Source organism: Dermacentor silvarum, chromosome 4 (assembly GCF_013339745.2).
Source record: "Dermacentor silvarum isolate Dsil-2018 chromosome 4, BIME_Dsil_1.4, whole genome shotgun sequence".
Classification (NCBI taxonomy): Eukaryota; Metazoa; Arthropoda; class Arachnida; order Ixodida; family Ixodidae; genus Dermacentor; species Dermacentor silvarum.
Genome location: NC_051157.2, coordinates 169747330 through 169810385, shown reverse-complemented (window position 1 = coordinate 169810385; position 63056 = coordinate 169747330). Strand labels below are relative to the sequence as shown.

Genomic DNA, 63056 nt, shown 5'->3' with positions numbered 1-63056 from the left:
GGAAGAAAACTAGAAGCAAGGAAACTGTCATCTGGTGATCGTCTTGTTGAAGTGTCACAGAAAGATAATTCTGACATCCTGCTCAAGCAAAAGCAATTCGCTTACTTGCTGGTGTCCATTACCCCCCACCAAAGTCTGAACATAGTTCAACGCGTCATATCAGAACGTGATCTGATCCGCGAAACAGACTCAGACCTCCTCGATGACATCAGAGATCAAGGTGTCATTGCCCTACGCCACATCACCATAAGGCGAAACGGTGAGGATGTAGTGACACCTCATATCGTCTTGACCTTTAATCGTTCTTGTCTACCAGATGCTGTGAAAGCAGAGTTCATTCACTGCAAAGTCCGCCCCTATGTCCCAAACCCGAGAAGATGCTTTAAGTGCCAAAAGTACGGACACGGATCCAACACATATCGCGGAAAACTCACCTGTGCGAAGTGTGGTGCTCACGAGCACCCAACCGAAAGCTGCAGTGCCACTCAAACATAATGTCCCAACTGTCACGGGCCGCACGCTGCGTACTCGAGAACTTGTGAAATGTTCCAGAATGAGAAAAAGATCATTCAAATCAAAGTAACGGAAAACATCACATTCCCTGAAGCCCGGAATAAGCTCTTGCTTCTGTCCGCAAGATCCCACGTTGACGCCCACCGTCTGCGTGCCCACCGTCTAGTTACGGTTGGCACGCAGTACAGCTTTGCTGATGCGCGCCTTTCTCGGCCCCCCAGCAAGCAGCCATCGGCTGCACCAACTTTTCAAGTCCCAGAGGTCAACTTCGCACACACCTCTAGAACAGTACAGACAACTGAGAGGGAGTCTACCCCTCTTGACAAACCCTCATCCGCTTCCGAGTCTCCGCCGGAAGCAATGTAAGTGACCCCGGGATCCTCAGTGTCTCAGACGCTGAGAGAATCCGCCAAAGAGAGGCGGAGTTTTCTAGACCGCCTCACACAGAAAAAACATCTGCCAGTCAAGCCGCCTAATCAAGGCGTTGACATTTGAATAACCCGTCCGCTTCTCATTTACAAAAATGGCTGTTGAGAGAATTATACACTGGAACTGCCGAGGGCTACTTAAGAACCTGGATGAGATATATGAAATACTTGCACAATATCAACCAAACATACTTTGCCTACAGGAAACACCATTAAACCTAACACGCACAAACTTTCTAAAAGAATATGCAACATACCGGAAAGACAGGCAAGGCAGTGCCCACTCATCGGGTGGCGTCGCTATTGTTGTGCAGAAAACAATTCCCTGTCAGAGTATCACACTGGTTACCGATCTAGAGGCAGCGGCCATACGAGCCCTAACTTTCGGGAGAATAGTAACTGTATGTTCCCTATATATTCCTCCGGACCATCACCTCTCTGTCGAAGAATTTGAAAAACTTCTTGACCAGCTCCCGGATCCATTCATGTTGGTTGGAGATTTCAATGCACACCACCCACAATGGGGAAGTTCAAAAGTTGATTCCCGAGGTGCGCTAATCGAAAAATTTCTATTGTCCTCCGGTTCCTGTGTATTTAATAAAAAAGAGCCAACGTACTTTAATATAGCACACAACTCATACACACCAATAGACCTTGCTATTGGCTCACCGGTGCTCTTGGTAACCACTGAGTGGGCTGTTATCGATAATTTGTATGAATTCGACCACTTTCCTGTTTGCTTGAAAGACAAAGGAAACGTAAATGTGGGTGTAAATAATCACAGGAAATTTAAAGAAAAGGCTGCTGATTGGAAGAAGTTCCGAGAACTCTCAAAACTGCCCAGTTCTCCAATCGTAGACCTAGGTATAGACGAATTACAATCTATGATCACTCTGCATATTATAGAAGCCGCACAGAAATCAATCCCACAGACATGAAATAAGACACAAAACAAACGTAGGCCATGATGGAATGCGGAGTGCAAGAATGCCCGTGAGAACCAAAAGAAGCATGGTAAAAATTCCGCAGGTATCTTACAGTTAACAATTAATTAGAGTTCAAGCGAGCTAAAGCAAATGGCAGGCGTATCCGACGTGCATCCAAACGGGAAAGCTGGCAGTCATTCCTCTCATCCGTAAACTCCTACACAGATACACATAAAGTGTACAACACACTTAGAGCACTTCAAGGGTGCAGTGCCTCTGGTCAGCACTGCTGGTGACACACTGGAACACCAAGCAGATGCAATAGGTAAACATTTTGAATATATTTTCAGGTCAGCACATTATACAGACTCCTTCATGCGACACAAGCTAGCGGATGAGCGGAAACCTATTCGTGATAAAAGGCCATCCACAGGAGGGTACAATAGCCCTTTCACCATGGAGGAACTGAAGGCGGCTCTGGGAACATGCGGCAACTCAGCAGCAGGCCCAGACAGGATTACATATGGCATGCTCAAGCACTTAAATGAACACACCCTTTTAACCATCCTCTTTCTGTTTAACAATATATGGTCCTTTGGGCGCTTGCCCAAAGCCTGGAAAGAGGCTGTTATCATACCCATTCTTAAACAAGGAAAGGAAGCCACACTTGCAGCTAGCTACAGGCCCATTGCATTGACTAGTTGTTCGGGCAAGGTTTTTGAAAAAAGTGATAAATCGCCACCTCGTGTATTTCCTTGAATATAACGGCCTCCTTGACCAACGTCAAGCTGGATTCAGTGGTCGGTCGACAACTGACCAACTTGTAGCAATTGAGGGATGCCTTTATCCACAAACAACACTGTCTTTTTGTATTCTTTGACCCGGAAAACGCTTATGACACGACCTGGCGTTATGGCATTCTCTGTGATCTGCATTCTCTTGGAGTCTCGGGAAACATGCTCAATACTATAGAAAGCTACCTCTCCGAACGCACCTTCGTGGGTAATCTTGGAAATGCTCTTTCGAAGCGATTCATACAGGAGAATGGCGTTCCCCAAGGTGGCGTTTTCAGTTGCACGCCTTTCATAGTTAAAATGAACTCCCTAAGCAGTGTTGCCCAAAACGATCCCTTACTCTGTTTACGTAGACGATGTCCAGATCAGTTTCAAATCCTGCAACTTGGCCATCTGTGAACGGCAAATTCAGTTGGGGGTAAATAAACTCATAAGTTCGGCAGATGAAAATCGGTTTAAATGCAAAAAAGGTAAACTGCCTGTTTACCTTTTTCTCAACAGCGTGGCATTAGGCCCGACCACAAGATCACACTGAACGGGCAGACTATTGCCATTAAACAAGATCACAAGTTCCTAGGTGCTGTGGTCGACAAAAAGCTCACCTTTGTTGCACATATCAAGCAGTTGGAATTGAAATGCTTGAAAGCATTGAACTTACTAAAGATCCTTTCCCATGAGTCATGGGGTACAGACCGTGACTGTCTACTGAACCTTCTGAATAGCGTTGTGCTGTCACCTGTTGACTATGGCTCGGTAGTGTATGAATCAGCGTCAAAGTCTGCGCTAAAGATGCTTGACCCCGTGTACCACCTTGGGCTCCGTATGGCCACTGGTGCTTTCAGAACTAGCCCAATAACCAGCCTTTATGTTGAGGTGAACAGATGGTCACTGGAACGACGAAGGTAGTGCACAAGCATATTGTATGCCACTAAGGTGCTCTGTCATGCAGAGCATCCATCTGGTGAACTCTTGCGTGACACAACCAACACCCAGTTATTCTTGAGGCGACCATCAGCAACGCCACCATATCCCATTAGAGTCGCGTCACACATTGAAAGTCTGCACATACCGGTCTCCAACCTCCAGGTGGTGTCCCATAAAGACGCCATTGCGCCGTGGGAAATAAATGTTGTTAACTGTGACATGTCATTTCCTGAGGTGGGCAAACATGGTCATCCGCTCGCAATAAATCAACACTTTATGTACTTGCAGGCAGAATACAGGTGTGCCGAGTATTACATTGACGCCTCTAAGTCCTCAGCTGTCGCATGTGCCGCACATGGCCCTCAATTTTCCGAATCGAAAACAAGGAACGAACTTACAAGCATATTTACTGCATAATGCTGTGGCATCCTCGTGGCCGTAAAGCACATCCTACAGAAGAAACAACCAGCCTCCATCATATATACAGACTCCCTCAGTGCGGTGACTGCGTTGTCATCCGGTAAAAACCATAAAACTTCAGTAACTAATTTCCTTCTAAAATGTATCATGTCGGCTCCCAAATCCAAACTTAAAATCACACTGTGCTGGGTACCAGGGCACTGCAACATAGCTGGCAATGAGGTAGCTGACAGACTTGCGCAGTCAGCTGCTCTCCGTAATTCTATTGACATAGATAATGTACCCTACGAGGACCTCAGGCCACGCATTAGAAACAAAATTGGTAGGCAATGGCAAGAAGAATGGGATGCAGCAATTGAAAACAAACTGCACGCAATAAAGCCCATAACAGGAAGATATGCTACCAAGAAACGCGACAGATATAAAGAGGTTGCACTATGCAGGATTAGAATAGGACACACACATGCAACATATTCACATCTGTTAAACAGTTCTCCAGCACCGCACTGTCCAAAATGTGGTGATCGACTGTCCGTCAGTCATATTCTAATCATTTGCAAGGGGCTAGAACCAGACAGGAGACGTCACTTCCCAGACCTGTTCAGAAACCAAATACCTTCGCACCCGTCCTTCTTTCTCGGCGACTACCAAATGTTTTCACTAAAAAGAGTTCTTAAGTTTTTAGCGAGTTTAGGCTTTCTACAAGCAATCTCACATTACCATTGAACTCAGCCTTGTCTCATTCCCGAGGGAATGGCTGAGATTTTTTATCTCACATGTGCGGCGATCTGCACTCCTTGCCCTGACAAGGACTGTTGCTGAGGCTGCGTGACCTTGTAAATGTCATACGCTTTGCCCATAATAATTAAATGTAATCATTACTGAATTATTTTAGGGCCTCAACACCACTGTTTCTTCTCCTTCTCTTTTACTGCTCACTAACCTGAGTCGACCATCAATCTTGTGTTTGGCGCTCTTTGGCCGCAGTTGCCCTTGCGCCATAAAAACCTACGACTAACTAGTCCAGGTTCACAAACAACACTACAAGAACAGGATGACATACACGGTGAACACTTCTATAATGTCTCCAGCTCGGGTAATTATTCAAAGGACTTCTTAAAGTACAAAGAGTCTATTGACAAAAAGAAGCGGCCCACCACTGGCGCGACAAATGAAGTCTACAATGCCCCCATTACACAGCAAGGATTAAACATAGTCCTTTCAGCAGGCAAAAAAAGAGCGGTAGGTCACGACCGTATTCACTACGCTATGCTGGCACATCTATCTCAAACATCTGTAGAGGCTCTAATACTGCGAGGCTTATGATATTCATCAAGAGTTAGTGCAAACAGCTGAAAGGCCACAAAGATTGCCTCCGTGGTGCGATTTTACACAGTTATGTGATTGGACACTAACACATCTAAAGAAAAAAGACACCCCACAAGAACACATAATACAAGAGTTCCCAACTATTTAAGAAAAATACAAAAATTACACGGAATTTTAGAGTGATGGTTCTAAAAACACGAATACATGTGGTGTGGGAGTCGACACGAAACATTCGGAATCTAATATTCGGATGCACTATTTTGCGTCAATCTGTACCGTCGAAGTTTATGCAATATGGATGGCAGTAAAGAAAATCATCAGCGAGAAGCTGAAAAATGCTACAATTTATACCGATTCGTTAAGTGCACTGAGAGCTTTAAACTTAAACTCCGCCTGCGAACGTCTACTTGGTGACATCTTAAACATGGTCTTTAATAACAAATACGGAAGAACCATACGATTCTGCTGGATCCCAAGCCATGTTGGGATACCAGGGAATGAAGCAGCAGATAGATGTGCGTCCATGGCAACACAAAAAAAACATAACTCACACAACACTTCCATACAAAGTATCCAATCCAGTATCCAATCGATTCGTAAGGCCCTTGCATCAAAATGGCAACAGGAATGAAACTCGCGCGTAAATAACAAGTTACATGTGACTAAATCGCTACTTGGCGAGTGAAAATCATGCAGTAACCAAGAGCGGTTCTATGAGGTAATCTTATGTCGACTTCGGATTGCGCACACACATCTAACACACAATTTTCTACTTCGAAAAGAAAACCCACCAACTTGCCAAAAATGCCATGAACCACTTACAGTAATGCACATTATTATGGCATGTCCACATACTGAAACACAGACGAAAGCTCTTACACAAACTAGATAACTTGCATATACCTTTGCACCCAGCCTTAATATTGGGAGACGACCCGCTAGTACCATTCACCGAGTTGTTCAACTTTTCAGATGGAACCGGTTATTTACATCAAGTATAACATAACACAGCTTTCACTGCCCTAACATTCGTTTTTGTATTGTCCTGTGACTGGCGCAGCATGGCCTTAGTCGTTTTTGCGCCATTAAACCTTAATTAACTATCATTAAATAATGTGAATTTCGGCTGTCCCAATAGATGCAGTTTGCAGAATTATGATATCCTCATTTATTGCTGAGCTATACGTACAGCTGACAACTTGGTACTTTTTTTCAGTTTTCAGAACTTTTTGTAAAAATAACGAACTGCTCAAATAAAACAAAATATTATTACCGTCTCAACATCTTATATTTCTTTAGATGCAACGAACCTAACAAAATTTGGTGGAGTCGATGCGGAACAAAATTATTCACCTGTTCCCGTGTATTTACATTGCAGCTCTCCCTCGGTAAAGCTTTCTTCTTCCTTCTATATCTTTCTTAAAGAAAGATAGAACGCCGACCAAAGTGGAGTCGTAAATCAGCTTGGAAGACGTTTGGCTCTTCACTTGGAATTACTCAGCTAAAAAGCGCCTATGTTAAAAGAATATAACGCACTGGAGCGTATATGTCGTTTACCGTAGTGAACTAGCCAAAACGTCTTATAGCTACTTTGACGACACCATTTTGTCAGTGTGCTATCTTTTTTTGTCTACTTACTCTACTTACAAATTTGGCTTGTTCTAATATAAGAAGCACGTTCTGCGTTGATATATGTCAAGAAATTTACAGTGACGCAATCGATATGTTTAAAACTGTGTGCGACAACGGCCATAATTACAGGAAAATTTTGGAATTTGAGACCAGAACTTAAAATAAGGGATGCTGCCAGCTGGGTGTACGAATGAGCGCGAAGTACGAAAAAGTCGGAGTGGAGCCGCTGTTCTGCGCTTGTGCAGTGCTGCTGACGGTATCTTTAGGTGCGCTAAGCTGCTTCGGAGTGCAATTCAATGTCCCTTTTAATTCCTTTGGTGAACTGCAAATTAACGATTGACGTAGCGTGGTAATTATAACGAATTAGTACAATAGGTTATTTGGGCTAAGTCATGGAATGGCGCTAACATCAATAACATTTATTACAGAGTGTCGGGAAGCAACTTAAAATACGCAATGATCTGGTAGCACCGGCCGCGTCCGATACCTTCCCTGAGTCTTTGTTGCGAAGCGCACAGGCAACGTCAGGGACTAATGAGAGACGACACCGCGGCACTGATCCTAGTCCCTTTCGTTGCTTGTGTGCTGTTTATTTTCGTGATGTTGCACCAACAAGCCCAGGGGCGGTATTCTCTAAGAGTCTACCTAGTGGACTGTACATTTAGGCTGTCGCTGATTGGCTGCTGCTTCAGGTGCAGGAAGGTGACTGGCTGGCACCTTCCTGCACATCAAGCAGCAGCAGCCAATCAGCGACAGCCGAAATGGACAGTCCACTAGGTCGACTCTTACAGAACACTGCCCCAGGTCTCCAGCATTGCGAAGTGCTTGTATACTGTGCGGCATAGTGCGTCTCGGCGAACGCCACCATGCTGCCATTGAGGGCTCTAAAATGCAACAGTCAAGCAATTCTTTCAGAGCCCAAAAATATCCATCATAAGCGTCCATCGGCCTTCAACAGAAACCTAAACAAAAAGTCTATGCTGCTGACAGACATCGCTGTCTGCCAATTTTCTTCACGCTAATTACAATCCGCAGATGTATCTTGACGGTGAGTTACTTATTCCTGCGCGCAGCATCCTGACCGACTCTGATACCGACGCTCATGTGGTGCTGGGCAGCGACCGAAACCTAATGTTAGCCCCATTCGTATTCTATGAGTCGCACTACACTGTGGATAATGTGGCATCGGCGATGAAGGTAAGCTCTTGCTTTGTGCTTTGTTTACATCTTGTGTTCCACAGGGCTTACTGAGCACTTGAGCAGCAGGAACTATACATGACACAGAGCCTTTAGCGCTCTGAGCCATGATGCCTTGTAGTCGACCGGCACAGAATAACGAGGAAGGTGACTAGAAAAGATGTCGCAGCCTGCACTGCGCACAGCACTTGTGCACTCTAAGTACAAGCGGCTAACTCGAGGGTCACGGTGACGTGAGAATGCTTGCCCTCGAGCAGAGTCAACTTCGGGTTCTAATGACTCTTCGAGTCTACTAACTTAATCACAACCGACAGTAACTTGAGCCTCTAACGTTTAGATACCTCACACAATTATGCCTTAAGAGCAAGTCTGTATCGTAAAAACAAAAATGTACCTCACACGTGATCAAAAGAACATCCCCTCCCCGTCCCTTCAGTCGTCACCAAGCCCTGGTATACTTAATAAAAATGTCAAATAAAGAACACCTCTGCAAAAATCACTGCGTCGCTCGTGCTTTATTTGTGGTGAATTCCAGGGCCAGATTTCCGGCTTCTGTTTCGAGCAAGCGTTGCGCCGGTCTTCAGGTTCTTCTCCTCAGTGATTTTGCTGCGCCTGGGTCAGTGACAAAGCGACCAAAATGAAACTAATTCTCACATTCATGTACCTGCACCACAACATGTGGGCTACATACACGCATCGCTGCGTTCGTAAAAGCAGACACCTTTAATGCGCGTTTCTAAAGTAAGGGTACACTGCGGATTCAACTTCCGTTTTCGCTTACTTGAAGCTTGCAGTGGCAGAATACGCATACTGTCTGTAACACGATGATTTGGCAAGCGCGAGGATGCAAAACGTCGTACGCGTGATTAGCAAGCTCTGCAAAAGGTGCATGACGCGTATGCATTGTCCACGTGCTTTTCATTTCACGCTATTATTTTTGCTCGTCGTGTTTAAAGCAATCGCTCAGTTTATATACTAGAAGCAGTCAAACAGAACATCGATTAAAGAGGTGTTGTAAAAAAATACTTTTCGTCTTCCAGACGAAAAGCCTCATTCAGGCTGATTCAAGGTTTCCCTTTGTAGAGATGAATTCCTATACGGCTAAAGGGCGGCGTAGGGCCGGGAAGCAGGTTGAAAGCAAAAGCTGAAAGACAAAACGCATATTTCCGACGCTGGCACTCCGCACACGATCGAGCAAATTTACGAACGTACGCGAACATTCCTAACCAGTACCATCGTTGTCAAAGATGTTCATATGTTTTGATGGTTCCGGCGGGGGCGAACTACAGGTCGACGTGAAAATTTCTGAGTCAACAATTTTTAAAGAAGTTGTTACTTTAATCTGGGGAACACGTCAGAAACATCAAGATTATTTCAACGATTTCAGCGCCTTAGTTTACGAACGCGCCGGGATAAGTACAAGGAATTCCTACATCCTATAAATCTTAAAATATTTATTTTATGTTGAGTATCCTGTAACATGTCTGGCTAAGTCCTTTCTATGGCGCAGACACCCTTGCAGACAAAGTCACGGCAGGTGGAAAAGGTAAAATGCATCTTTGATACCGGAAATATGTATTTGTGGTCTAAAATTCCTTCCTTTAGTTCAATGCGGAATCCAAGAACAGGTAGAATTGACTTATGAATACGAGGTCTAGCACAGAGTTTGACCAAATTGTATAAGGGATAGCTTGAGTTACGCCATGAGAAAGACGAAAATTATTCAATTACTTGTGAGTTACACCATGATGATTAATAGAGGATAATGAAGGTCGCTGTAAAGAACGAAGTGACTGCGCGTCCGTACGATATCGCTCGGTGCTACTTTCTCTTCGGTCCTCGACACGTTGCCGGCCGCAAGCAACGGACGAGATGGAGTTGCTGTAACATAGTTATTAGCGTGAACAAGACTAACGAAGTGACCGAGAAGCCCAAGATGACAGCGGCGCCACGTGGTCTTAACTTTGCTCCTTGTGTAAATATTCTGCAGCGTCGGAGCTCCTCAAACCGGCTTCCAACAAGCGAAGTCGCTAAATCGGGAGCTTGATCTTGCGCTCTGTCGCGTTTCTTCTCTCCGTAGAATCTTGGTTCTAGACGAACTTGCTTAACATTTTCTTCCTTGCGACATTCTCCAGCTGGTGGCGGTTGAATCGGGGCCAACGCTTACGTGCTCTTGTCGTCGTCTTACCAGTCTGAAACAACTTGACGACCTGGCTGCTGCGGCGGTGGCGGCAGTTGCGGCCGCAGTTACGTCGGTTGTGGTTGCTGCTGGCGTCCCGCCAGGCTGAAACGGAAGCCTTTAAATCTCCCAACGGCGCCCGAGTGACTGGAGGAGCTGCCGGAGGGGACTCCTTCCTTCTCTTCTTGGACCTGTGGATGTCGTCCACCTTGTTCTAGTTCGAGAAGTAGGCACCCCGAAGGCGTCGGGTGGTACACCGGTGCGGCGGTCCGCGGTATAGGTCATAACCGTGCCGGGAAAGTTGCGCACTTTCGCTCAACCTTGGCTGAACTCGTAGAACTTAGATTCGTTGAGTTTCTTAAGCGGCGGTGGACTTACCGGTGTTGTCGGCGGGACGTAGCTCTGCTAGTCGATGAAAGTAAGCATGGCTGCAGATGTCCGTGCAGGCGCATATGACCAGGTCGGGGTGGTGACGTCCTCGATGCAATAGCGCTCGCGCTGTAATGGCCTGAACCAAGGTGGCTGTACGTAGCGGTATTTCTCATTGCCAAAGCGGTCATTCGTCTTGCGGTTGTTGTGGGATATTGCCTCCTCTTTATTGTTGAAGAAGGTCCAAGAAGGCATTGACGCTGTTAAATATGCTGGTCTCGGGGCTGCGGTTCCTAACACTGCTTCGCCGGTGGTGTTCGTTCTCCTCGCAGTGGCGGTGCTAGTGGGAGGAGCAAAGGTGGTACCGATTTCATCTGTTGTATTTGCAATGTTCACGGGATAGGCATCGTGTCTCCCGCACCGCGCGCACAATGTCGCGCGAGTTGGGAGGTGCGTACAGATCGTCGTTGAAGTCGGTTCGCAATGTGCCGCTGTTCGTTGACGTCTGCTCCACGCACGCTGCAGGATCACTAGTTGGGCCTCGTGGATTATTGTTAATGCACGTGGGTGGTTCAGCAACTGGCAGCTCGAACTCCTTCACGACTTTCTAGACGTGATCTGGGGGTTTTAGTCAAAATATTGGTGTTCATTTCAGCAAGACAACGATCTTTGTCATCGACGTCGGTTCATAGGACTTGCAAGTAGGTAGACGGCGGTTTGGTTTATTGCAAGGCTTAGGTGGCGGTGGTGACGACGCGCTCACGGCGTAGTCGGTCCGTGATCGGTTGTGCGGACGGCATGCCTCCTTTCCGGGATTCACGGCACTCTTATGTAAAGAACGAAGTGACTGCGCGTCCATCGGTTACGTTTTGTCGGTGCTACTTTCTCTTCTACAGCCAACGAATACCCGGGCAATTAAAAGCACCCATAAGGACAAATATAAAATTACGACGCTGTCATCTAGCACAATGTCTCAAAATAATGTAAGCTACTCGGTAAAACTGTTGGGGAGACGACAGAAAATGAAAATAGTGAAATGCCGTTTATGTAAATACAAGCTTGCAACATACCCATTAGGCCTGGGTAGGGGGTAACAGAGCTTTAGTAGAGATTAGTAGCAGTAGTAGTTGCAGTAGAGTTTAGTAATACAGAGCTTGTGGGTACACAGTCAAGGCAAGCCAATATAAACGTGCTGGCCGGATCCATAGCCGGATTACGGCACAGCAGCCGCCATTTCGCGAAAACGCGAAAAGAGATTCTCGCTGTCCCGAACATACTAGAACTGCGAGAACAGCATGCGAGGTCCTCCACGTATGCGCGCAAGAATGGGATGCAGGTGCACGGAGCGGCCACGTACGCATCACGTACCGCTCGTGTTGCGTTCTGCACATGCGCACTATTCAGAACGTAGCTCTCTTGCGTACGCAACGTGAGCCGTACTAAAGCTGTATAATAGTACGAAGAACTTAGCCAGAGTGGAATGAAAGGGCCGCACGTCCACCTTTACTGTTAGTATGATGCTTCGGAATGAAAACGTAACGGCGTGAGGGGCATCCGAAGCAACCACGTTTCCGTAATTCCGATAATGTGAGGCTAGTGAGAAGATGGAAGTTATAAAACCTGTGCAGATTTGTTGGTTACGCTGCACGAATTAGTGTTTAAAGTAACAAGGTCAGACAGCGACAGAGAATATTATGAAGGCAGGGGTGCAGTATGCGAGAGAGAGATAGAGAAAATATTCTTTATACAGAACAGCACGCGAGCGAAGCGATGATTGTCGCTGTTGTTCATCGAACATGTGCTTTCTACCCAAAATTGGGAATTGGTCATGATGTAGCAGGTTTCCGGCAGCTTTTACGAAAGAACGTACCCATTCATAGTAGTTGCAGGCAACATTGTCGGTGAAAATGTGATCATATCTGAACTTCATAGGGTAGCCCTTGTTTAGTAATAAGGAAGCATCCCACGACATCTGCCGAATAGCGCGCACTCTATATGAGAAGCCATGAGTCAAGTTATAACCATACTTAGAAGGCTAAATTGTAACTAAAGACTAATCAATCTTAGATGACAGGAAAGAGGACGGCCACTCCGAATTTTACCGAGTTGGTGGTAGCCCTCCATGCGTGGGCGTTCTGAGTTCCTTTTCTGTAAATATTGAGCTTCGCTAGTTCTGAAATTACTTATGCTTTTGTGCTCTGCTACAAAGTGTCAGAATAAGTTTAGCGTTGTGTAATTGGAACTCACTGATTTTTATAGGTTCCGGCATTCTACAACCCCAACAAAAACATCTTTTTTCCTCATTTGAACGTTGAGGTCAGCGTGGGAGGCTACGTACTTTGGTATGGAGCGTGGCTTCCGGGGATAGAGTGAGTAGTCATTGTCAATGATGGAATAGCAGGCCCAGTGTGATCGAACGCGGTGTGTGTGTGTGTGTGTGTGTGTGTGTGTGTGTGTGTGTGTGTGTGTGTGTGTGTGTGTGTGTGTGTGTGTGTGTGTGTGTGTGTGTGTGTGTGTGTGTGTGAAAACTTTTTATTTACAGAAGTCCTGAGGCTCGACTCTTTCAAGCCGAGGCGGGCCGCACCCACGCGGTGCCAAACGCGGACGATCGAACGCGGTGCCACCCAAAATAAGAAAAATGCTTCGCTGTGGTCACCGAGCAAACACAGATATAGGTTGCCGTCAAGAGAGTATACAGATAAAAATTATCTTTCGTTTCTTTCAAAACTCAGTATGGTGCAAAAGTCATAGCTAATTGCTCATTGGAGCTTAAAATTCTCGAACATGGCGATACCTTCATTATGAATTGTATCCGGAATCCTCACCGTCATCAGCAGCATTTGCATGAGATGCCGATAAAAAAAAACACGGAAGAAAAACACCAATATCCTGCAGTATGAAGATGATAGCCTCGGAATACCCGCAGGGGCGTCTGCGTAAGCAGGCGTTTGGTGTGTTGCGACACCACGAACCCGAGCATATGAGGGTTGGACACTCCCGCGTCTTACCGTGCGCGGCTTAGCCGTGCCCGGGGAAAGGGGGATCCTGTAGGTTGAGCCGATGCCGGGTGTTTGGACCTTTATGGCCCCTCGGCGGAGGCAACACATCTATTTGGCCTCTGCTTCACGTAGACGGTACCCCCGGACTGACCCACCCGGGGGAAATCGGTGGTCGCCATTTCCTGTCCCTCTCCTAAATCTTTTGCTTTCATATCAACTTACCTTTCTGTCCTGTCATCTCCTTTCTTCCCAATTTTTTTCTTTTTCTCCCCAGCGGTTTGGGTTAACCTGGCGCCCTATATCCAACCTTGCGTATATGGCGCATTGGGTTGTAGCAGCGATGCACGGCTAGCGTGTGCAAGTCAATGCTCTGTCAAACTTATAGCGTCCCCTTGTTGGGCTCCATGGTGGGTGGCTGCTATTGCTGCCGAAACAAATACAACCAGCATGCATAGAGCATCATTTCCTCTACTATCCGATCGTACCGCTGCAAAGCGCGTACGCACCGAAGCCTCCCTCAACTTTTTCGCCCCACGCAAAGAATCCTTCCCACGCTACCACGTAATCCACAGCGATAAACCTGAAAAACCAGTAAGGGTTATTTCACCTTTCCTTGTCTCGAAATCTCTAACTGACACCATTGGAGCAGGCTATAAAGCTAGCAAGATGGCAAGCGGCGACCTCCTCCTTGAGGTTCGTGACAAGCTGCAGCATGAAAAACTCGCAAATCTCACAACCTTCGCAGACATCCCAATAACAGTGACCCCACATCGTTCCCTCAACACAGACCGAGGCGTGATCTCAGATTCCGACCTGTTAGAACTTACTGAAGCAGAACTATTAGAAAGCTGGCAAGACCAAAATGTCATTCACGTAAAGAGGAGAAAAATCAGGCGAGACAATAACGAAATTCCCACAAATATCTGATCATTACAGTTGGCTCTTGTGTGCTGCCAGAAACCCTCGAGACAGGCTATACCAAAATCCGTGTAAGACCTTATGTTCCTAACCCTCGTCGATGTTTAAATGTCAGAAGTACGGGCCACGGCTCGCAAAGCTGCCGAGGTCAACTCACCTGTGCAACATGTGGTGACAAAGACCACACTTCCGAAAACTGTTCAGGAACACCCCACTGTGTGAACTGTGAAGGTGACCACCCCGCATATTCTCGATCCTGTGAAACAGTGGCGCACCGACGGGGGGGGGGGGAGGGGGGGGGAGGTGGTTGTAACCTCCCCCCCCCCCCCTGAGGCCGACTTAACCCCCCCTTTTGTTTAACACCTTGTCTTTCCTTGCGCATTTGAGTACTACAACTAAGATGTAAGATGCGAAATCGTCTGCACACTCGCAAAAAGCGCATTTTTGACAATTTCCCGTGCAGAAATTGAAATTAGTGTCTGTTTAGATGGTATTGGCAAACTGTCGAGCCCCCCCCCCCCCCCCCCCCCCTGGAAGAGATCCTCGGTGCGCTACTGCTGTGAAACCTGGAAAAAAGAAAAAGAAGTGATCACACTGAAAATCAAAGAACACGTATCGTTCCAAGAAGCACGAAAACGTGTTTCTGTTTTTCATACCGCAAGGTATGCTGGTGCGGTGCGCAAGGGGGCAGCGTCGCAGCAGACTCCGGCATCGGCCCGCTCCACAAACAGTGTGGCTGCGGCTGTGCCACCAGGCCTCTTGGCGAAAGCAGCTGACGTCGCTTCGCCGTCCGCGAAAGGGGGCCCGTCAACCTCCGGGTTGCTGGCCCCAAAGGTCTCGTCCGACGTATGGAGGCCTACACGTCCAACACTGCGCTTTCAAGGGCGCGTGTCCAGCGCCTCACAAGAGGCGATGGACATAACACCTATTCAGACGGCGCAGCCAGCGCCTAAGGAGCGGCGGGATGCTCTCGACCGCTCCACAAAAGACAAAGCTCGCGTCACGGCGCCTGGAAAGGGCCCCGTGAGCTAATATTAGTCTCTTAAACACACAGCACAATCACTTTCTTCATTATGGAGACACAAATACTACAATGGAATGTTAGAGGACTTATTCACAACCTCGACGATATAAGAGAACGCCTACACAAACATAACCCAAAGTTGCTGTGTGTTCAAGAGACACATCTGAAACCTACAAACACAAACTTCCTTCGTCAATACACCATCTTTCGAAAAGACCGCGATGAGGCTAACGTCTCGTCCGGTGGTGTAGCAATAGTTGCCGAGAAGTCGGTGGCTTGTCGACATGTGACCATTCAGACGGCCCTTGAGGCGGTGTCAGTTCGGGCCATTCTATTTAACAGACTAGTAACTGTCTGTTCCATTTATATACCCCCCAATCATCACCTTGAAAAAAAAAACACTTTTATAAACTCATTGACCAGCTTCCCGAACCTTACATTCTCGTGGGAGATTTTAACACTCAACACATTATGGGGAGACTCGCGATGCGACGCGAGAGGTCGACTCATTGAAAATTTTCTTCTGACCTCTGGTGCCTGCCTTTTTAATAAGAAAGAGCCGACCTACTTAATGCCCACCACGATTCGTACTCATCGATAGATCTAGCAATTGGATCAGCTTCTCTCCTGCCTGACCTCGAATGGAGTGTCATTAACAATCCTTTTGGAAGTGACCACTTCCCCGTAACTTTAAACTTAATAACGCAGCATGATAACCCTCCCAATATTCCTCGATGGAAATTAGCATCGGCTCACTGGGAGCATTTTAAAGAATCAACCTATTTACCACGAGATTTTATAAACAATTGTAGTATCGACGATGCTGTTGCATATTCTCCTGCTTTTATTATTGATGCTGCTGAAAAGTGTATCCCACAAACGAATGGTGGTTCACTTAAAAGACGTGTTCCCTGGTGGAACGAAAACTGCAGAGAGGCGCGAAAGAAACAAAACAAAGCATGGGGCATATTGCGCCGATTTCCGACTGCTGAAAATCTCGTTGAGTTCAAGCACGTCAAGTCACAGGGAAGGCGGACGCACACACAGGCAAAGAGGGCAAGCTGGGAGAGGTTTCTCTCAAGCATAAACTCTTACACGCAGGAAGCGAAAGTCTGGAATGGCTTGAAAAGACTTAATGGCCAGCAAACCCAGCCATTACCCCTGGTCGATGACCAAGGGAATACATTGAAACACCAAGCTGACGCTCTTGGCGAGCACTTCGAGTGCGTATCCAGTTCAATTCACTATTCCGAGGCATTCTTAAAACACAAATATATAGCAGAACTCAACGTAATAAACCGCAGATGTAGACATAACAAACCTTACAACCTCCCCTTCTGTATCGCCGAGCTGAAAGCTTCCCTGACTGCTTGCCTTAGCTCTGCACCCGGACCTGACAAAATCATGTACGACAGGATTAAGCACTTTCACGAAGACACTCAAATGACACTGCGTGCACTGTACAATGTTATATGGGCTGCAGGACACCTCCCATCTACATGGAAAGAAGCCATTGTAATCCCTGTCTTAAAACAGGGCAAGGACCCATCCTCTGTGACAAGTTATCGCCCAGTTGCGCTAACTAGTTATCTATGTGGGCTATTCGAAAAAATGATTAATCGGTGTCTTCTACATTTCCTGGAATCTAACAGACTACTTGAACCTTACCAATGCGGTTTCAGAGAGGGCCGGTATACAACCGACCATCTCGTGCGCATCGAAACAAACATTCGGGATGCTTTCATACATAAACAGTTCATATCTGTATTTCTAGATATGGAGAAGGCATATGACACAACGTGGCGTTACGGAATCCTGCGCGACCTGTCGGCAATGGGCATCCGCGGGAACATGCTAAACGTTATAGGTAGCTACTTGCAGAATTGTACTTTCCGGGTCAAAATAGGTAATGCGCTGTCCCGCTCATTCATACAGGAAACTGGGGTACCTCAGGGAGGCGTGCTCAGCTGTACGCTCTTTAGAGTCAAGATGAACTCACTCCGAACATCATTGCCTTCAGCCATTTCCTATTCCGTGTACGTCGACGACGTACAGATAGGTTATAAATCTTGTAACCTTACACTGTGCCAACGACAGGTTCAAGTTGCCCTGAACAAAGTCTCTAAATGGGCCACAGAAAATGGCTTTAAAGTAAACCCAAATAAAAGCTCATGTGTTCTATTCACATGAAAGAGAAGGCTCTTAGCAGACCCTGAAGTGGAACTACACGGTCACCTCATACCAGTAAATACAGAATATAAATTTTTAGGCACAATTCTAGACTCTAAACTGACTTTCATTCCCCACATAAAGTACCTTAAAGTCAAATGCTTAAAAGCAATAAACATTCTTAAAATATTGTCGCACACCACATGGGGCAGTGACAGAAAGTGTTTGTTAAACTTATACAAAAGCCTGATTCGCTCACGCATAGACTACGGTGCGATAGTCTATCAGTCCGCCGCCCCCAGTGCTTTAAAGATGATCGATCCTGTTCATCACTTAGGCATCCACCTAGCAACCGGAGCCTTCAGAACAAGCGCTGTGCAAAGTCTTTATGTGGAGTCGAATAAGTGGCCCCTAAATCTTCAAAGGTCCTACTCTAGCTTTATGTATTTTCTGAAAGTAAACTCAGACTGTCGACATCCTTGTTACTCCATCATAAATGACACTACGTGTGCCACACTTTTCCATAACCGACCTACAGCAACGGAACCCTTCTCACTGCGGGTGAGGAAACTCTGAGAGGAAAGCGGTGTTCCACTGCTTCAGCATCATGTAATGTCTCCGGCAAAGCCGTTACCGCCGTGGCAATGGCAACTTATAGAATGTGACACATCGTTTGTTGAGGTCTCGAAGCATGCTCCAGACGCACATATCGGGATGCACTTTCGTGAACTTCAGTCAAAATACTCTTGCCCGGAATTCCTTACTGACGCATCAAAGTCACATGCTGGCGTGTCCTATGCGGCAATCGGTCCATCTTTTTCTGAATCCGGTGAAATGCATCTAGAACAAGCATATTTACGGCTGAAGCTCATGCCCTATTGTGTGCAGGGAAGCATATAATGAAAGCAAAGCTTCCAAAATCTGTTATATACACCGACTCTATAAGCGTAGTAAAGTCATTAATGTCTCCTAGTAAACCCCAAAACCCTGTGCTCGGTGAGCTCTATTCAGTGCTGTGCTCAGCATATACGTCTAACCAACGTGTCACAATATGCTGGGTGCCCGGCCACAGAGGTATTGTGGGCAACATGCTTGCAGATGAAACTGCAGTTTCCCTTGTAAGAAAGGGGAACACCTCCTCTATAGCTGTCCCTGCAATCAATTTGAAACATTTCCTGCGCAAAAGCCTTAGGAGCTATTGGCAGCACTTATGGGACGCGGAAACAACAAATAAACTTCACGCCATTAAATCACAATTAGAGAATTGGCCACCCACTACGAAAACACGACAAACCGAAGTCATTCTTTGCCGCCTTAGAATTGGCCACACGTATGGCACGTATTCTCACCTGTTGACTGGTAATGTACCCCCTTCCTGTAGCAAATGTGGTGAGACGCTAACTGTAATCCATGTCTTAATAGAGTGAAAGGAATTAGAGCCTCAAAGAAAGAAATATTTCCCCTTAGCATACAAACAACACATTCCTCTACACCCAGCAATGTTTCTGGGCACAGAACCGTTTTTTGACTACAGGCTAGTTTTAAAGTTTCTTGAAGATGCCGGTACATTGCGAGTCATCAGCCCCCTACATTCGTAGCATATCCTCTCTTAGAGGCTGCTGCTGCGACAGCAATTATAGTAGAGCACAGTGTCTCTCAGGCCCTTGCGTTCAAGGGCACTGTTGAGGCACCGGTGCTACTTTCACGTACACGTTTTATGACATCACTTCAGAACAAACCATCCATGGTCATTGCTCACATCTCCGGTCACTGTCACCATTTTAATAGTTATATGTTTTACGCAAGTTAGAGCGACTGATTTTAGGCCTATTTACAGCCATTCAACATCCACCATTTCATAGTAAATTCCTGTATCTCATAAACAATTAATTGGAAACTCATTACCATGTGTGTGGCACTCTTTGGCCATATCTGGCACTTGCGCCATAAAACCCCATGCATCATCATCATCATAGCCTGGGAATGTTCATCTGCTTGAGAAATTGGGCAGGCATCGCGGAATCCTAGTTCATTAGCATCCGAGACAACGACGCGCTGTTTAATAAAGATTCTATGGGTAAACGAAGGACATTGAGATGATGGCATACGGTTATAGTTTTATATGCTGACGGTAGCAGGCAACGAGTGGTACATTTTAAGTCCCAACCTGTCCTTTAGCTGGAGCTGCTAAGAAAAAAGGGCAAACGCCGACTGTATGGGAAACGACACATTACGAGCATGTGCGACATTTCGCAGAAATGACTACACTCGTTGACTACCGGAATATGCATATTTTTTAAGGACGAGTTTCACTTCATTGTGCCGCGGATGCAGGTAGTCCCTAGCGGGTTGAAAGGAAACTGTGACATAAAGTAAGTATATTTCTTCCGTGACGAAACAGGCTTAGTCCTCGAGATGCGGATACAGGATAACATGATAAAAGATAACACAACCGGAATGCAGAGATATTAACCACAAAAAACGTGCAATTGGCTACCTTGCACACGGAAAGGCCAGAAATGAAGCATGGAGGGATAGGGACTTGAAAGAAAATTGTCATTGGGCCAATGGCGACCAGACAGGCGATCATCTTAATAAACGCAATAGCCCATTCTGCATTCCCTGTGCACGCAGGAACGGATCTCGTCTGTAGACACAGGCTGGTCGTCGAGTCAGGTCTTGTTGTGACTACGTGTAGGTGAGCGACTACATCTGTGCATGAGGCGACACCCACGATTGTTGCCATTTTAGAGATATTGTCGCTAACTTTAGCGACTTTCTTGTCCCTTTAGCGTCGAATATTTCTACCTAGCCCACCTTTGGGCAACAACAGCTTGGTCTATCAAATAAAGTTCATTCACTCAGTGAGAAGCAAGCGGAAATCTTAACGACGTGACAGAACAATTGGGGACATTTTAGCGGCTTCAAAGTTAGGAAAGTTGTTTCAGAAAAGGTCGTATAAAACACAGTTTACTATTCAAAAGCGACATGTAAGCGGCCGAAATTAGCTGCGTGACACGTGGACTCAGCGGCGATTAGGAAGCAGCGACTTCAATCACATAATTGGTCTACACACTGTGCTCACAGCATGGTGGCCTTCACCGTGTTCAGTGTCTCCTCAAAAATGGTCGTTTCTTTAACGCGACAGCGTTAAGGGCCCCGTGTCGCAGAAAATCTGGCGTCGGCGTGGATGTCGGCGTCCGTGGGGGAGAAAATCATCCGCAACCACCCCGACCGCGCAAGCCCTTTGTCGTGGTGCAAGGTGTTAGTGAACAAAAACTGAATTTCTCACAGTGAAATCCGCCAGAAAAATGGTAAAGTACAACTTAAGCACAACCTACAGACATGGTGGTGTCGGAATGTTATTTGAATGCACGATAAAACATAATTCTGCTACGAGGAAACTCAAACACAAACCCCTTTTGCCAGAATTTCTACCGGGTAAGCTACCGCGCGCTCAGGTGGGCTACTTGCCAAAATATTATCCAGATGGCGCTCGCATCCACGGCAGGTTAGGGAGCGTACATGCAACGCTGTTTTAGGGTGATGACAATTAACACCAAAATTTCGACCACTATTTACCGCCAAATTTGGTGGCTATAGCCATTTTGGCACCCAGTCTCCTTAGAGGTCGCGGTGCATTCCTGATATTTTTTTGCCACGCTCTGATGTACACATGCTGGCACGCGAATGATTAAATTTATTTAATTTAATATTGCACAAATGCGCACATGAAACTTGCATGTGTATTTAATATACTAGTTGTGTTTTCCTTTTATTTTACGATATCAAACTTATTTTTTATTGCTTGTCGTGCGACACATATAAAGCAATAATTTATAAGGCACGATGGCGTGCTCGTGGTAGTATTATCTCACGCCAAGAATGTGAACTTCATTAAGCATTGTCGTTGCCTTCCACTTGTAAGGGTGTTTTTCGAAGTGTGCTGTAATAAAGACTGTGCTTACGAGCCTGTTTAACTAAAACGGAGACGTGCCGTGTATTGCGCTCAGACACGCTATATGTCTCTGGCTGCTGAAGCCAAAGTTTATTAAAAGAAGTTAATTAATTTCACATCATCAATGGTTGCCGGAAACGTGGTCTGTCGGCTGATCTTTCGCCATTTTGGTCGCCACATTTAACCCGCCAATTTAACTGGCAGCGGCAAGTACCCTTACAAAGGCTATCACCACCCTAAAACAGGGTTGCATGTAGGCTCCCTACGGCAGGTCAAATTGGGACTTGGCCTGCCTAATGCGTTATGGACACGCGCGCGCGTCGGGGCAATAGAAAACAATGAAGAAAATGTCTTCCCAGCAATGCATTTCTGTTTAAAAGTGAAGCCGACATTAAGGTGATCGGTGTAAGCTTGGTCTTTGTAAGCTGGCTTTCCCACGTTCTGTGTTGCAGTGATTGAAGCCTACTTGTCGGATGGGAACGATGCGATGCGAACAGGTCCCGATAGCGCTATCGCGTTTTACTCCTAAAGGCGAAGCTTAATCGTCATCCAGTTTGTTTCTTTATAGTTTCCGAAATTAATTTACATCTACGTTAACGATCTATGATCTACACTTTCACTAAATACGTCCGATTAGCTGACATTTGCAAGCGTTGAAGTTTACTGAACCCATTGCAATGAATTTGATGGTGAGATATAGAACGCAGTAAGTAAATAATAAGGAAGGTTAACTGCCGAAACGCGTATATATTGGAGCGGCTGAGACTCTTCCACGCGAGTCTTAACACACGACTGTCTCATCTGATGGCTTTTGGGCAAATCAATACTGCGAGGAGCTTCCAGGTAGATCAAGGGGCGGAACCATAGTATTTGACCTGCATAAAGGTCACGTAATGGTCATCGCCATGTTTACATTTGACCAAGTGCGTGTCGCAGAATATAGCTTTCCTTTTACGAGTGGCGAGAAATAGAAAATTCGCAGGAATACTATGACGGATCTAGTGTCCTTGCGCGCGAGGAAAATCACATTGCTCGTACTTTTGTATCGTGCTGCATTTGTAACCTCAAACTCTGATCGTAAAGGCTGAATTTCAGCTGTTATTGTCCTTTATGGTGCAAGTATATTAGTAAAGAAAGAGTCTACTACACACTGCGCGTAAACTTACTGTTTATTTCTTAACTCACACGAACCTTGGGGTAAACGTGAGACTTTTCGGTAAATAATTTGCGCCTCGTTAACTTTTATTATACTGCCCTGTGATGTCTTGTCCTGTCCTGTCGACAATGCCTACGTTGCCTAAAATTTACGAGAACGTTCCAGCGACAAATGTGGCTACATTGGTGTAATATTTAGCGGTAATTCAGCGAAATGTTGTATCACTCTAGCAGCACACTCCAAGCAATATGGTAACATTGACAACCATACAACAGATGAAGGTAAAGTCTAAATGGGAGTGGTATTATAGAGGCGAGGCCCCCCCCCCCCCCTCCCCCCCCCCCTCGTGATTCCCTAGAGAGACTCCACAGGGTCATTCTCCTTGGCCTTTCCCTGAAAGTTTGTTTTGCAGCTTACAGCAGAAAAGCGGCGAGAACTACTGGAGCAATGGTCTACATGCGCTCTGAACGCAGTGCCATCAGTCTTCTAAGAAAACTCTTTTCGTGTGGTTCTCGATTGTGTCGTTATATTCAATATACATTTTCCTTCATTAAACAGAAGCAATAATGTCTTCTCTAAATTTTGTTTTGTATTGCCTTGTATTCTAATTACTCGTGAATTTCTTGTGCTTTCCTTACTTGATAATTATTTTGTGAACTCAACGCGATAATTATTTTGTGAACTTAACACCTCTGTATGGTCTTTCCCCCCTATGTAATGCCCGCAAGGGCTCTTAGGGTATATCACATAAATAAATTAAATATATAGACAAACTAGGAAATGAAATCTCGACATATAGCGCCAAAACTCGATTAACCCAATTCATTTACTGAAGCGTCTGTAATCAGCACGAAAGGTGAATAGGCTCTCTTCTATCTTCGTCTTTCTCACTCACTTTTAATCTTTCCTGTCTCCTTTTCTCTTTCATTTACTTCCAACATTCCTGGCGGCGAGGGATAACCTTGTGTGTTATAACTACCCTTGGTTATACGTATTTGGTTATAGCGGGAACATACGGCTGGCGTTCATGAGACTTGTGTTTACAGGTCCTACATCGTCCCATTGTTGGGCTCCATGGTGGGTGGCTGGCATTCCTGCCAAATGAATATTATTTTTATGGCTTACTCTTTCCCCGCGTTACCTGATCGCCCCCAGAAAAGGGGTGCAGCGAAGAAGTGTTTCAATTTTTGCGGCACCACAAAGAAAACTTACCTCGCTACCACGTCATACACAGCGTAAAACCTGTAAAGGCAGTGAGAGCGATCTCTCCCTTCCTCGTTTCAAAATGTCTAACAGAGACAATAGGAGCCGGCTACAAAGCTACGAAATTCGCTAGCGGCGACCTCCTTCTTGAACTCCGAGATATGAAACAACTTGAGAAACTACAGAACCTAGTATCCATTGGAGACTTTCCCATCACTGTGACCCCGCGCCGCACTATGAACACCAGTCGTGGTGTTGTTTCGGATGATGATTTGATGGAGCTAAGTGAAGCAGAACTGTTAGAGGGCTGGAGTGACCAAAATGGAATCAATGTCAAAAGAATTAAGATGAGGCGTGACGGAAAAAAAATTCTGACCAAGCATCTCGTTCTAAGCGTCGGCACAAGTGTACTGCCCGAGACTATCGAGGCAGGCTACGTGATGATCAGAGTCAGGCCGTATATTCCTAATCCCCTGCGATGTTTCAAATGCCAGAGATTCGGCCATAGCTCACAGAGCTGTCGCGGTCGAACTACTTGCGCCAAATGCAGTGCTTCTGAACACACGTCTGAATCATGCAATAACACCCCACATTGTGTAAACTGTGAAGGGGAGCACGCCGCGTACTCGCGGTCCTGCCCATCCTGGAAAAAAGAAAAGGAAATTGTCACAGTTAAAGTTAAACAAAACATCTCGTTCAAAGAGGCATGAAGGCAGGTGTCCTACCTGCCAAAAACTAGCTTTGCCGAAGTGGTGCGTCAGGGGGCTGCGCCACAACGGCTTTCGGCGGCTGTCTGGCACACGCGTAGTGAGCCAGCGGTGACGCCATCCACCCCATCGGCGGCTGCAGCTAGTGCTGCTCCACCATCTCAAAAAAAAAAAAAAAAAAAGGGGCCATCGACCTCCGGGCTGGTGGCCTCCAGGGTCTCGTCTCTGGAGACGAGGCCTTCAACGCGAACAAACCGCTCTCAAGAGCGGGTGTCCAGCGCGCCGCAAGAGCCGATGGAACACATCTTCCAGCCATACGGCGCAGCCAGCGCCAAAGGAGAGGCGAGAATCTCTCGACCGCTCCAAAAAAGAGAAACCCCGCATTACAGGGCCTCTAAAGGGTTCTGTAAGCTAACTTTCTTTTCTTAAACACACAGCAGAAAACTCTTTTTAATATGGGCACTCAAATAATTCATTGGAACGTCAGAGGTCTCCTTCAAAATCTTGACGACGTCAAAGAACTCCTCCACAAGTTTAGTCCTAGGGTGCTGTGTGTTCAAGAAACACACCTCCAACATACACAAACAAATTTCCTCAGACAATATGCCATTTTTCGCAAAGACCACGAGGACACTGTCGTGTCATCCGGTGGTGTGGCTATCATAGTCGACAGAGGTGTTGCGTGTCGGGAAATAAAACTTCGTACGCCCCTAGAGGCAGTTGCTGTCCAAGGGGTGCTGTTTGACAAGCTAGTCACTATCAGTTCCATATACATCTCTCCCAGTTATCAACTTAATAAAACCGAATTTCAAAACTACATAGATGAACTTCCGGCTCCATACATAGTTGTCGGAGATTTAAACGCACATAACTCATTGTGGGGAGACTCTCGTTGCGATGCGAGAGGTCGCCTAATCGAAAACTTTTTTCTTCAGGAGCATGTATACTTAATAAGAAAGAGCCAACGCACTACAGCGTGGCGCACAACACATACTCCTCCATAGATTTAAGTATCGTGTCGAGTACGCTAATGCCGTACCTGGAGTGGTCCGTTCTCAAGAACCCTTTTGGGAGCGACCACTTCCCAATTATGTTAAACTTAACAAAACAAGATATGTGCTCACCACACATTCCCCGATGGAAGGTTGACATAGATAAATGCGAACGTTTCCGAGAACTTACATAATTAAGCACGGATGATATTGCCTCCTTTAATATAGAAGACGCTGTGGTGTATATAACAGGCTTTATAATTGACGCTGCCACGAAATGCATCCGTCAAACTAACGGACTTGCGAATAAACGTCGCATCCCGTGGTAGAATGAAGAATGTAAACAAGCACGGAAAATCAAAACAAAGCTTGGGAACGACTTCGCGACTCCAACTGCCGAAAACTTGATTAGTTTCAAGCAAATAAAATCCCAGGGTAGAAGAACACGTCGACGTGCTAAAAGAGAGTTGGGAGAAGTACATCTCAGGTATAAATTCTTACACCGATGAGACGAAAGTGTGGAATCGAGTTAATAAATTAAAAGGCCGGGAGGTACACCCATTACCCTTAGTCAGTACCCGCCGTGGTTGCTCAGTGGCTATGGTGTGGGGCTGCTGAGCACGAGGTCGCGGGATCGAATCCCGGCCACGGCGGCCGCATTTCGATGGGGGCGAAATGCGAAAACACCCGTGTACTTAGATTTAGGTGCACGTTAAAGAACCCCAGGTGGTCCAAATTTCCGGAGTCCCCCACTACGGCGTGCCTCATAATCAGAACTGGTTTTGGCACGTAAAACCCCATAATTTAACCCTTAGTCAGTACCCAAGGTCACCCAGACAATCTGCCTGGAAGACCAGGCAGATTGTCTGGGCGAACACTTTGAACATGTATACAGTGCGTCCCATTACACACAAACATTTCTCAGGTTCAAAGAACACGCAGAGCGAAAGCCCCTTGATCGAAAATGTTCACGAAATGAAGATTACAACTGCCAATTCAGCCTAGTTGTACTTAAAGCTTGTCTTACTTGCTGCAACAACTCGGCGCCAGGCGGCGATCGTGTCGTATAAGATATGATTAAGCACCTGCACCCTGAAGCGGTGAAAACACTCCTGTCTGTTTTCAATGCCATGTGGTCGGCTGGGTATATCCCGTCCTGGTGGAAGGAGGCTATAGTCACCCCCGTGCTTAAACAAGGCAAAGACCCGTGCATATAGCCAGCAGCTACAGGCCAACAGTGCTAACAAGCTGTCTGTGCAAACTGTTTGAAAAAATGATCAACAGGCGCTTAATCTGCTTCCATGAAAATAACAAATTACTAGACCCCTTACAATGTGGTTTCAGAGAAGGTATGTCCATAACAGACCACCTTGTCCGCATTGAGTCTTATATTAGAGATGCTTTTACAGATAAGCGTTCTGCCTTTCAGTGTTTCTCGACCTAGAAAAAGCTTACGACACGACATGGCGCTACGGCATTCTCCGAGATCTCTCTGCGATGGGTGTGCGTGGCAACATGTTAAACACAATCGAAAGTTACCTATCTAATCGCACATTCCGCGTAAGAGTGGGTAACGCTTTTTCTAAGTCACTCACCCAAGATACCGGTGTGCCACAAGGGGGCGTGCTTAGTTGCATACTATTTATTGTAAAAATGCATTCCCTGCACACAGTCATCCCACGCACTATGTTTTATTCTGTTTATGTCGACGATGTGCAGATAGTTTTCAAGTCATGTAATATTGCCATCTGCGAACGACAAGTGCAGCTGGGAAGAAACAGATTGTCCAAATGGGCAGATGAGAACGGTTTTAAAGTAAATGCCCAGAAGAACACTTGCGTACTCTTTACAAACAAGAAGGGCATAACGCCTGTCCCCAGTATATAAATTAAAGGAGATGCGCTCTCTGTGAGCAGCGAGCATAAGTTTCTAGGCATTATTTTAGATTCCAAGCTTACATTTATTCCTCATATTAAGTATCTAAGGGCAAAATGCCTGAAGACAATGAACCTTTTAAAGCTACTGTCACGTACGACTTGGGGTAGTGATGGAAAGTGTCTGCTTAACCTGTATAAAAGTCTTGTCCGCTCACGCCTCGATTACGAAGCTATAGTTTATAATTCCTCAACGCCAAGTGCATTAAAAATACTAGACCCCGTTCACCATCTGGGTATCCGCCTCGCGACAGGTGCTTTCCGAACAAGTCCGATCCAGAGCCTCTATGTAGAGTCGAATCAGTGGTCACTCCATCTGCAGCGTTCATATAGCAGTTTCACATATTTTCTGAGCATACGCGCGAACACTGAACATCCTTCTTATTCAAATATAAATGACGTGACCGCTGCCACACTCTTGCATATACGACCGGCAGGGAGAAAGTCCTTCTCTTTGCGCGTGAGGAACCTCAGTGAGGAAATGGGTGTTCCAGTTCTTGAACATTGTCTTATGGCTCCAGGGAAACTGTTACCACCGTGGCAGTGGCAACTCATAGATTGCGATACATCGTTTGTAGAGGTCACGAAAAGCGCACTAGAGGCACACATTAAAATGCATTTCCTAGAGCTTCAGTCCAAGTACTCGTGCACAGAGTTTTACACAGACGCTTCTAGGTTACAGGCCGGCGTGTCGTATGCAGCCGTCGGCCCATCCTTCTCGGAATCCGGTGTACTGCACCCGGAAACAAGTATCTTTACGGCTGAGGCCCATGCACTATTGTCGGCCGTGAATCATATAAGGAAATCAAAACTTCATGAAGGAATTATATTTACAGACTCTCTAAGCGTCGTGAAAGCCCTGATGTCACTCTGCAAACACAAAAATCCTGTATTAATTGAGCTCTATTGCATCGTATGCAGACAGTAAATATCAAACCGGCATTTCATTATATGCTGGGTGCCGGGTCACAGAGGCATTGAGGGTAATGTGCGAGCAGACCAAATGGCCACATCAGCTATATCGCACACCACTAATCATACAGATGATGTTCCTTCAACAGGTCTGAAGCCTTTTTTGCGAAGGAAACTGCGAGGCCACTGGAAGCGCTTGTGGGACGCTGAAACAGATAATAAGCTTCATTTGATAAAACCACAGTTAGGTTTCTGGCCCCCCTGTAACGAAAACACGACGAACTGATGCCCTGTTCTGTCGTCTCAGAATAGGACATACATATGCCACCCACATTTTTTTGCTTACTGGCGATGGACCATCAACCTGTGGTAGATGTGGTGAGAGGCTGACCGTCCTCCATGTCCTCGTGGAGTGTCGAGAAACCGAAACAGAGAGAAAGGAATATTTTACACAAGCGTACCGATATCATGTCCCTCTTCACCCCAATATGTTTCTTGGTGAAGAACCGCTTTTTAATTCCAAAGCAGGTAGTTGATTTCTTGAACGATGTGGTCCTGCATGTTATTAGCCCAACTAGTTCGTAGCGCATCCTCTCTCCAAAAGATGCCGCTGTGATAGTAGTTTTTTATAGCACATGCCTCCAGGCCCTTGTGGTTCAAGAGCTCTGTTTAGGCAGTAGTGATTCTTGCCAATTACTGCATCTTAAATATTTTAAATATCGTGTCATTATTTCTCAAGGCATTCTTCATTTCATAGTACACCTCATTAGTCATTGCCATGATTTTAGTACATGTATATTTTAAGCACTTTACAGCGATTACTTTAGGCCCCTTTACAGCCACTCCACTGAAAACTCAGAAACACTGGCATGGCGCTCTTTGGCCATACTTGGCCCTTGCGCCATTGAACACCAAACGCCTCATCTACTTCTCAGAATTCATCGCTCCAGTGCAAACTCAGAAACACTGGCATGGCGCTCTTTGGCCATACTTGGCCCTTGCGCCATTAAACACCATACATCATCATCAAAGGTGAATAGGCAGTAAACAAATGTGAACGAAAAACTAGCGCTGATGTGAATATTGCTTTGATATTTTCATAACGCTGATTCAGATATAATCTCCAGATATTTTAAGAGATATACCAAAAACGATCAATAGCTTCGAGGACCACATGGCTCTTGCTGTTCCTTACCGCTAAGGTCGCCGGGTATAGTTCAAACTGGAAATATAAAAGTCACCTTGCTGATATTTTAGCTGGTACATCATCAAGCAGTGTTCGAGGGTGTGGATATGACCCGGAGGTACTTAACGTATTGATGAAATGTCGAGAGAACAAAAGTGCGTAAGTCGGGTGTTGTAGTTCAGGGTGTTGTACAGATCACCCAGGATGAGTCCAGAGTCCAGTTGAGTGGTCGTTCTAAAATGGAGAGCAGAAATGGGTGAAAGGAAGTCGCCGCCTTGCTTGTGTTAAACATTGTTTGGCAATAGGCATATTTAACTCTACCTGTGGCCACAACAGACCGCATTCGCATCCGGAATTAACCACAAAATTATCATGGAACAAGCGGCATGGAATCGCTAGCAACGTTGGTGCGTCCTTTATTAAAGCTCTATCTGTGTTACAAGGCGGGACCTCTGAAAGAGCAGCGCAAGAAGACGTGTTCTGCGTACAGGATGGATGACAGTTCTTGCAGCTCTGTCTTTATTTGAAAGTTGTAATGCTGTTGGTAAAGTTGTTATTTGAATGTTGTAATGCTACGTCGTCTGGGAGCACACTGGCTTTAGAGGAGAAATCTGCGACACTTCGACAGTTGTTGTGAATGTGGTTGAAATCCACAAATTCAGAAAAGCCGAAGCACGGAGTAGACTCTCGCACTTCGTGTCTGAAGTGGAAGACGGCCTATGAGCCGAAGCAACTTCCTCTGTTCTTGCGCCCCAGCTCTACATGCCTGACACAAGACAGTTTTAATTTAGCCTGTTTAACGTAATAGCGGGCTTAGCGGAATAGCGGGATTGAAATGCGCACAAAGCTAAAGGACCTGCAGCGTCTAGCGTACGCACGCTATTTTTCAGATTCAACGTATACCGTCTTTGCGTCATTTACGTTGTTTGCGTAAAAAATGGCGGCGGCCCCGGCCACCCGTTTCGAACTGAATTTGGTGTTGTTTTTCGCAGAATTATCTTCGCTCGTAGCAAATGACTGTGCAAACGGTTTTCGTTTTTTCTCACGCCGGTTGGACGACAGAGTATTTTGGATAACCTTGCTGAGTTTTCTAGATCGCCTTTCATTTGGAACGCGTCGAGACATAATGAGAGAAATTTCCAGAATGGTAGCGCTACCTATCGACGAAGTCGAGAGCTAGACTCGACTGTATATGGCCTCTGAGATCGGGCGATTTCGGAAGCCAAGGACGGTGAGGTCGTACTGATTTCACTGCTGGTTGGCAGACATGGACAGTACAAATAGAAAGCGCTCCCGCCTGTCATTGCGGTGCCTCTCCCACTTTTTTGACGCACACGCGAAGCTTTCCGAGTAGATAAGATCACTTATGCGCACTATGCATACGAAATTTAAAGCGTAATTGCAGCCTCACACTACGTAAACTACGCTATTACGCTATGCTAAAACGGGTTTACTGCAAAGGTCGTTTGCGGAGCGGCAACGCTATTTCCCTTAGCCCCTCTATTACGCTAAAGTAAACTAAAACTTAGGTAGACGCCGCTTTACTGGCCGCAGACGAATGAATAATTTCACGTTGTTACTGAGAACTCACATTTTTTTAAATATTCATTTCCGGGTTTTACTTAAGTTATTGTCCCTGGCTGCGTAGCGTATGCAAGGAGTGTACCCATGTGCCATGTACTACTACCCCGGTCGCTGTTCGCGCTGAAGACGCACCCGGAGACGAACAGCGAAGTGACAAACCTGATGGTACCTGCGCCACAGTGAAACTAACCAAGCACTGACAACAAACACTGGCTGCTTTGCCATTGCAAACTCTCTATCGGCCGTTATGATCCCGTGTGGACGAAAGCTTAAGCGGCGCTTACATAGGAGTAAAGCCCGCCGTCCTCCGTAGTACCTAGGCAAACGCACAGCGGAAACAGGAGTTCATAGCAATCACTCCCCAGATCTCGCAAAAATCTGCAGCAGAAGTAGCCGGATGCCCCTCTCGCAACTCACGTATGCACACAATACCCGAGCAAGTACGAGAAAGCCTTAGCAGGGCGGGTGCCCCGGAAAAACGTTGGTCCTGGATTCGAAACCCGGACCAGGACAAATTTTTGCACAACTGGAAAACTTGCTTTCTGAGAAACATGCATGGGTTTCGTTTGAAGCTTCGTGCTGCAGTCAGGTTGATGACAATATCCCTTTAAGGACACGTCCTCCATCATTCGGGATTCCGCAGAACTGATTATGCCTTTAATTAATCAAACTGATTCCTTTGCTGCCTTCTCCTGTTTCAAAGCGACCAGGTTTCTTCGGCACCTTGCCCATTTTCGTAACTCGGACTTTCTCCCCTAAAGCTACTTCCTCTCACGCAACCGAATTGACGGGCGCATCCTCAGGAACCCCATCCATTTGTGATGCAAACATTGTCGCGCGAGACCTTTATGTCATCTAAAGGAGTATATGTTGTTCGGTGGTATCGCTGCGTGACATTTCTACGGTAGCTGGTCTGACGGTCCCCGGCCGCGTTTGTCGTCACTCGAAATCCACTCTTTTTAAGCGAAGCTTTATAGGCTCACAAGTGTCGGCTGTGGTGGTGGTGTAGGCGGCGGCGGTGTCACGCTGAAAAGTGGGCCGATCCTGGCGAAAGTGCAGAAAGGGTCAAAGCTCAATGGCACATACCAGGCACAAAAAAGCGAGAGAGAAAGAAAGACCGAGTGAAGGAGACAGTGAGAAATAAAGAAAATCACCACGAAAGTCAGACAAAGAAACAGAGAAAGAGAGAGAAAGAAATAAAGAGAAAGACAGACAGAGAGAAAGAAAATCAGCACGAAGGTCAGAGAGAAAGAAAGAGAAAGGAAGGAAGAGATATAGAAAGAGAGAAAGAGAATGAAAGAAATAATGAGCAATTAAGAGAGATAGAGAAAGGGAAAGAAATAAAGAGAAAGAAAGACAGAGAGACAAAGAGAATTATACAAAATCGCCACGAAGGTCAATCAAAGAAAGAGAGAAAGAGAGAGAGAGAAAGAGAGAGAAAGAAATAGAGAAAGAAAGAGAGAGAAAGAAAATCAACACGATGGTCAGAGAGAAAGAGAGAGAAAGGAATAAAGAGAGAGAAATGAAGAAAGAGAGAGACAGAAAGAAAGAAAATTACCGCGAAGGTAAGATACACACACGACAAGCTTCGCTTACCCCCCTTTTGTCGACAGGGAAAGGGCTGCTGATTTTTCTATGGGTAATGCACATTTCAGTGCCATATAATCGCAAACTCATTTGTGACAACGTTTACTGTATTGGCGATATATGTTTCAGTAATGAAGTTTTTTCCATAAATGAAATAGTTCTAATTTTCATCCTTTCATTTAAATTACACTTCCAGCAGTGGATTCCATCCAATTTAGCAATGGTCAAGTGCGATGGCACTGGTTGCCATGCTTGTGGAAACACCGCTCTTTTTATAAGTCGTGTTTCCAACCGAGTCAGCCATTGTTAGCATGTCTTAACACACGAAATACTTTGCTAACGAGGCAAACACGCTGATTGTGGCCAACCCGTGAAAGAAAAAAGTAGGCGACTTTTGTCTAGAAGACCAGGAAAGAGACTCTACCATTCAGATTTTCAAGTAAGGGCGTCATGAAAAAATTTGGAGGACGCTTTAGCTTCGCCTTTAAGAGTGGAACGCGATAGCATTCAAAGATCCCTGGCTGCTTATCAGGCTTCCCGACAACTGCAGCTTTCTTTTGCCCCCAACTTCACCTCCGTATGCGGCTGCCGAGGAGGCGAGCGCCATCTGGATAATACTTTTGCAAGGTGCAAACTGCGGCGCGCCGCTGTATGAATGATAGAAATGCTGGAAACGGGGCTACTGTTTCAGTTTCAGCGTACGAGAGTTACGGTTTATCGTATATTCAAATTACAATCCGACGCTACCACGTCTGTGGGTTGTAGTTACGTCACACTTTACGATTTTTCTGACGCATTCTTCTTTGAGAAACTGGATCAGTTCACCAGCGCCTCTGCGCCACGCGGAGGGCCTGCATGTCGGGGTGGTTCGGGATGATTTTCTCCGCCACGCGCGCCGGCGCATACGCCGATGACGACACGGAGCCATTAACGCTGTCGCGTTAATAGAATTCAAACGCCGGACGGTTACTGGTGTAATGTGCAGTGCAGTGACCTGACTCACACTAAATTTAGGAGCGCAAGCGTATTTTCGCACTGTGACGAATCATTGTTATTTATCTTTGATGAGAAAGATAATCGCAGGAATCAAAGGTTCCGTGCTATTTAGAGGAAAGAAGTTTTGCGATAGCCAGAACTGCTACGCACTTGCTCGGTCGCTGCATTGAAAAGCTACTGAGCATCTGCGCTTTAACTAAGTAGATAACTTGTAGCATAGAAAAAAAGTAATTGAGTATAACCTTTCGTCTTCGCAAGGAAAACATTCACATGTGCCCATCGTTTGTTTTTTCCGATGACCGTTTCTTCTCACCGGCTAATCACTGTTGTAATGTTATTCCTCGGTGCCAAATAAAGTGTTCGCCCAATATGGAGTTCATTACTCACAGTTTCTTGTCTGGTTCTCAGTCACTACAACGTGATAATATAATGACATTACCACTAAGATTCAGAAAAGAGTGTTAAATAATTCAATATCCACAAATTTATTGTGGAAGAAATTAGACATAGGAGCCAGTAACAGGGAGTCAGTTCAAATACACAGTACACAAACGGCATAAACACTGGTAATCTCCCACAAGCAATACATCTAACATAGGCCTGCATTGCGTGAGCCCGTAGCGCTTGGAAACACATGATCATTTGTACATGCTGTTTATCTCGTGTATGACACAATGGGCTACGAGCCGGCGTGGTTGCTATGAGTTTATTTGTGCGCCTTTCCTACCCCGGATGCGGCCGCCGTGGCCGGGATTCAATCCCGCGACCTCGTGCTCAGCAGCCCAACACCATAGCCACTGAGCAACCACGGCGGGTCGGATTTGAAAGCCTTTTTAGAACATGCTAAGGACAGTTGTATTATTCTTCCGTAAACGTGCGTCACACTAGCAGTGCCCAACCTTAAGCTATGTCGTGCAATTCTGCTAATTATGCAAGATCTCACCATCGACTTTTCCTTTTGTTTCAGCGTTGCAGCACAAAACAACCATGGAACACGCTTAGCTGGTGCAGTGCAGAGTCCTCAGTTTGGCGAGTTGACGTTGCTGCTCAAATTCTACAAGGACGGCTGTATCTTGTCGAATGCCGACGACACAACGAATATACCAAGACTGTCGGCTTCTTTCAAAAGCATCAGCTTGGATGAACTCTACGTCAAGCCCGATCCGGTGTCTTTCTACGAGTTTAAAGCTGTGAGAGTCTATCCATATCTATATAATAGCTATTGCAGCTAGCCTATTGTTTAGTCAGGCGGGCAGTCTGCGCTCACTGAGACCATTTTAATGCGAATAGCATTCTTTGCCTACTTCAGCCATCTTGAATCTATCTATCTATCTATCTATCTATCTATCTATCTATCTATCTATCTATCTATCTATCTATCTATCTATCTATCTATCTATCTATCTATCTATCTATCTATCTATCTATCTATCTATCTATCTATCTATCTATCTATCCTACGGCGTGATATCTTCAAGGTCGTTTCTTCAACTGGACGTATATCAGAATAGAGATGGGCCGGCGTGACATGCACGCATACATAACATGAATGAGATCTCATGAAATCAGTGACATTACTTATTTGTCATGGCAGGTATTATCGTCATCATCAGCCTATATTTATGTCCACTGCAGGACGAAAGCCTCTCCCTGTGATCTCCAATTTCCCCTGTCTTGCGCTAGCTGATTCCAACTTGCGCCTGCAAATTTCCTACTTCATCACCCCACCTAGTTTTCTGCCGTCCTCGACTGCGCTTCCCTTCTCTTGGTATCCATTCTGTAACTAATGGTCAACCGGCTACCCATCCTACGGATTACATGTCCTGCCCAGCATGGCATGTATGTCATGACATAAATGGTACGAATGACATGATGCCGTCGTGGTCGTTTAACTCAATATACTTCAGGATATGAATGAAATGCATGCATGACCTGACAAAGATGACATGACATAAATGTCATGGCATAAATTACATGCTTGCCATAACATTATTGACGAGTTTCATGACATGAATGACAATACATACAGTGCGTGTCATGATACCAATGACATCACATGCTTGTCATGGCATGTATATCGTGCCACAAATGATACGAATGATCTGTTGCTCTCATGGTCGTTTCTTTAACTCGGTATACATCTGCATATGAATGACATAACGTACGTGCATGACCTGACATAAATGACATTACACCATGTTATCACATTAATGACATGCTCGTCGTGACATATATGACAAAAATCGCATGACATGACGATGACAAAACATGCATTAGCATGTAATTCTATGTTATTCTTGTCATGCCACGCACGCCTGTCTCGCCACACTTTCCTAACTGACACATATCCCATGAAACAAATAACCACGACGCCATTATTATTTATGTCATTCATGTAATGAATGTCATGTCATTTCATGTAATGGATGTCATGAGAAGGGAACTGACCTGAAAAAATATGTCATGACATTAATGTAATAAATAAAATTACTATAATAGGTTAAATTACATGACATTTGTTTCGTTAACTATATATACTTCACGACATACATGTGTGGAAATTGTAATGCTATGTATGTGATGACATACATGCGTTCATGCACGGCATGACATTACCATGAAAAGAACTTATGCTGACCGAACAGACCAAGTTGTCTACTAACTTGGGCCGATGACTATATGCTAGTGTTCGTGATGCGGTGATGGTCGCTGAATCGTAATTCCAGCTTCGTAATCGAACTCTCGCTCCTTATCCTCGCGTTCCATCTGCGCTCGAGACAGGTGGCGCGCTTAGGAAGAACCCATCATCTCGACAGCAGGGCACCGGCTGGTGGTTGCATCCGTTATAACAGCGATGGAAAAGCAAGTTTCCAGCGAGCCTGAAGAACACGAGTACCTGCGCCAGGACGACAGGACGTGACTGAGACAGACGAAGGGCTGTATTGACCCTTTTCGCGGAGCAGTTTGCTTTAGAGAAACGAGATGGCGCTCACGGCGGCGCGCCATACCTGTCCTCAGCGACCGCGCATGAATACGAAACCATTACCGCTTCTACCTTGCTTCTGTGCGATCAGCTGTCGGAAATGCAATTGAGTTTTCGCTAACACACTGTGCTCCAATTATGGTAGATCGAATCATGTGATTGAAGACGTGTGCAATAGTTGGCTGCAAAAATAGTGACTGGCATTTTAAGGAATAGAATGAATCTGTGTGGCCAAGTTCGCGGACCGCTGCTGCAACTGTCCGAACATGTTACTTCGTGATGTACGGCTTTCCTCGAGGATACAGAAATTTGCTCATCCGCCAGCCTTGTATCGCTAACCTTCAAAGAAAGGGCTTCATCCCCAGAACGTCGGCAAGAGTGAGTACCACTCGTTAAACAATGACAAAGGGAGTAGCGCCGCTTCCTGTCATAGTAAGTTTCGCGCACGTTATCTATACACATCAATCCCGGTCATGGCGGCTGCATTTCGATGGGGGCGAAATGCGAAAACACCCGTGTACTTAGGTTTAAGTGCATGTTAAAGAACGCCAGGTGGTCCAAATTTCCGGAGTCCCCCACTACGGCGTGCCTCATAATCAGATCGTGGTTTTGGCGCGTATAACCCCATGATTAATTAATTATTACCTATACACATCTGTCCCAAATGGCAGGAAAACTTAAGCCCATTCTATCGCCGACGTATCAAGAATAAGTGAATGGACGCATACTTGAATATATGCGCACTGTATACGCACAATAAATGACGGACTACACCTATGGCGCACGAATGGTCGAAGCTGAATGTTTCGTGAGGGTCCACAAGAGTAAGCGAGTTACTAGCTGTAATATATATTTGCTACAACATATTACAATGTACAATACAGCTACGTTTCAAGCCTTGTGCGCAGCAACAACAAATTTATAGGAACTGAGCACACCCGCGAGCGATTAGGCAGAAACTGACAAGCCACTGCTTCAAAATATTTGCCGAATATAGAACAAAAAGCAAAACACACTAATCCTGACTGAATTTATAATCGGAAAGCTTGGAATACATATTTAGCCCCGCTTTTAGAACAAGCACCATATACGCTGCTTGCGCCGTTCGGACATAGCTTAATCAGCTCCGAAAGCGCTTTTGCGTGTTCTCTGAAGCTGTGATTAAAACTTCTTGTCGTCCACCAAGTCACGGTCTACAATATCTCCGAAAACAGAGGTTTTCTAAGCCGCGCCGGCGTCATACACTTCCATTGTAAACAAGGAGGCAACGGAGGCAGTTGAGGCAAGCAATAGATGCGTCACCACGTGATCAAACATGGCAGCGCCCACGGGATCTCCGCGAAAAGGGTCAATATCTCAGTCACGTCCTGTTGTTTGCGTTGTTACTCGTTTTCTTCAGACATATACCAATAGACCTTAGTTTATTCCAGCGAGCGTTGATTTCCGGGCGCCTCCTGGTTCCTTTTGAAACTCGTACCGGGCTTTCACGGCTCTTCTCGTCTTTACCAGGCCGCCTAATCAAACTAGGCGTGCTCTTTCATGGTGCACATAGTGCCCGAGTACGGCAACGCTGTATCGAATTTTACAATGACAGCGTTAACACGGCTCGGTCAAGGCGAGCAGCTGCAACACTACGCTTGTCCTAATGACTATAAAAGGACACGGGTTTTAGGCTGTGCTGCAGTAAACCCATTTGTGATCTCCAAGTTACACCACGTGCTGCCATCCGCGAGCATCAAGTTTCTGTTTCTTAGCCACCTCGCACGTTCATGCCGCCCGTCGACATGCAAATCAGGCGTTTGTCGTTACCGACGTAATCGTCTTACTGCTGTCGCCGCACACACGCGCTAGCTTCAGTTCTAGTTCACTGTACTCGAATCGCAAACACAAATAGTGGATTCAGACAAACACATTAGTTAACCTGGTAACGCTTTGCGGAACCCGAAACAATGCTTTATAGCTAGGAGCTTGCAAAATCCTTCGCATAACGTAGATTTCCACGGTGCGTGGGATCTGTTTCCTTTCGTATTCTACCTTTCAACGCGCTGAGGCCCGCAGTGTAACACCTTCGATGAGAGTACATAGGGCTCCAGAGAGATGATGTTGCATTCAGCGAACATGCATTCAAAGAGTCGTGTAAAAATGTCTGCACTTTTGTGACAGTGATCTTTTCTCTGTGTTCTGTGATGAGCATGGAGTCCTGCTGATTGGTGTCTTTACTGGGAGATTTCGAAAGACAAGTCCACCGAGCAGTGCAGACGCCTTTTTTTGTCAGTCTTTTGAGCAAACGTGAAGCTGGCGAGGTATGGACTGCATTTACTTGATGAGGTCACGGAACAATGGCGCAGAACAAAAAACAATACGAATATTTGTGGTGTAAACACGAAGTGAACTTGCCCGCGGGCGCTCGCAAGGTGGGCACTGCGAGAGAAGACGACGAGAAAGAGAATAAAACAGCTTGCCCAAGGAACGGGTGTTGTGTATGTTCTTCTCTCTTACAGTGTATTCTTTTTGGATGAGACAGTCTTGCCTATAGCCTCGCGTCAGAAATTGGCAGTACTTCTGAAACGAAAAATTTTGCCTTCAAGCACACCTGACTTGTGAACATATGTTACTTATATACTGGCTCGAGCACCCAATTTCCCTCTTTTTTGCCGTGTTTCAGTTACGTCCACGCATTCATGTGAAGTTGGGTCGGTCGCAGAGTAACGTTTTTGCTAAACCAGGCAGTGCGTATTTCACAGGATCGCGAGGTCCTTATTGTTCTAAATTATGGCTCAAGAACTTTCGCAAAATTGGCTAATAATCACCAAGGAACAACCCATATGCGCCATCTTTTTTTAAAATGGTTTCGATATTGAGCAATAATGAATAATTTGACAAAACGCTTTTTTGCAGGTGACGGGGTATATAAATTACTAGCAGCCTACTTCTCGGAGAACCGCAACAGCACCAGACAGTAGCGGCTGGCCGAATCAAGATATTCCGTTGCTTCAATGACGACAGCACCTGTGCTTCCATTGTTTGTGCACTTAATCTTATAGCCATTTTAATCGCTAGTTTGCACAAACAATTGCTTCCACTTCTTTCTGTATTTTTGTTTATTTCACCAAACAATGCCTTTAATAACATTAATGACCACCCGCCGCGGTGACTCAGTCAGCTAAAGGCCCAACCACAAGGAACGGATTTTCGGCGTTGGCGCCGGCCGGCGCCACGCGACGGCGGCCGGCGGCGTGGAGAACAATGCGCCGCCGGTCGGCGCCGCAAGACGGAGCAGGCCAGACTGCAGCGCTGACGGCGGAAGTGGCGGTAGACGCAGGAGACAAACAAAATATAGCCTCCGAGATAGTGCGCCGTGTCATGTGAGTGAGCTCGGAGGCCACTTACAGACCGAGCTTCCGGTATGTTCTCTGCTACAGTGTGTAGTCTGCGTGCGAAGCAGTTTGTTGTTTGCACGTGCTCCGGCCTGACAACAGCACCATGGCAGACAGTGCAGCTTTGTACAGCATCATTGACAATGACGTACTAATCTCCTGCGTGGAAATACGACCGGAGCTGTGGCAGCCGCGACACAAGGATCACAAAAATCGTTTTAAGAAGGCGGTGCTGTGGTCGGAGGTAGCTGCTGTTGTGCTGCCGAATGTTTCTGGCGCAGGTAAGTTTCAAACATTTCTCTGTGCAATTGAATGAGTGAAAGTCATGGATGAATGGTATTGAAGTCAAGCCGTACAAAGAGCTATGCTAATGACAGGTCATGTTTATTGCAAGCAGCGAAGAAGCGAGACACGGCCGAAGCAGCGTGGCCATGCAGCATTCCCGGCTTTGTTCGATTGTACTAGAGCACGCATGCATAGACACGGCAGCTAAAACGCGATAAAATTATTTGACAAGTGAAGAAAAAGAAAATTTGTCGGCAGTCGGTTTGATGGGAACAGTAATCCCCGAGATGTGAGGAACTTTTACTAAATGTTTGCAGTAGTACTCTCCGATTCCGTGTTCGAGGTGAGCTAGAGAGGACAAGCGCGTACTTCCGCCAAGTAAAAGCTAAAACAGCTGGATTTAGCTAGCGGAACACGTGTTTTTTCTCATCTGAAGTAAATTTTACTTCAGATTTGTTGCGCATAAGACCGCACATGGCACGCAAGGCGTATGCATACAGGTATACCACAAATTATCCCGCGTGACACATGCTCTTTATATAAAACCACTGAAGGTGCACGGACGCACGCGCAGCTAAGATCCGGTCTAAAATTATAATGTCAGTACCACTATAAGCTAGTTTCTTCATCCTGTCGAATGTTAGGGAACGCTGGCATTCGGAACAGTGCATGGCTAAAGTGCCTGATGTGGGCGGCCCTAATGTTTGAAACCTCGCCGGAAAACCACTAGGGTTGCCTTTTAATATCTGTACATACACTTCTAATTCTCTAAACTTAATAAACCTCACACATGCCATACCACCTAGCCCTATTGTTACACAAGGATACACTGTCAGCATGAGTTACAATACTGGCCAAGTAGAGAAGAAAAAATTTGCATGCCCTGAAAACGACAGGGCCAATTTTGTGCTGCCATGGCTACGTAGCACTTAAAGTGAGGCTTTACTTTGAGCACATGAGTAGCATTTTTTTACAGTCATGTTATATGTTCACTTTTGCGTGCATAGTGACAGTTTTCAGTCACTCCTCAATACATGTGGGGTAAGTGTATTTGTCTGCTGTTTTTGAAGCCTGCATTTGCTGTTGAAGGTACATGTCAGCTGTACAGACGTCTTGTGGCTGCGAGAGACTGTATAGTGATTATAAATGTATGTGAAGGGCGTCATGGGAATTTATCAATACTGAGCATGCACAGCTTGGTGGAGTTTTTATACTAGGGCTTAGCTGTAGTCAGAAATAGATGACACATGAGTATTAGTAGGATGGCATCTGGTGAAATGATTTATTTTTAGGTGCACACATGGGAACTTTCCTTCTCAGCGAGTGATCAATTGCTGGGCACTGGACCTCCAGCTCTGTTGCCTTCATAGCTGGAGGTGAAGCAAAGGAAATAAAAAATAGCCTTTGCCAATGCGCATTTTCACTGCAACTGAACAACAGTGACATCACTAATGCGGAATTTGGCCCAAGCTCCAGTGTGCATGTCAAAATTAAGCTTCTGCTGCCAATTTGAGCCATATGCTGTGTGTATGTAGTGTAATTTAATTTACTGCATGCATGATGCAACTGCTAACATTTTCATTTTTGCTTTGTGCAGAGGTCATCGTCCAAAAACGTTGGAAAAGTCTTAGGGACAAATTTCGGAAAGTGACCAAGGTACACAAGGATTCCAAAAAGAGTGGCGCAGGGGCAGATGACGCTGAAGATTCATTGCCAGACAACGTCTGGCTGTACAGTGATCAGCTCCGCTTCCTGAAGGACACTGTGGAAGGAAGGGCGTAAGTTAGTGGCGCACACATTTGTGCGTGACAGGGTCCTTGAAGAGCAGATCACTTTGTCTTGTGTATGCACAACCAAATTAAAGTAATGCTGTAATTTTCAGGTATTCAGGCATGTTTTTTTTGTGCACATGCTACCACTCTTTTTGAAATGCCATGCCTCGACAATATAATGCAGTTCATTGCTATGAGTGCACAGAACTTAACTACCCTCAAAATACGGAGTACACTTGTAACTGCAACACTGGCTCAACAGTCCAAACAGTACTACACTTGCCAACAATTGTTTGTGCTCAATCAATATAGGATGCAACAACTTGTCTATCCTACAAAAGTGGCCACAGCTAGAAGGAACTTTATACACTAGTGCAATATGGCATTCTGGGATTTTACCAACGTTTGTGCTGTAGGATAAAAACACCTATCCTGTTTTTGTTCCACTGCTTATTTTTTTTAAAGAGCAGTACATTTTTGCTAACTTACAGCCAGTAGTAAACAACATTGACCTTGTATCAACTTTCTTAAATATGTGAGAAACAGCAAATGTAAGGTGTATTCTATAACTTTCTTGTTACCTCTGTGTTTGTGGAACCATGTACAAAATTGAAAACGTGATGTACCCTTTGAGGTATTCTTAGACAGTGGCTATGGAAACATACATAAAAAACTTGCATCTATTAGGCTCGCTATTTGCCTGCTAAAGCTGATGCTCATCGTTTGCACATGGCTTGCTCAGGGAGGGACAGTTGTAAAAAAATGAATTGGGCAATTCGGGCCTCGAAGTTTTGCATGTACAAAATGCTCATCAGCTTTAGTAGGCAGGTGATGTCTTCAAAGAAGCAGGCTTGTTTCAAGTAGCCATAGCCACTGCCTTAGAATGCCAAAAAAAGTGCGCCTTTCAGTCCATAAATGGTTACAGGAAGCATGGGGCGGGACGGCCTAGTGATCCTTACAGATGGTTATACTGAGTTCAGGTTGGTAGTTGATGTGTGGCATGGTGCTTACTGCTGGTAATGAGTTCGGAAAGTAAGGTGCAGCTTGGCAGAGAAAGAAAAAGCATTGAAACGTAAAGACCCAACTGGTGTTGTGCAAAATAAACAAGCATGTAAAACATTGTATTATGGTAATTTATTAAAATTTTAGGTGTCACTGTTATGTAAGGCAGAGAAGTTATTGCATAAACAAGAGGCTAGAGTGACGTAAACAATTGCTGGCCAGTGCATCCCTGCCTAGCCTTTCATTTCACTGTTTTGATTGTAAATATACTCCTAGTCTTGAAGATAGTGAAGTTTATTAAGATTCAGAAATGAAGAAATATGTCTTCATTATCAAGGCATGTCATTTCAGTAATGTAGTAGAACGTGATAAATTCAGCCCCAGTTGAGAGCACACATGGTATGGAAATATACATAAAAAACTTGCATCTATTAGGCTCGTTATTTGCATGCTAAAGCTGATGCTCGTCGTTTGCACATCAGCATATACAGATGGTTTTTCAGTTGTTCTTTTTCTGCTACAGTGTGACCTTATAGCAGATAAGCACTTTTCTCCTCTTTGTTCCTCCACATTTGGTATGCCTGCTTTTTCATACATCTTGTCATCAACCTTCCCAGTTTTGTTATTCATAGCTCTTCCTATAGTGAAGACCGCATTTTATTTCGTGCACAAGGTGTAAATATCAATTTAAATTGAGAATACAAGTTACTTAGTAATTGTGAGAATTTTATAATTGTCTACATGTGCATATGCAGAATGTCAAGAACCATTTACAGACTTTTTCTGCCATATTATTCAGGGTATGGCAAAATGCAACTGCACACACAGCAGCACAGCTATATGCATACCTGCTGTTTTCACCCTTTATTTTGTGGTGTCCTCCCACTGCTGTTCACTGGTATAAGTGAAGCAACATATCCATGGCATTAACTTGTGGAAGCGTGTTAATGAAGACTAGTCTGGAGAGTTCATTTCACAGCACTACTTTACATTTCAGGACATCTGGCAACCTCGATGATGGCAAGTTTATGAACTTTAAATGGGCACAAAAAAAATGAGCTAATAAAATCAAACCAGTATGCTAAACAGTGATCAACGCTGACTATACTGCCGACCGTGTGCTGCTGCTGCTAAGATGCAAGAGTGTAACATTTAATTAATATGTCGGTCCCTTGTGTATTTGTGCGGCTATAACACAAAAGCCCCCCCCCCCCCCCGGCCCCTGGCAAACATTGCACTCTTAAATTTGTTCCAGACGAAGTAAACAAGAAACCCCCACTGCTATGGCATTAGCAATGTTGCGGGTGTGATCAGGGTTGCCAGATAACTTGACATTTTGAATAGTGGTATTTGCATCCAGTTAGAAAGGCACATTTCTAATGTAATAAATAGTGATATTGTGGAAGCGTGTTAATGAAGACTAGACTGGAGAGCTCATTTCACAGCACTACTTCACATTTCAGGACATCTGGCAACCTCGATGATGGCAAGTCAGCCCAAGAATTATTTCACACTATGACTCGGCCACGGAGCATCACACCACCAGGCAGCCCCGTGCAAGAGAATGCGGACATTGAAGATTTGTTCGCATTAGAAGATGACGTGGACGTGTCCCAGCCATCAACCAGCAGCAGACAAAGCACCACGTTAGAAACCGCTGGACAGGATCCTCTCAGTCGGAAACCACAGGTGCAAAGTGAAACTAACGGACAGAGGAGTAGGAAACGGAAAGGGGACCCTTTACAGCAAGAAATTGACGAGGTGTCGCAACGTTTAGCGAAGCACAAGCCCCTCGATGAAGATGAATATTTTGCCCTGTCTCTTGTCCCAACCATGAGGGAATTTCTGAAGCACAAAAGACTAAGGATGCGAATTGAGGTGCTAGAGCTCCTGGAATCACTGAAGCAAGCTTGCTAGCTTGAGTGATTTAAGTATTCAGAACGAGACAAGCACTAAGAAATGATGAAAGGTACAAATTGTCATCCACCCAAGTGTAGCACAAAGCTACAAAGAAACCTGTACGCGTTTTTCAGAAAAGAACGCTTCTCAGTTGAGGACATTTTTGTTCAACTGGGAAGCGTTATTTTCTGAGAAACCCGTATGTGTTTCCTTTGTAGCTTTGTGCTACATTTAGGTGGATGATAATTTGTACCTTTCATGATACTTCCTTCCCTTTGCGGGATTCCTCAGAACTGATTTTCCACTAAAGGCTCATTCACACTAGGCCGACATGACATCGATTTTGGTCTGCCAACTTTTGCCGACAGTGTTTTCCTTCCTTGAAACCGTTGGTCACAGTGTTTGCCGTCCTGTAAAGTGCTGTCACCATCAGTTGGCAGACCAAAATCAGTGTTGTGTTGGCCTAGTGTGAATGAGGCTTTAGTAGAAAATGAGTTCGGAGGAATCCCACAAGGTGGAGGAAGTAATTTTTCAATTGTGGGGTTTTTGGTGCCAAAAGCACAAAGTGATTATGAGGCATGCCATAGTGAGGGACTCCGGAATAATTTGGACCACCTGGGGTTCTTTAACGTGCAGCTAAATCTAAGTGCACGGGTGTTCTCGCATTTCGCCTTCATCGAAATGCGGCTGCCGTGGCCAGGATTCAATCCCAGGACCTCGTGCTCAGCAGCCCTACACCATAGCCACTAAGCAACCACGGCGAATATTGTGCAGTTTTGAACTAAACATTAGTTGAATTGTGTGACCGGGGTTCCAGGGTATGTCACTGTGGGGCAGCCGAGTCTGCGTGATTGGCACTCTAGTCGGTAAGGGCAAAAGTGGACATTGTGCAAGTAATAAGAAGACAAATTATTGTAAACTATTTATGATAGTGTATAGTTTATAAGAGAAGAAAGTTTGGATGTATGCAATGAGCACTTGAAAGTGGTTCAAATATGTGGTGCATGTTTCTTAATATGCCTTGTTTACCTGCTAGTCATGCATTGTTGGGCCGAGGTTGAACACAAGGCAGAATACAATGAAGCACCCTTGTGTACCTTTTATGGTATAATGTACAGACAATGTGATGTTTTTTTTATTCTGAAGCCATGTTTAAGTAAACCTTCAGAGCTCCTTGTTAAGATAAAATAAATTTCTATCTTTCTAGCCAGCCGTTGGGTACGTCTGCAAGTAATCCTGTAATGGATTGTTTCTAAGTCATCTTTGAGTAGTCAGTTTGGATGTATGCAATGAGCACTTGAAGTGGTTCAAATATGTGTGGTGCATGTTTCTTAATATGCCTTGTTTACCTGCTAGTCATGCATTGTTGGGCCGAGGATGAATGGAAGGCAGAAGACAATGAAGCACCCTTGTGTACCTTTTATGGTATAATGTACAGACAGTGTGATTTTTTTTATTCTGAAGCCATGTTTAAGTAAACCTTCAGAGCTCCTTGTTAAGTAAGATAAAGCAAATTTCTATCTTTCTAGCCAGCCGTTGGATACGTCTGCGAGTAATCTTGTAATGGATGTAGCGGTCCGGGTAGAATAATTAACCACCAGACAAAACTTCAGTAAGACGGGTGTTGTCCGCCATTTAATATTATTCTCCGCCGACCCCTCTTCTTCCTCTTCTCCCTTCTCTTCTTCGTCTTCTTTTCACATTCCAGAAGTAGTCTGCTTCACCCTCCCCGGCTTCTTTTGTTTACACCTCCTGGTGTAATATTTGAACACATTCCCGATTGAGGCGCACTCTGTTTGGCCGGTGGCTCCCAGGTACCAAATTGTCTTCAATACACCGTGCTGCGATGCCGTTTTAACCACAGGGAAGGGTCCGTAAAACGTTGTGTTGGTACTTCCAATTCCCTTCCTGACTAGGACGTGGTCTTCCAGTTCTATATCTGGTATGTCGCTGTTCCGCCTCTTGTCGAAGTTCCTCTTCATGCGCTGTCTGTAGGTGTCTTCTTGTTTCTTGCTATTCTTGACTTCACTAAGCGTAAGCTTCTCCAGGATGCCGAGTTCGCAATCCGCAGGAAGACTAGGCACAATTCCAGAAGTGGCAAAGATAGGACTGCATCCTAAACGGCACGTATAAGAACGGTTGTGGTGTCTTGTAGCAGCCTCCAGGCAGCACTTCCAGCGACCTCGGAATTTTGGGTACATCTTCATGAATTGCTTGATGTCCCTTATAGCACGTTCAGCAAGGCCGTTTCCTGCAGGATGGTAGGGTGAGCAAAATTTTACTGTTATCCCATGATCTCGTGTCCAGTTAGCTAACTTTTTGCTCCGAAAGGCCGGGTCATTGTCATACACTATCGTCTTTGTACTTTGGAAGCATCGAGCTTGAAGAAGAGCAATAACACTGTTGGCGTCTTCTTTTCCTGCCTTGGCAGTGATCATTCTTGTGCACTCGTCGATACTGAGTAAAAACGCTTAAGTTTTCTTTGTGCCTTCTCCCTTCTTTTTAAGTTCCGCGAAGTCTAAGTGAATGACTTCAAATGAGATGCTTGAATGCTTTGGGGTTATCATCACATCTGTCGCCTGCTTGAATTTCACTTTGTTCACTTGACATAGGTGGCACGTGCGAATGTAATTTCTGATGTCGTCTTTCATACTTGGCCAAGTAAACCTTTTCAGCTGTTTGTTCTAAGTGCGCCAGAAGCCGTCATGTCCCCCCGACTCTGGGCTGTCGTGGTATAGTTGAAGTATCTTGGGAACCATTGTCGATGGCACGTGATATCTTCCGTCTACAAACTTCATTTCCTCAGTGCCTTCCCATAACTTTCCGTGATTTATTTCTTGTGGATGTTCGCTTGTCACGTGGACAAGTAATCTAGACATAGCGTCTGCATCTGTCAGTAGTGGGCCAGGCCGATGTGATATGTCAAAGTCGAACTGTTGTAGGTAATTCACCCATCTCGCGATTCGACCCTTTGGTTGTGCCATGCCTAGGAGATGAGTCAAAGCTTATTATCGGTAAAAATAGTGAATTTCGTGCCTTCTAGATAGGTGCCTTCTAGATGGTAGTATAATTGACTTCAGCAGGCTTCAATGTATAGCTGTAATATCCAATGACGTAGTGCTTTTGATGATCAGATTGTTGTGGTGGCTTCTGATATAGAACTGCGCCCATTGCGTAGTGCGACGCATCAGTATTGAGCACGAAAGGCAAGGAGAAGTCTGGTATGCGTAGGACCTATGTAGACATTACAAAGAATACCTATGTGCAGTTTCAATACGTCATTCATATTCTTTTGAAACCAAGCCGGAGAGTTCTTCCAACCGAACGGCAGGCGATTGTACTCAAATAAGTCAAAAGGCGTAACAAATGCAGTGTACTTCTTTGTGTCCTCAGTAAGTGGAATTTGCCAAAACCCCTTACAAAGATCAATACCAGAAAACGAGCGGCATCCACCTGTTTCGTCAATAATGGTATCTATCGTTGGCATTGGGAAAAGTTCCGTTTGCTGGTTAAGGGCTCTATAATCAGTGCAAAGACGGAAGGTGCCATTGTTATGGGTGAGGCAAACGATGAGACGGAAGGTGTACTGGAGTCCAAGCCCAGACTCTGGCCAGGCTGGTAGACGACGCATCGATGGTGTTGATTGTAACGTCGGGCATCACAGTCTTGCTGGCTAGTTATGCGGACGCACGTGAGCTGTCTTGCCTCTTCGGCGCGCTCTGCAATATCTGCGGCATAAATCGGAATCGTTTGAATCATGAGGCAGCATTGTATCCAGCATTGTTGTCACTTCTCGACCGTCCAGGAGACTGAATGGCGTCGTTCTCGTTGCTTCTTGCCGAGCCATATGGTAATACGGGTAATATGCTTCATTACACGGGTAATAGCACTGTCGCACAAATGAACAAAGAAATTCAGACACCTACTGAACCCGCAGTTTTCATAATATGTTCACCTATACATATGTATGCCACAGTGAATTCTCCTTTTCTCTAGGCATTCTTATTTCTTTCCCTTTTTCTCTCAATTTGTTTTAATATTGTTGTTTGTTTTATGTGCTCGCGCGATGTGCGTCATTTTGTTATGTTTATGGTGCATTTTATGTTTTAGTTATATGCCGATTTTTATGTTACCTTGAATTGTACTTTTCATTCCCTTCCTGATAATTCCTTGTATTGCTTTGCAACATTGAAATAAATAAAATATAGCTGGCTTCAAAGTTAACACTGTCCATGCCTTGCCAGATATAGTGACATCTTCTAATATTTAATATTGGCCGTGTTTATGGTGGTTTATGTGATAATTACTTTTAAATTGTTTTGGTTCTTCTAAAGAGTACTTGCACTCTGTGTTGCAAATAAGCTTTGACGTGTATGCTGACCAACCAGGACAGCCTACATGTACTTGCAGGATTTTGTAAAATGCCAATTTCACCTTCCACAATATCGGTTTACAGGTCATACCCTGAAACTTTGCCAGTAAGGACATGACTTCGGAGAAATAATATTACTGTCGTGTTTGCATATGTCGAACTACCGAACACTGTAAAGATGGCATTTTATTCTAGGATGTCTGCAGAAGTTTGCTAAGCGAATGTGATTTAAAGTCACAATCTGACACTATCCAATTTCTGATTGCACTGCATGATGATATACCATTTGACATTTTTACTCATAGGGCTACATAGCTTGTGGAGGGACAGCTTCAGGAAAAGTGCATTTTATGCAGAGAGAGAAACCTTATACAAAAGAGCACACGAGCTCAGGTAGCTCTTCCGCTGTGAATTGGGTGGTCCCCTTTATGCAGATGATTATGCACTTAAACATTTCTAATTACAATAATTTTCAGCCACATTCGCATCCACTTTTCATTAGCTGTTTAGCTTTAACACGTTTCTAATACCCGTCACACGGCATGTGTAATGTCATTTGCAGCGAATGAGATTAGTTGTTAATGCCATTTTTGTTGCTTCTACACGAGCATAGTGAATGACATTTACAGGTAATGGCATTTGCCCATTGAATGAGTTTGAACGAGTTTCCCGAACTCATTCGCGCATGACTTGTGTAATCTCGATAATCTCGACAGGGGCTTGGCAAAAAGCTACAAAATCGATAAGTGAAAACGAAATGTAATATATTTTCAAATAACCATCCCATGTTTACCATTGTATTGCTAACAATATAAGTGAAAACATGTCAAGAAGCACGATTTGTAAGGTTTCGTTATAGCAGCCTGCCGATAAACGTTGCCATCAATTGCGAATGCCATTTTGTTTACCCGTGTAGACGGCGAATGCAAGACCGCAATGACATTCGATATGAATGTCATTTACTGCAAATGACATTACATGTGACAGAGGTATTACTCGAGAACTGTTCGTTCTCTAGACGAATATGACCATGTGGTGCTCCAGTGTATAGCCCCCTAAGGCCCCTTGTAAATACATTGCCATTGCCTTCACCTTTTTATTTTCGAAATTCACTCGGGAGTTATTACACGAAATATTCATTCTGGTTATAAACTACGGTGCATGTGCAACTCTAAAGAAGTGGTTTACTCATTCTTGACATCCGCTTTTGAGAAATTTGACACTAAATTGATCAAGACCTCCATTTCAGCCCAGACGGGCGACAGCAACATGGCAATGCCCTACACTTAGTTTTATCTTCATCTCTGCGTTTAAGCAATGAAATGCAGTTTTTATCACAGCAAAGATGAGATATTGGAGACGCACATTTTGGCATCTAAATGTATATCAATTAATTTTTTTTAAATTTCATAACATAACAGTAGACAATAAAAACCACCTTGAAGAGAGATTATGTCCCGTAGTTGTGTCGCCTTCTGCAGCAACTGCACATACATGGCGCTGGTTCGAAGCGGAGCACGAGGCCTATAGGCCCCTGGGCTGCAGTGCAGTTTTTTTTGTGATTTCTATGATTATAAGAGTTATCCAGCACCCGCAAAGACTTGTCGAATGTAGCAAGCCGCTGCACCCTTCTTGACCTCTCCAGTGCATGTGATGACTAACAGAAACAGACAGTTGTGTGGTAAATTTTTTCAGAAATGTTATGCGCTACATGCCACGTAAAATCGGAAAAGAAAGTTGACAATTAAGGAACACTCAGTCAGTTGCAGGAAGTGAAATGTTAAACTGTCAGGGATGCAGCTGGTCACATCCCATTTTCCATATAATAAAGGATCCACCGATGCGAATCCCTCCGAAACGCTCCCGCTGCCACTTCAGGACTATGAATCTGTACTATATTCATGCAAAACATTGCACAGGACACATTCAAAAGTATTCTTGGCACAGCGCTGCCCAGTACGGGCACATGTATTTCGGGTGGGCTGATGGCACATTTGTGTTATCTGTGGCTGGTAGATTGAGAAAAGCAACACAATTGTGCTACAGCAAATATTTGAAAAAGTCCCCCTAAAGCGTTCTCCATTCGTACTTTATTGTCTGTGCGGGACATACCTTTTGTCTAAGGTATGTACCACGCAGACACAAAAGGTCAATCTAACGTAAAAAATTGCCGGCAACAGATTGTAGAACAAATAGGCTGAGATGCAGGCAGGCTATGCAGCAGCCAGGAAGAGATGCTCTAAAATACAACTGCATCTGTGATTTGCACTTTTATTGGCTGCAGTGTGCCATGTAATGTTGCATGCAACGGCTTGTACTCATGGTCGTCATCGTTTGCTCTCAACTACTGGTATCAAATAAAAACATACAATGGAGCACTGGGCAGCGTGCTAGCTGTCGTTATTGTGCTAGCTGTAGGTTTGTTGCGTTTTGCTAGGTTTGCAGCAGCCACATGGTAGCGGCAGCATTTCAGTCAACAGAACAAAGTACAGGTTTAGTGCATCAGGTTTATTCAGCTCCACAACATACACTGGCTCTGCAACCCAAAGTTCAGCTGGAGTACCTAAAAGAATTGGGGGGGGGGGGGGGGGGGGGAAGGCCTGTTGGTCCGCGAGGTGCAAGCACCACTGCTTTCGCTGTAATGTGCAAAAGCAGGCCCCCATCCGCCACCTGGGGACCGCGCTCTCTAGCAGGCAGGTGCTGCCGAGAGTGCCACTGCAATGGTCTGGTTTTACAGCCTTTTGTTCAAGGACGCGAGAGTAAGATAGCACCAACACAATACAGTGTAGACCGTTTATAACGTAAGTCGCCGGAGTCGCGAATATCTGCACTATAAGCGAAAACAACGATTTTCAAGCCCTGCACGTATGCAGAAGATGTAGACCAAGCATTTAGACACACTTTGTACTATCGCGCGCACATCGCGATTACATTTTCGCCACTGAGCTGGCGAAAACATAATCGCGATGTAGCCGGTGCTCTTCAAGCTCGACAGCTTTGCACCGAGTCAAAACGAAACTGTTTGCCGGAACCGCTGCGGGAAAAAACCGTGACCGCTATCGAGGCGATTATGAACGTCGACAAATTCGCGGTGCTGAAGGCACGCGCCCGACGCACGCACCGAGTCTGAACGAATTAACTTCCATTCGCTGCAACAACTGCAGTCGAAACCGCGGTTGCTATCTATGCGATCATCGATGGCGACTACGCAGTTTTTTAGGCACGCGGCCGACGCGCGTACCGTGTAAAAACGAAACTACTGTTCGCCGCAACCGCTGCGGAGAAAACCGCGGCCACTATCGACGCGATCGTAGATGACGACTATGCAGTTACGAAAGCCCGCGGCGGTTAACGCAAGAATACAGGCTTTAAAGACACAAATAGGCTCGAAGCGTCCCGGCGTTGCTGTCATTCACGTACGATTTCAACTGATGGCTGTGGCGATGCAGACTCCGCCGCTTCGTTTCGGTTGGACACTAGCGCCGTTCTTGCTCTTTTGCGTCGCACATTTGCGGCGCTCCTCGCTCACCAAGCTCCGAAAGTAGTCCGAATTAACCCATGTGCGGCCAAGTAAGTCCGAATTAACCGATTATCCGAATTAACAAGGTTTTACTGTAGCTCCAAACTAAATTTGCGGGACACTGCTTAAATTGACAGCGTCGCTCGCGCTTCACGACACGCATTGCGACGGGTGCACAGAAACTGAAGCCGCGTTCAGTGCAAAATGCACCGCTGATAAGCAGCCGAGCAAAAGGTTTCTCCGTCGCCTAGACAACCTACGCACGCATTTCTTTCCGGTCGTTTGCTCCGCGTCTCATGCTCCTCCTCCACATCGCCCTCGTTGATCTCCTCTCCCATCGGTGGGCGCACCTTGTTGAGAAGCCTGCTCGCTGCCGCCCTTGTCGGCGAGATTTTCCCGCAGAAGCCGCATTATAACCGGTATTTCGTCTCACGCGGCTGCACTGTAAGCGGTATGCGTATACATGGAGTTCTATGGGGAAAATTAACGGGAGTCTGAAAAGCCCGTACTATATCCGGTCCTGCACTATAAGCGGTTACGTTATAAGTGGTCTATACTGTAGTTTCAAAACCAATAAAAACCAAAGGATACACAAAGGAATCTGTCAGCTGAGTATCATCATCACCAGCAACTCCAAGAGCCCATCTACTTGACGCTGCTACATAAAGCAAAACAAAGAAAGAAAGCACAACTAAAATAATTATCGACACGCATAGAACATTCATGCTCAGCGGCAAGGCCTGGATGGACATTATCTTGAGCTATGCCAAGCGGAGACAAGGGATAGCAAAAAAAAAAGGAAGCACTCATGCGAGAATTCTGCACCCACAACCAGGGCATGAAACGTTTGCAACTGACCTGTACCAACACCCAGGCAACCGCACACTGCGAGCCTGCGGCTACTCGGATGCTGGCACAAGCAGTGGCCCGATGAGAAGCCGCAAAACACTGAGACCATTAGGAATTCGAGGAACAGGGAGCCCAAGTAATTGCTGACAGCAGCTTCACGTCCTAGCGCCGTGCTGCCACCATAGCAAGGATCGTCTCTCGAATTTCCAATCAGGGCACAGGCACACACATTGACGAGAGAAACACACTATGTACACAGCAGTGGTGTGGCTCAACAGCTCCACCAGGACATGACATGTTTGCAATTGGCCTGTACCAACACCCGGGCAACTGCATGCTGCGAGCCTGCGGCTGCTCGGATGCATTATGCTAGTAATATCCCGATATGAAGCTCACAACTGCCTAGTGCAGCCACAGCACCATTTTAGTATTACCACTCTGAAGTTATTGAAGCAGTAAGCAGAGGTTGATGTTACTACGGAGTACAATCAGCCTCTCTATATGGTGTTCATAGATTATAAAAATCATTTGATTCAGTAGAGATACCAGCAGTCATAAAGGCATGGCGTAATCAAGGAGTACAGGAGGCATACGTGAATATCTTGGCAAATATCTACAAGGACTGCACAGCAACCTTGGTTCTCCACAAGAAAAGTAGAAAGTTACCTATCAAGAAAGGGGTCAGGGAAGGAGACACAATCTCGCCAATACTTCTAAGCACTGCGTGCTTAGAAGTATTCAAGCTCTTAGACTGGGTAGGCTTACTAGTGAGGATCAATGGCGAATATCTCGGCAACCTTCGTTTTGCAGATGACATTCGTCCCATTAAGCAAGAATGGCGACGAATTACAACTAATGACTGAGGACCTTAACCCTGAAAGTATAAGAGTGGGGTTAAAAATTAATATGCAGTGGACATAAACAAAGGCTGATGATGATGATGTTACTGGACAATGTAGTATCATTGAAAAGTGAATAAACTGTTCATCAGTGCTTCTATACACTCGGAATTCCTTGAGTACTAATAATTAAAAGACTATCAGCAAGGGGCCAGACGCTGGTCCTCGTTCATGTGTCTCATGTGGTCCTCGTTCACGTGTCTCATGGCCGCTTCCTTTGTAATGCCTGGTTGCAGCCACTCCCAGGAAACCTCCCCAGCACTGCTGCAGAAATACGCATTGAACAGCCTCCGGGCATCTGCAGCGCTGCCATTGTAGTTGCGTGCATCTGTTGCTTCTAGGGCGAAGTAGCGAGGTTCAGCATTGTTGCTTTGTGCCGTGTCAATGCGGTGTCGCCACTGGCCTGCAATGATATTTCCGAACTTGTCCTCCTTGTCTGCATGCACTCGCGTTTGGCTGTTGAGCACAGTGAGGAAATTGTGCAATATGCACGCTGCTTTAACAATGTAGTCGACATTCTTAGGGTGCAGGTTGATGGTTCTCAGCAGAATGCGCCACCTCGCTGCCGTTATGCCAACGGCATTTTCTGCACACCTTCTGTAATAAAAAATTACGAGACTAAGTACTGCTGCATAACGAGAGTTCTCGAAGGTGTACCACTTACCGTGCCCGGCTGAGCCTGTAATTGAACACTCTTCGATCATCCCTCAGCTATTTCGCTGGGAAAGGACGCATAAAATCTTCTCTAAGCTGAAACGCTTCATCACCTACGAAGGCATACGGTGCCACGATTCCAGTTCACGGGAGTTCGCCAGCTGACGGCAGGCCTAGACTTCTGTTCTCGAGGGCTTTTCCAAACTCTGAATTCTTCAAGACCCCTCCATCACTTCTGCGGCCCTCTGCACCGACGTCGATGAGGTTGTATTTGTATTCACTGTCCACGGCTGCCATCAGGACAATGGAAAATGTGTGCTAGACCGAAGAAATATATCAGTGATAGTACATATATTGTAGCCTGAATATTGTCGCCTGAATATATTGTAAGCCTGAATAGCACGTTCCATGCTCTTTCGGCCTTAATAGTGAATTTCTTAGAGTGCATGGGAGCTTAAGTCACCTTGTAGTTGTAATAGAGGCTTCCAGATTTGGGAGGCTGTGTGATAGCAATGTGCTTCCCGTCTACAGCCCCCAGGCAGTTTGGGAACTGCCATGTGTTTGCAAAGCCATCTGCAATATGCATCCACTCGGCTTCAGTGGGCACCTGCATGATCACGGAAAATGTCATATTTTGGTACGCTGAAAATACCATTATTCGTAATGTTATATATTGTTAAGTCATTGCTAGTATGTGGCAACTACACATTTGCGTACAAATATTCTGCGTTAATGGAAGCGAAAAGGGAGAATGATCACAGGAACATGAACACTTGAAGAAATCAACAGTAGTTGAACAGTGAATGCTGCTCGAGCTAACACTTCGATAACAGGGTCCTCACAAAGACAAGTCCATTTGTAGAAACGTTGGCTCCAGGGACATTATTCAATAATTCTTAATAAAGATGGTTATAACAGCTGCCAAACGATAAGTCGGAAGAATGCACACATAGGAATTCTCTCTATCTGTATTCGTCTCATCCTTGGCGATTCAGAGCACTTTCATGTCTATCTGCATTCTGCTCGTCTTTGGTCATTTAGTCTGTTCCAACCATAATAAAAAAACAATATGAACTGTCTTAATTGCACTACTACAGCATGAAAGCATGTGTGTTCAACTCGTAAACATTGTGCTTATAGGTACCATACCTTCATGAAGTGATCTTTCAGTCGAACCCAAATGGCACGACATGACACATGGATGCTCAGGCGAGCTGTTTCAATGCCTGCCCTGTAGGCCATGACGACGTCTTTAATATCTTGACCTGAGGCCAGATAGCTCCAATACAGAGAAGAGAGAGAGAGAGTAGATTTTAATGAAGAGAAGGGAGAAGAGGTCGGCCTAGAGAGCGTGTCTCTAGCCTGCTACTCCTCACTGGGGTAAGGCGAAGTGGGATATACAGAGAGAGGTACGTGACAGGTGATTATGATATCGTACAATGAGCTACTATTTACACACATTGTCCAATACGTGGTTGTGCACTTTTCACACACTACACGCAGGAGTAGTGTTGTCCACACAGAACGTCATCGCACAAACACATTTCGCGCACTGCACACTGCACAGGCCCTAGAGACGACCGTCTAAGCCCGTCTCACACATAAAGTTCAAAAGTGATCTTATGGTGCGCTGGGCATAATCAACGCTTCTCCATGCGCCTAAAGCCTTGGCTTCCGAAAAGGGGCGGGAGTCCAAACAGTCAACACTACGTTTTAGTGTCCTTCGCTCGGTCGCATATTGAGGGCACACGCAAAGTATGTGTTCTATTGTCTCGGGAGTGTGACAGACGCTACAATCAGGGTCCCGTTCTCGTCCAATCTTGTGAAGGTATTTGCGAGTGTACGCCACACCAAGCCGTAATTGATGGATTAGTGTTTCCTGGCCTCTCCGCATCCGAAGTGGAAGTCGGAATCGCAAACCGGCGTCAAGTCTATAGAGGCGCTCTTGTCGATGTTCGGGGTTGTCCCATTGTCGCTCAATAGACGTTTTGATGGAGTTGTGTAGCAAGGCGTTGATGTCATAACGGCAAAAGGGAAGTTTTATAATATTCCCGTCAGTGTGCGCCATTTTTGCTTCCGCGTCAACCTGATCATTTCCGGCTATTCCACAGTGGCTGGGAATCTACTGCAGTGCAATGGTATGTCCGGATTGAGACGCCTCAGTAAGCAGAGCCATGATGTCGTAGATTAGAGGGCTACATGCGCTTCTGGGATTCATATAATTGCTTATGAGTTGCAGCGCCGGTTTTGAGTCGCAGAACACTGTCCAGTTAGCGAGGTTTTGTTGTACTATGCAGCGGACTGCTTCTCAAATGCCGGTCAACTCAGCTGCTGTAGACGATGTTTTGTGTCCTATCTTGAACCACTGCGTAATCCCCATTGCAGGTACCGTGTAAGCTGCCGCGGAAGAGGTCTGTGTAACAGAACCATCTGCAAAAACATGTTCGGTATATCCATACTTGTAAGCAATGTAGGATAACGCGAAATGTTTGAGACCCGCAAGCGGCATTTTCAACTTTTTCGTTATTCCGGGGATTGAGATTTTCACCGTCGGCTTTGCCATCGTCCAGAGTGGAGCTTCCGGTATGCCATGCGGTGCGAAGTCTGACGGCAGTAGATCCCGTTGCGACAATACGGCTCCTGAGTAGGCGGCGTCAGGCCGTATACTTGTAACATTTGTCAGTGGATGATTCCTATGCGTTGTCAATAGCCTTAAATGCACTCGCATTGGCTCATGTTGCAGATACACTCGAGCTGGGCATGCGCGTGCCTCTGCAATAGTGCCCCATGTGGAAGTACATCGTGGTAACCCTAGGCAAATTCTTAGTGCGCGAGCCTGAGTTCCTTCAAGTGTGCGGAGGGCAGATGAACTAATCCGAGAAAGTACACGTGCGCTGTAGCGGAGGTATCCAACAAAAAGTGCCTGGTAGAGCTGCTGAAGAGATGATTGGGATGGTCCCCACGATTTTCCAGACATATGTCGAATGATTTGTGCAAAGCTGTCCAGCTTTTTTCTCAATGCAGAGATGTGTTTCGACCAAGATAAGTCACAGTCGATGGTGACTCCGAGAAACTTATAGTGGGTTATCGAAGGTATAATCTTGCCATCAATCATGACGGGGTAGCAGGCCATTGACTTCCGCGTAAATGCCATGGCTGCACTCTTAGTCGGTGAGAGCTGAAGTCCACGACTATTTAGGTATTGCGACGTTATTGACACTGCACGCTGTAGCTTCGTTTGTACTTGTAAGCGCGTTAAGCTCGTGGTCCATATACAGATGTCATCTGCGTACACAGAGACCGAGACTGCACCTATGAGTTCTTTGACGAGTCCAACGAGAACAACATTAAATAAAGTTGGGCTCAGTACACCTCCTTGAGGCACCCCACGGTAGACAGGATGGTTCCTTGTATGACCGTCTAGAGTTGTCATAAATTATCGTTCTCTCTCGAAGATAGCTGGCTATCCACTGATGCATACGGCCACTAATGCCATATTCTTCTAGGGCATTTAAATTGCATCATGTAGAACATTGTCAAATGCACCCTTGATATCCAGAAAGACAGCAGCCGTCAATCGACGGCGACGTTTCTGATGTTCAACAGTCGTTACTAGATCAATAACGCTGTCGATTGACGACCTACCCTTTCGGAAACCTGTCATCACGTCTGGATATATATTACGCTTCTCCAAAAACCATTCTAGGCGCATCAAAACCATCCGTTCCATGGTTTTTCCTATACAACTGGCAAGCGCCACTGGTCTGTAGGAAAGCATATCATGGGGTGACTTGCCTGGCTTCAATAATGCCACGCTCTTGCTTGTCTTCCAATGTGCAGGCACAGTTCCCGAGCCCAAGACAGATACCACACGCGTGTAGCCTAATCCCCCGGTGGCAGAAGCGACGTCCCGGAGCGTCTAAATGTCATCACTGGGAGGGTGATACTGCTTCAGTCGGGTAACGTGCACGATATCGCTTAACTGGGAAGCACATGGGGCGTCAGGGGCGATCTCGTATGTGACGGGGGTCACGGCACGAAGCACTCGGTAGGGGCCTGTGTAACGCGACAGCAGTTTTTCTGACAGGCCGACCTGACGCGACGGAGACCATAGAAGCACCAAAGAACCAGGCGGGAAGTGCACGTCTCGGTGTCGCTGGTCGTACAAACGCCTTTGACTCTCTTGGGAGTTCAGAAGGCGGTCACGGGCAATTTTCCTTGCGTGATCAGCGCGGGCGACGGCATCAAGTGCATATTCACTGGTGGGTGCCGCGTGAACAGGGAGAGTTGTGTCAAGGGGCAGTGCTGGTTCTCGGCCGAACAGGAGGAAAAATGGGGATATGCCGGCTGTGTCTTGGCGCGAGGAATTATAGGCAAAGGTGACAAACGGCAGAGTGAGGTCCCATGGTCGCTCCGGACCTCGCCCCTGACCAAGCAGTCGCCCTATATCGCCTTTTGTTGTCCTACCGCGACATATTTGACACTGAGAATCGCCCACTTGGTCAGACGTCCCTTGTTCACCATCGGATAAACACTGGTGATGCTGTTCCCATTCACCGCCGACCGTATCGTGTGTCCACGGCAGAGCGGCAAGTTATTCAGCAGGAAGTAAACAAGATGCTCGCCAAAGGCATTGTTGAGCCCTCGTCGAGTCCTTGGGCGTCGCCGGTCGTGCTCGTCAAAAAGAAAGATGGCACGTGGCGTTTCTGCGTTGATTACCCCGCACCTCCACCACGATGTTACGCGAACTACGAGTCAGTAAGACGGGCAACTATTTACAGGTTGTATTTACAACAGCGGTTGCAGCGCTGACCGGTTAGGTTCACAGCCCGAGCCCAGCTCGTTCTTCCTCTTCTTTTCTCGAGTGATGGCGCCCACGCGCCTCGGTCAAACAATCAAATACCATACGCGTGTAGCAATATAAATCCAGAAGCTCTTCAGTCGCTCGAGGGCCCAGATGGCGTAGGGTAGAATAGGTATGCCATCAGGCCCTGGCTCACTTGAGTGTATTGAAGAAGAGATCGCAGCACGTAGCTCTTGCAGCGTGAATGGAAGGTCGAGACGATCGTCCACTGTTGGGGGAGCGCACCTGAACAGCGTAGATACTACTGTTGTAGAGCCGGAGAGATGTAAGCAAGAAATCTTCCGCGATCACCTTCTCACTGCGCATCTGATTGATAGCCAGAGCTCGGAAGGGGCGTCGTTGTTGTGGAGTAGATGGCAAGGCTCGTACAACATGCCATATCGTGGACAATGGTTTTCTTGGGTCCAGGCTGCTGCAAAAGGACCTCGAACGCTGTCTGTCGAGCTTTTCTAAGCGTCTTTGAATTTTCTTTTGCACACGACGTGACGTCCTCAAGTCTGATATCAATTTAGTTCGCCTGTATTTCCTCTCGGCGCGACGACGGACTGCCCGCAGATGCTCATATACAACATCAACGGATGTTCTGGAATGTGATGTTACGACGATGTCTGTTGTTGCGTGCATTGCTGCTGTAATCCGCTCTTCGATCTCTTGCGGAGAAGTTATACAGCCGCAGGACTCTTCCAGTTTGTTTTGAAAAGCATCCCAGTCAGTGCGTTGTGCATGAGGATTAGGGAGTCTCGTGAACCATCTCAATTGTACATAAGTAGGTAGGTGATCACTGCCGTGCGTTTCAGCACCTGTGCACCAGGCAGCAGAAGACGAAAGGCATCGTGAAGCGATAGCTAAATCGAGACAGCTGCTGTACGTTGTGCCTCGCAAATATGTTGGTGAGCCGTCGTTTAGGATGTCAAGACCATTGCTGTTTGTGAAGTCAAGAAGCTGTCTTCCTCGAGTATTTATGGCCCGGCTACCCCAAAGATGGTGGTGTGCGTTGAAGTCGCCTACGATAACATGAGGTCCTTGGCTGGAGTCAAGAACAAGTTTCAGGTGTCCAGCGTCAAATCTTCCCCTGGGGGACATATAGCCACCGATGACCGAGATTGTGCGGCGCTTTAGCCTCAGTGTTAGAGAAACGTACTCGTTGCTGTTGTGCACCGGTATTTGGTTTAGCGAGTACGTGAGGTCACATCGCACGCATAGTAAGACTTTGCTAGGATATCCACTTGTCTCAGACGCGAATTGTTCGTAACCAGACAGTCTAAATTTCAAAGTCATATTCGGCTCGCATATCACAATAACTGGAAATCGATACTTGAGCAGTCACTGTTTAAAATCTCCGAGGCGACCTCGTAGACCTCGTGCGTTCCATTGAAATATTACGGAACGGCTGATCCTTTCCTGCAGTGAAGCTGATTGAATTGCCATGATTCCAGGTTCTTGCTATCTTTTATATAGCAGCAAGAACCGGTTCGAGTGCGTCGAGAATTTGCACCGCCGCATTGGCAACGGGCGTCTTAGCTCCCATAAGCAGCATTCGCAAGGAACGAACCAATTGTGTAAGCATTGCCTTGATTTGCCCATCCGACGACGAAGCTTCGCGTTCATGCTGGCGTTCCGGCTGCACTTCTGCACTCCGAGACGGCAGGGCAGGCCATATAGTAGTGTCCTTGGTGTTCAGAAGAGTAGACGTGGCTACAGGCCCTGACGATTGAGCAATAACAGGAGCGCGCGTCGACTTTTCATGAGGCACCGGTTGTCTTGTTGTCGATGCTGATCTCCTCCTGCAATTACGTGAGCGCCTCTGGTGGCGGTGTATCTTGCTAGCCGCTTCTCTGTGTGTAGAGCGATCTCGCACCATTTTGCTTAGCACGGACATTTCAGTCTTTAATTTTGGACACTCCTTCGACGTTGCCTTGTACGGCCCATCGCAGTTAGTGCATTTCAAGTCAGACCCATTACACGTCGACTCATCATGATCACCACCACAGCGGGGACATGTCATCCTGTTTGCACACAGCACTTACGTGCCCGATTTTCTGACATTTACGGCACTGTAATGGCCTTGGGACGTATGGACGGACCGGATGTCTCACATATCCCACTTTCACATGTGATGGTAAGTTGTCTCCCTCAAAAATGAGCTTTATGCACCTCGACCGTCCAAAACGGTGTATGTCTGTGATATGGACAGTTGAAGATATTAGCGTTGGGAGATCGCCATTATCAATATCTGTATCCACATCGTAGATCACACCAGCCGTGGTACTGCCTCCTTGTACGATGAATGAGCGGACAAGGATATTTCCCAGCTGAGTTACAGCCTTTAGAGTGTCAAGGATGCTTCGTGTAGAGACATCAACAGTAAGTCTTTTCTGCTATTAATACGGACCTCTCTGATTTGCCCTGGAGCCAGCCTCTCGAGATAGGCAGTGAGAGTTTGCCTATTGGGGAATTGAGGTTGCCAGTTGCAGCGATGGGGATGTGGCGATTCTATACTTTTGCTGTGAGGGCGGCTTATTGGGTTGAGCTCACTCACGCTGG

At 45.8% G+C, this 63056-nt stretch overlaps 1 protein-coding gene, 1 long non-coding RNA gene and 1 pseudogene across 2 annotated transcripts; 2 read left to right on the top strand and 1 right to left on the bottom strand.

Moving 5' to 3' along the window:
• Window positions 1–12793: 12793 nt before the first annotated feature.
• LOC125944599 (uncharacterized) lies at window positions 12794–40013 on the top strand. The gene is made up of 3 exons (XR_007466300.1): window positions 12794–13080; window positions 35004–35226; window positions 39918–40013. It is a non-coding gene; the product is annotated as an uncharacterized LOC125944599 (long non-coding RNA).
• Window positions 40014–40456: 443 nt separating this feature from the next.
• LOC119449034 (transcription factor Adf-1) lies at window positions 40457–45416 on the top strand. Its single transcript, XM_037712229.2, has 3 exons — window positions 40457–40677; window positions 42279–42459; window positions 44919–45416. Exons 1-3 carry the CDS (start codon window positions 40503–40505, stop codon window positions 45370–45372), a joined length of 810 nt encoding a protein of 269 aa, XP_037568157.1. The 5' UTR covers window positions 40457–40502; the 3' UTR covers window positions 45373–45416.
• A 9718-nt stretch (window positions 45417–55134) lies between these two features.
• LOC119449033 (uncharacterized) lies at window positions 55135–55945 on the bottom strand (annotated as a pseudogene).
• Window positions 55946–63056: the final 7111 nt, after the last annotated feature.

What these genes read in the sequence shown, in the direction of transcription:
- LOC119449034 (XM_037712229.2), top strand. Translation starts at nt 40,503, where the DNA reads ATGGCAGACAGTGCAGCTTTGTACAGCATCATTGACAATGACGTACTA. An exon ending in GCCGAATGTTTCTGGCGCAG is followed by an intron (nt 40,678 to 42,278) that starts GTAAGTTTCAAA and finishes TGCTTTGTGCAG; the next exon opens with AGGTCATCGTCCAAAAACGT. An exon ending in GACACTGTGGAAGGAAGGGC is followed by an intron (nt 42,460 to 44,918) that starts GTAAGTTAGTGG and finishes TTCACATTTCAG; the next exon opens with GACATCTGGCAACCTCGATG.